Source organism: Colius striatus, chromosome Z (assembly GCF_028858725.1).
Source record: "Colius striatus isolate bColStr4 chromosome Z, bColStr4.1.hap1, whole genome shotgun sequence".
Classification (NCBI taxonomy): Eukaryota; Metazoa; Chordata; class Aves; order Coliiformes; family Coliidae; genus Colius; species Colius striatus.
In genome coordinates, this window is record NC_084790.1 from 61,712,963 (window position 1) to 61,785,051 (window position 72,089).

Sequence of the window (72,089 nt, forward strand, 5' to 3'; positions counted from 1 at the left end):
GGAGACAAGTCTGGGCATATCCTGCTACTTAATTAATAATACATCACAGTTATTTCAGAAAATGTCTCTGATTTCTTTAGGCAATAGCATTTCAGTTAGTTCTGTAAAGAACTAATATGCAGTACAGTCCTTAAAAAAAGAGTGGGTCATTCACATGTTCTGGAAAAGTACTTTTATTTTAATGTCGTGACATTTTACTCTGTATCTACTGATGTTGCAAGCAAGCAAAACCATGGCACAAACACTCTTCTCATTTTTCAATTTAAGATGGAGAAAAATCAGGCTGTGATTATAGATTTACAATGGAAATGTTCAGTCAGAATTCTTTTTCAGAGATGGGGAACAGTTATAATGTCTTATCAAATAGAATAGTATTTGACCATTTTAAGGAACTGATTATTACACCAACTGAATCAAGCTATGTCTATCACTATCAGCCATATGATGTCACAGGTATTTGCACAGTCCTAAAGATGATGTTTACAAAATAATGTGTCAAATCTTAGTTAGACATAACTTCTTTACTGATTCATTAATTAGTTACAACAAGGCTGAGCTTGGTCTAAAGTTTCTGTCTTTCCATATAGAAATGCATTGTATTTGTTGATTCTTCTTTACCTTTCACGATGCAAAACGTGGGGTTTTTTTGTTTATTTGAAGCTTTTCTGGTCTTTCTGGTATGAAGATGTGGGATACTCTTTTATTTAGACTGTAGTACACAGAGACCACCAAGAAGTTTGAAACTACTGTCACATGAAGCACATATTAGCTATTAAATCTACACAATGTAAAGGGAACTCAGACATGTCTTCATCAAGGCACTGACATTGGTAACTGTGGCAAAACAAAACTTTGGCTGCTGTAATGCTACAGCTCAACATGATTATTACTGTGCTGCTTCTACCACATTTTATATTCCATTCGTGAATGTGTTTGCTTCTGAGTTAAAACTAGCCAAGGTCTTTTTCCCCAATTACTTTTGCAGGAGGCTAAAACCATAGAAAGAAGGACCATTATTAATGAATTGCTTGGAAAGTGTCGCATGTAGTTCACATGACATGGTTTCCTACATTATCATAAATATGATATACTGGTACAGAAGTATTCAGGAGCCAAGTTGAGTCCATCTAGTGAAAGTCACTTGACTTGCCGGTAATGTAAAGGCTTATAAAACATTTTTAACTCTTACAGTAATTTGTGTATCTGACTATAATAGAATAAATCATTATGGACAGGCTAAATATATCTGAATATTGGTCACAGCCATGACGTTGTATGAGAAAGCAAAAAGCTTAGTTCCAAAAAGAGGAGTTTTTGCAAAATCAAGTTCCCTGCTCCACCTCAGAGAAATTTTTTTGAGACTAATTAAGACATTTCAAGTGACAAGCACATCATTGGCAGAATAACAGGAATGTTTTTTCTCAACGTCCTTTGTTTAATACTTGCTGTGCTTGCATTAAATGGTATAGAAGGTAGTACCAAAATGTTGTTGTATTAAAAGATTAAGTCAGTGTAAAAAAGCAAAGATTATGTCTATGTAAAATAATACAAACCTATGTGCTTACATTTAGATAATGCAGGCATATCTGTATGTATACTGTTACACATGTGCATTCTTTGACGTCCAATTGCAAGTGATATGAACCACTTCAGTGGGTGAGAGGAGTAAGGTGGTGGTCTTTGCCTTCTCAAGTGTGCAGTGTACCTCTTGTAAACATTCCTTACACCCATGGTACCTTCTAATATTTGCCCATTACCACCCAAATGAGCGTAACTGGCCACAGGTACCTGACTGGTAAAGTTCAGGCCAAGTAAAACTCCAGACCACAAATTCATAGCTGCCTAACATTAATATTACACTGACTTTAATAGAGCTACTAACTTACTACAGTTGAGAGCCTGGCCAAGCTTGTTTTTATGATTTTGTGTTTGAAAATGATGAGATTAAAAACATAATTTATCAACTTAAAAAAAAATGTGGAAAATAGTACCACAACGTTGTGTGACTTGTTAAACTAGTTACTTGTGAAATCTACTTTATATTCAGGTCAAAAAACCCAAATGCCCTTGCTTTTTCAAGATATGGACACTGAGGTTATAACTGTATGGTTAATCCATTCAACCAACACATGTATCTGAATACATAATCCTGCTGTACAAACACTTAGCTTGATAGTTACAGGCAAGATTATTAATACAGTACCATTTCCATAGTATATCAGATGCTCCACCCTTCCACCATTCACTGTAAAGCACCTTCTCAGAGTTCAGTAAATGATGGTGACAGCCTGCATGTATAAACAGGATATAATCATGTAGCATTTGGGGTGTTTTTCTGAATTTTTCAGTTATGAATATACAATGTTGAAGCTAATGAATTTCATCATTTAGATTCACAGCATGAATTCCAGAACATCAGAGGTTTAGAAATGGTTGCAATATATTTACATTTCTTGATGACAGAGTTATCTCTATTTTGTATTTTTTAAATCTCAGTATTTAAATGGCAGAAGGCTTCTAATTTACTTGATTTTTTGTTTTAATCATGAACAGAAGATTGAAAGTTACAGGTTATTTATTATGAAATCTGTTATGTTCTAATTGTTTTTTCTGAGAAAAAGTGATAGTTCTGTTTATAGACACATTCATGCTGTCAATTTACCATATCACTAGGTAAAACAGGAAATCATCACCACATTGACTTTCATTTCTGGAAATTAATGTAAATAAATGCAGCAGCCAAATATACAAATGAAGCAGTTTTAATCTGATTCCCTCATCTTTCCAAAAGTGCTGTCCAGTGCTGAATTGCATTTAATTTTTTATTCTACCATGTTTTACGTATTCATTATCGTAACTACAGGCTTAATTTTGATATGTGTTTCTAGATGATGAGATAGGAGGATGAAGACAGCTATTGACATACATGGAAAAGTGTTAGCATGTTTTGGTATGAAAATATTATGCTCTGTTCCAACTTACCATGTACAGTATAGCTACAGAAGTTTGGATTAGCCAAAATAAAGATCATTAGCTCAAATACTTCTAAAATCCTCGTATCAGCAGACAACTAATTATATGTTTTCTACAAGATTGGCCAAAAACTTTTACTTTCTGGCATGTTCAATCCTTGACTTTCAGATACAAAACATAGTCTTATTCTGCAAGAAATACTAATCACTTGCAGTTACCCAGCTTTCAGGATATTTTAAGACATACTCAGAATGTCAGAGGACCTGATTCAAATGGAGGAAAATTAAAAAGCCCCAACAACTAATTGAGTTCATCAAGTTTAAGTGGGAGGGAGAACTGCTGGCTGATAGTAATCAGGTAAACCTTAACTACAATATCAGATATCTAGAAAATAAATATGCATGCTGCTACAGTTTTAAGGGCTGTTGTATATGATGCCCTTTATTTTGTGTGTTCTGTAAATTGGAAAAATTCTTCCTGAATTGCAAAAAAAAAAAAATCCATGGATGGATCCGATAAAGAGTTCAAACCCTGTTACCAAATGAAACATTTTCTCTGAACCTCTTTTTTTTTTTTTTTCTCACCAGGAAGTACTGTCAATCTCTGCATTCCTGTAAGAATGACCTGGGCATTATATATAAAATCATGCTCAGGCTTCACTGTGCGTGACTTTAGCAATAACTTTCAAGTTCGTAGAATTGTTATGGCTGGAAAAGACCTTTAAGGTTATGAAGTCCAGCCACTCACTTCACACTGCCAAGCCTACACTGCCAAACTAAACCATGTCCCTCAGCCCCTCATCTATGTGTCTTTTCAATATCTCTAGGGATGGTGACTCCACCACCTCCCTGAGCAGCCTGTTCAAGGTCTTCAGATGTCCTGATCTAGTTAAAACCCAGGCCTTTAAATAATAAATATTGGCTAAGGTTTGGTTTCAGAAACAATTTTGAAAAAAATGATTTTACCCTCTGTACTCCTAGAAAAATCCACAGAAGAATTAAAACCCTTCAGTGATCTGCAGATACAGCTTTGAAATTACATTGTATTCTTGCTTGTCTTTTTCTGGGTTGCCATAAATTTATTTTTTCTCTTTGATTAAAAAAATAAGAAAGAGTTTAGCAGTTCAGCTAAGTATAAAAAGTGCAAGTGTAGTTCAAATCGTCTTTCTGTAACAGCACTCCTTTCAAGTATTATTCCTAACCTTCTAATGACTTCAATTCTGTGAATTGTACATGGTTCTCAACATTTCTGGAATTATACACTTTGATCCCAATTATATGATGACTATTTGATTACACAATCACCACTCAAGCAGTAGAAATTAAAAATCCACGGAAATGTTTAAAAATTTAAAATTCCAAAGGATTCTACCAAAGGTTTTATAGAACTAAAAACAATATCATGGGCAGAAGGTAATTTCAAAGACCTAAAGAACTCTTTTTAAAGAAAAAAAAAAGGTAAGGGAAAAACTCCCACATTTCCATTTAAAGGAGAACAAACATTTAGAATTTTTTCTAAATTTAAAAATTATTATTATATTTTATTTTTTTTCCGTGTTTATACTTCTTTCAGAAGCAAGTTATATTTTCCGGCATATTTTACATCAAAGGTACTTTTGCAAATATGCTAATCATATGTACCACCCACTTAACTTTGTTAAGATCACTGGGAAAATAGATGAATAGAACCGAAACCTTGGATTGCCTACATTAATGTACGTGTGCAAACACACCCAGAGGTACATATATAGGAATGTGGTTTTGTTTCCAGCCTTGATCCAGTAATATATACCGCAAAGTATTACCTGGCAAGAAATTTCAGTTTCTGTAGGAAAGACTGAAAATTAATATGCGAGTTTAGGTCAAGATGTTAATTATGTGGATATTATCTAGAGGTTTGCTTTAAAATGGCATAGCTACTAAGATCATACTGCCTTTTTTGTTGTTGTTCTGCTCCTCTTGGGCAACATTACCTTCAATATTGCAATGTAAACATATCACTACTTCGTAGTGCTTTCCATCAGAATTGGACACATTTCTAGTGTTTATTATACAGCCAGAAACAGTGGAAAATGAAGTTTTCAGAATGTTAAATAACTAGCTTGCAAATTATCATTTCCATGAAATTTAAACTCTTACATCAAGACGCATCTTTAAGTCTAAACTGAAAAATACGTAGGGTTAACATAAGTTAACATAAAATTAATATCTATCAGGCAACACAGACCACATTTTTATAAATTTTTGTGGAAAATTACAATTTCCTACAATCACCACAGTATGAGCATATTTCCTGTCTTTTGTATGAAGCCCACGTAAATAACAAGACCAGTAGGCAGGGGAGAGCTGAATGTTTTTACAACTTCAGGCTCCGTAGAGTACCTGGAATTTCAGTTCAGATGATTATACAAAGAAATGAACCCTAAAATGTGATAAGAATTTTAACATTTCCCAAATGCTGTATTCCAATGTATAATTTCTTTTATGCCTGTGCAAACTCTTCCCGACAATTTATAAAACAGTTCATACTTTAAGCTATTGACCAAAGAACGTGGATTTTAACCATCATATCATTTGCTTTTCTGTTTTCACTACCCCATACCAACTACAGGTTTGTCATGATTTTTTTTTCACTTATGTGTAATACAACAAACCTCCAAACCTCTGCCTGGTATATATATGTATGCTTACACAAAATATATTTCTCTCCCTCCCCTATCCCGCCCTACAATTGCACATCTTTGTATAATAATTAATAAATGACTGGGAGAATTTTTTTTAATTTCCTCTTCATTCACTGTTTTTCACCCATCCATTTGCATTTTCTGCTTACTGAAGCATCTAATGTGTTTGTCTTAGACTCTATACCTTCTTGAATATTGACCATCCCAAGGCTTATTTTTTTTTAACTTCGCAAAAGAAGGAAACCTTTATTTCATGCACATTACGTTCATATTCAGACTGAGTTAAAATGTGAGCTTTTCTGGATTGTGTATTTATCCTAGCTGCCTGCAGAACAATAGGTTGGCCTGTCATAGTGGCTTCAGCTAGGACAGAGTCAATTTTTACAAGAAGCTGGAAGACGGCACAGCCAGAATAGCTGACCCAAACTAGCCAGGAGGATATTCCATATCACAGAACACCATGCTTGGTAAATTACTGCAGAAGGAGAGATTATGAGCTGTGCATCACTTGCTTCATATAATTTTATTAGTATTACAGCTATTTTTATTTTTTCTCTCCATGTGTTGCTCTATTAAACTGCTCATCTCAATTCCTGAGTTTTTATCTTTGTCTTCCAATTCTTCTCCCCATCCTACAAGAACAGAGGCCATGTGGTGCTTACTTGCTTGCTGGGCTTAAACCACAACACCTGGGCACATTGTATGTTATGGATAAATAGCAAGATCCGCAGTTTTTTAGCTATGTGTGTTTACAACTTGCTGTGATACCTACTGTAAGGAAAGACAGATGTTTTACTGTCCAGTTAAGTCTTCTCACCCTGTAGAGACCTGGAAACCTGCCCTGTGCTTCCAGAGATTCTGGCACAATGTTTTCAAATTAATCTATATGAAGCTTCTTAATGGCTTAGAAATTCAGTGTAGAATGGGTTAATTCTGTGGTTTAAATCTACAAAAATGCTTTATTCAGGAATCTAGGTTGAAATGACACATAGGCAGAAGATAGCTGACACTTAGTAGCAATACAATACATGATTTTAGTGGAGTCTAGTTATATCTTGGCAATACAAATACAATAACTGACAGGACTTTAAGGCTTAAATATATTTTTTTAAGAAGTGTCTAAACTGTGTGTTCAGCATTGTTGGCTTGATATACGCTTTCTATGGAAACTTCTGGTAGGCTTACAGATACTAATTCCTTCTTTTTTCTGACATATACAAGCTGCCATGTCAAATCTACATTCAGAAGGAGCTAAACACAGCATTATTAGCTCTTGTTTGCAGTTACTTTTAAAAAAATAAGTCCAAGCCCTAGCTTGATTACATGGTAGTATAAAGTTAAATAGCAAAAACTTTCAGGAGTAGTAGTTGTTAAACAATCTACTGCGTATTTGCACAGAGGCTTCCAGAGTTAAAATTTCCAGTTATTTGCTGAGTTATTAAGCAATTTGTGCTCACGATTTTGCAGCCATTATGAAGTAAATAATTTTTTTTTATCTGCTTCTATTTCTTTCTGAGTTTCCTGGGCTTTTTTGTTTGTTTGTTGGGGTTTTTTTTTTGTTGTTGTTTGGATGTGGCGGGGATTGATGTTTTGAGGTTTTTTTGTGTGTTTTTGCCTTTGTTTCATTTTTTAAATAATGGAATTTACCTTCTTTTTTTTTTTTTTTTGCAGCCTCTCAGGACTAGTTAAGTCTCTCCTGAAACAGCTCATGAACACCAGTATTTTTAACAGCTGAATAAAACCTGGTAAAACACAAGGGACAAAGGTCTCTACTGCAGCATACATAAAAAGAAGACTTAGAATCTGCTGTATTGAGCAGCATTGTTGAACAGAATATAGCAAACTGCATCTTTGACAGGCTGAAAGAAACCACATGCCAGCTCTGATTTCATACTTGCATAAGAGGCAGACAATGTTACATCTTCAGCACATCAGGAAATCAAGCTGTCAAAGGGATAGAGAAAAGTGGAACTGGGAAAGAAAGTAAGGTTCAATCTGGTTATGTTGTTGTCCCACATAATACATAACATTCCCAGTTTCGGCTTTTCCCTATTTATATGCTCCCCAGGGCAATTATATGGCACTTATTCACTTTAACATAAGTGGCAATGAGAGGCTACAAACAAGACTTTGTGTAACACCATTTAATCCAAATGGTCTCAGGAAGAGGAAGAAAATGTCACCCAATCTGTGTTGCCCAAGTACTTTTGGAACATCAGAGCAGATAGGTTAGTGTTTCAACCACTTCCTATTTATTCTGGAACTATCTGCATTAATCCATTCTGTGACAAAAAGGGAACTTATCTTCCAGTTTCAATCAGATAAGGATTCTTTGAAAAGAATAATGGCTCTCCATTTACTTCTTAAAGATATTTAAATGTGATTTTAAAAGAAATCTCGGGTAGCAGCATGATGTGTCCTCACATTTACTATGGAGTATTGGGAAGGGAGAATTTTAAACTATGCCATATAGGTGAGGTTGTGTCTACAGTCCTGAATATTCAAGAAAAAGACCAATAGAAGAAAATATGAAATGTTCATATGCATCTAGGACAAGAGAAAACAAACAAAAAAACCCCCTCCTGTGTATGGTCTGACCCATATAGTCCTTCTCACAGTACAGGTATAAGCAGTGAAGATGATGATGAGAATGTATGATTATTTTCAAGAAAACACAATTTTCAGATGAAGTGCCACAAACTTTCACAAGTTTTGCATAGATCTAGCTCATATTAATGATTTCTAGAGTCCGTAATTGTACTGTCAAACTAATATGGTCAAAAGGTCACTTAGAGGTCTCAATTTACCTTCTAAAATCAAGACTTTTGAAAAGTTAAAGACAATTTTTGAGTGGTTTGGGATTGTGTTCACATTTAATCTATTTGTGACCACATTTCACATAAATTAGCATAAAATTTATCCTATACTGTTTAGGATAGCAGTTGATTTCCAATCTTCAAATAAAATGTTAATTTTTGTTTAAGAGTATTTATATTAAAGATGAAGCACATTCTAAGTCCCAGTTTCAAAAAGCCCTAAAATAAATACAGATTTTGATTAGAATATTGTGCAAGATCTCTGTTGTCTTCCTAATCTGGCTAGTACAATACATGACCTCTTGATGGACATCTGACACGGACTTTCCTCATTATAGGCATACTGATTAGTGTAGAGGGGAAATCTTTAGATATAGCCATTCACTTGCAAGTGACAAAGTACCTACACCTTTTCATAGTACCTTATTTCCTCTGCTCCCATTCAAGCCTCCTTCCCTAACAACATACTATGGTCAATTACAGAAAGGGCTTCATCTTTCAAAGCCACAATTCATTGGTTGAATTACATGGAACTGTCTAAAAAAAAAAGAAGGTATGCAGGCCACCGGTTAAGCTGCAATACACTTCAGAAAGCAGGATATGTCATATATGATCAGAAAAGAATGTCCAACATGCTTGATATCTTCCTTACATATAGGACAGTCCTAATTCTTTAGAGAAATATGAAAACCTTACGGATTTCATACATGTCTGTCTATGCTTAGTTACAGAGCTGGATAATCACAGAATCACAGAATAATGCAGGTTGAAAGGAGCTCTGGATTCATCTAGTTGAACCTCCTGCTTCAACAGCAAACTGAACAATGCCTTCCTGGCTTCAGCATCAATTAGTTTATATGTAATGCACACATGCAAGCTATAGATGATTCTTCTGGACACAAAATGGTTCACTATCAGGTATTGATATCTTAATACAGGTTTAAGCCGACCTCTCTATGAAATGCAGGCAGTGTACTCCAGCTCCTGGTATTATATAATGTATTTAATATATTTAAAGGTTTCTGCAGATCAGTTTATTGGTTGGACATGACTACCTGAATTTCATTATTTAATCTTGGAAAGCATTTCAGATTTATATGGTTTCCAAAGGTTTCAGTCCCCTGCATTTTCCTCCCAATTATTGTTATTTATCTGCAAGACAGAAAGCAGCTAAAGAGAGGTCCTATCCCACTAAAGGTTATCAAAACTTAATTTATCAAGTGTATGATTGCAGAAGAATAAAGACAGAACACTTGACTCTCTCTACGTTATGCCAGTAAAAATACATTTCCTTAATATGGGAGAAGATATTTGGGATACATGCTCAATTTCTAATGTTTTTTTTAGAGGCACACACATAAGTCAGTCTTTCAGTTGCACCTATTTCCAAACCTATTTCCACTTGCGGTTTCAGTGGAACTACTATGAAACTAAAAGCAGAATGTAGGTGCTTGCCTTTTTTTTTTTTTTTTGTGTGTGTGTCCATGTGATTTTAAAAAGTAGTCATGCTTTTGACAAAACACAAACAATACAGCATTTTGAAGCACACTAGCGACTTGATTTCTTTCTTTACTTAAGGATTTATATTACCAATTATTCATTGACTTACTCAAAAGAAAGGGAACTGAAGCTATTGTCCCAAGTGAAGTTTTCTGTTCTCTGAAAAAGCTTCGCGAGAAATGGATACTTTAGCAATGCAGAAAGGACAATAGATGTTGCACGTTGCATGGAAAAAAAGAGTCTTTCATAAACCAATCTATGTACTTTCTGCCTAGCACATATCCAATGACTGTTTGATTGTGTATCTGTGATGATAAAAGGTAGTGATTATCTTCTTTGTAGAATGTTCTCACAGATTTGCACAGTGACTTAAAGATCACAGGCAACGGGAAAACTGCCACTTTCCCCTAATTTTCACACTATTCAAGACTCAGATCTTGCTCAGGCATCTACCTGTGAAGCAGGTTTTTCAGATGGTTGAAGAGCACTTGCTCATGTTTTAGAACATTAGATACTGTCCAGAGCACTACTGTGGACTCTAGTATTTGCTATCATATCTTGCTTCCTTGGCACAGCTGTCCGTGGATACCATGCAGAACTGATACTCTTCCCTGCACACTGGCTGGGTGTCTTTGAGTTGCAAATGCAGCACATGCTAAACTATCCATCTGCCATGGAAATCCTGGAAGTGCTGGAGCAATTCTGTGTTTCTCACTCTTTATGCTGCCTTCAGTGGAACTGAGACACTGGGATACTGAGATATTGAGAACTGGGATAGATACTGAGATAATGAGAACTGGGATAGCATTTTCCTCCTTCCTAAAGGAAAGAACAGATGTAGAAGTTGCAAATGTAATCAAAAGAAGCAGCAAAATTTCCCATGAATCAAAAATCACACAGTGTGAAACATAAGAAATTCAAATAACTTAAAAAATCCTTCTGCAATTAAGGGTGAAGCAGCTAACTTTTCCCTTTCCACTGGTTAGAAAGGGGTTTTGGCCACCTGAACACCTAACGATAAGAATACTTTGAATACCTGTTTGACTTTTGAAAACAGAACTTCATTTGAGGAATAACTATCTCATGGATTACCTCCACCTTCTGAAAGAAAAGGGTATAATGTATTTTCCTTAATGCTGTGATATAATAGAACAGGATGTACTTTTGACTCTGCCTCATGATTTTTAATGTTGCTTGTTTTGTGCTTATTTTACCCTACAAAATGTGAGAAGAGTAAGGCGTGCACTAAGTAATACATGTACTTTTTAATACTAAACACATGTACATGTACTTAGTATTTCTGTACTAAGCTACACAACATAAATTCAAAACTGTTTTTCCAAGTCTTATTGTAGCACACTTCTAGGAAGGCAAAGTAAAGTTGACTATGGACAGGGACAGATACTGAGACTCAGGCTGTTAAGATTAAAACGGATCTTCTTCTATAATTTAAACATTACATAATACTATTTTGCTTCAAAAGTAGCTGCACTAGACTCTTCCAGTTTACATCATGATTTGGAACTAAATGTAGAATCTAACGTTACTTTTCTGTTTTTCTTGAAAATTTAATACTTTGTTCTCTTAGGCAGACATTATTCCTTCCACTTCAACAGAACAAAAAAGAATCCCTCTACTTTTAACAGTCATCTGAAGAGTATTTTGCCAGTTTGTAGAGAGCTACATTTCAATATAATTTCTCTTCTTTTTTTAGATACTACTAATTTTATGGAAGAGTCAAAAACAGTTAATATTTGTGGTCAAGAAAAGTAAGGAATGTCTGGAAAAGGGACTTGTCCTACGACTAAGAAAGCATCAGAAGCACTAGGTTGCTTCCTTCTCAGTATATCTCTGCAGAACAGAAATCAGGTAGAGAAAGAAAGTCATGTTAATATTTAAATATTGTATAGTAAATATCACTAGTGTCATGGTGCTGGAAAAAATATTTACTTTGATTTTTTATTTGTTTTTTGTTCTAGGATGGATTCTCATGATGCTTATTTAATTAAGTGCTTCTGGAAATTGGCTTCACTGTGAATTATATGACAGATGTCATGTTATCTTTGAATGGATAAAGCTATGTGATTGTTAGAGTCTCTCCATCTCTCACATGCTGCCCCATGCATTTTTTGTAATCACTAGTATACAGTGAACGTCCCTGAGTCTTCCATCAACAGAACAGGATGGATCATTCTGCAAATATTCACATACTTTGTAATACCTCTGGAGACTGGAATTTGCTTATTTACTTTCAACTGCTGCACTCACCATTGGCTGAACTGGATGTCCCTGAGGTTCTCTTAAGTACTACAAAAATAACTGACAAACACCTTGCCAGCTAAAGTAAAAAGATTTTTGAAGCGATGTCTTAAAACTGGAGGAAAGTTATGGAGGGAAGGCATCCCCCAAAGGGCTTGCATTCTTGAAACTGTAGTGTCGTGTTATTCCTTATGAGCTGCTTCGACAAATATCACTCCTAGAATAAGTGGCATTTGCAACACTTTGAATGTGGCCATTTCACTCTAGAATCTACAAAATTGCAAAAGCACATATTTCTCACAATAGAAAAAATCATCAGTAATAAATTCAGAGCTGATGTCCCACTCATATCAATTAAAAAAAAATTGTTTCTACTGAGGCTCCAAAGTTAGCTATAAACCAAAGCAGGCTGATCAACTGGATATCTCTATTTGTTATGATCATTAAAAAATGAAAGCTTTGAGGCTTTGCTTCTCCTGAAAGAAAAGAATCCATTGCAAATGTATGTTCTCCTCGCTACACTGGTAGTCCAGATCATCATTATAACCAATGACACTTCAAGCCTAGGAAACCAGGGATCCAGAACAATACACCCTGCATAATTAATATGTTGGATGGTTTCAAAGCTTCTATTATTCTGACACCTGAATTTTCTAATACCAAAGGACTGCCAGGCTTCCATGCTGGTCTCAGCGACCAAGGCCATACTTTGGGACATACTCTTTTATCAGTAATTCTTACTGTATGGACTGCTGGAGTAGATTGGTATTTTCTGAAATGCTGCATGCTGGCAACTTTGGAAAGCAGGGACTATCTCTTGAGAAGACAGGTCTTTTTTATGTCCAAATCAGAGTTTGTGATCTCTACCAACAATGAAACTGGTTTTCAGAAAGTGGATAAAATTCTAGGAAACAAGCTGAGCCCAGCTAATTATATGCAAACTGTAAGGGGAAAAAAAAAAAAAAAAAAAAAAGAAGTCATCAGATGAGTCCATCAAACAGCAGTTTCCACATTGTGGTCTATAGATTAGTGGGTGGTCTGTGAGTCCACACTTAGCAGCCTGCAGTTGCTCCAGAGAAGCTATTATTTTATTTTCATTTATATCACCTTAAAGACAGTTTTAAATTTTAAGTTTAATGCTAAGGCTGAATTGTGATCCATTAAAAAAAAAAATTGGATAAAGTAAGAACCATATTAAATGTAGTGGCATTAATAGCATCTACTTAATAGGTAATCCCAAGTTGCAATGCAATGGGTTGGTCTCCATTAGACACATCACGCAACAGAACACAAAACATCGAGTCTAACAGAAAAGTTACACTTCAAAGTTTTATAACCTTATTTTACTTTCTGCTTTCTAACCTGAAACTTAATTTTTTCAAAAATTAACATTTTTCAGAGGAAATTGTAAAATTTTTCTGCATAATTGATATTCCCATGTTAGTGAGAACATGCACATTTCGTTTGTGCCGCATAGTTTTTCTTAATAATAAAAGTGTTAAACTTCACTTAATTATTTCACTTATTTATTTAAACGAAAGTTTTCCATTATTCAGCTCCATTTCCCTATTTCTGTGATAACTGTAACAGCTTCATTCAACATGCAAATGTACAAAATGCACATGTTCCTCAGCAGCTCTTTGAAATATCCTAAGTGGTTTGGATACGTGTCTTTAAGTGGGACATATTTTCTGACATGTCCAAGTATTTTAGTAATTCAAAGGCTATAGAAAAGTGATGTAATATGCAAAGCTACTTAAAAATATTCTTTATCCATATTACTAGCTTCTAAAATGAAGCCATGTATTTCCAATTTTTAATTTTCACTCAGATCAAAGATAGCTGATGATATTTGTATCTATATTATTCTTCACATGACTATATTATTCTATATTATTCCTCTTGAAAGATTTGTTTTCTTAACTTCCTTACTTTGTATGTTTTTCTGTGTATTAGAAGATAGAGAGAAGAACGTTATGTTTTCTTGTGAAAGGATAATGGGGAGGTGAGGGTGGTAAAAAGTATTGGAATAGAAAACGCTGATGTTTTCACGTAAAAACCCGGCATGTTTTACCTTGTACTCTGGGGTTCCAAATTGCCAATCATATGATGTGCTGTCACAACTTATGCTTGACTGACTGGTTTCAGAACCTGCTGATCTATATGGAGAGGTGAGAATTTGTCACTGTGCATAAGCAGAGAGATCAGTCAGATATAGTGATAGATCTGTTCTTAGCCTAGATTCATCTGCTGCTATATTAGGGTGGCTCAGTGGCTGCCAAATGGAATTCTGAGACTAGTTTTGCAACTCAAAAAAACAGCAAAAAGATGTAGTGATGTCCTGATATAACCACTTTGGGATGCAATAAGTATTGAGGAAAAAAATGACTCTTGTAACCTCTGTGGTGCTTTGTTTCATCTTCCAGGGCAGCCACAGCGGTCTTGGAGTTAGCTCATAATTTTTCCCCAGTCATTGCAGTGTACTCTCAACACAGTACAGCCCAGCATAATGTGGTAATAGGTACCTATCTCTCCTGGGGCTGTCAGTAATGAAGACAATTTGTAGAGCTAAATATGTCACTACTACAAAACATAGCCCAGTATCATGGCACTATAAAGGAGAAGTTCTGTTTGCAAGGAAGAGAGCCTTCATGCAGTGTTTTATGTTGTGTACAATGGTCTACTTTTTTCAGGCTCGCTTAAAACTGGGGAGCCTTTGTGGAAAAAGGTAGGCTCTGAGTGGACTATTAGCATATTACTGTGGTGTTCTATCAGTAATAACTTTTTTAGATTATTTTTTTAGTGCAAGAATTGCCACAAACCAATGTAACTCAGTGGATTGAGATGGTTTCTGCTTACATCAATTCAGCGCTCAAGTTGAGGTGAGATGCAGTCAAACCAGAGTCTCTGCTCAAATCTCTGCCACTCCAAACAGGAGCTCATGGAGAAGGGTCAATTGTTGTCTCTGTCTGACCCTCTTCTTTCTTATACCTCCCTATTCTGAGATACTGTGACATCTCTACTGAAGATATGGGTGATATTTTACAGAATGCAAGATGTAGCATCCACTCTAAGTCAGAAATGAAAACACAAAGGAGTGGAAGATGGCATTAACATTATGAAGAGGAATGTACCAGGTGCCTGCACAGTTTATGCTCTATTCCTGCCTCTTCCCTCTTTTAAGTTTGGTCCTGGGACTCTCCATTGCAATCTCAACGTGTTTTGTCAAATCTTGAACATAGGCAGATTAGATCTAGAAGCTGAAAAGTATACTTAAAAAAAACCCCCACATAATAATTACAATTACCTAACAACCAGAGAGATTTCAATACAGTTGCCCAGTGGCATAAAATTGACAAGTGAGGTGTCAGGAACAAAGGATTTACAGAAGCCTTTTTGCAGCCCACCTCTGTGCTTTTCCTAGAAGCTACATACATATGAGACTGCTGCCCCAAATGTAGGTCAACATTTTAGACAATGCTGTCCACACCTTCATGTGCAATATGGCCTCTGGCCTATTTGTGGCGGTGATTTATATTCTCGGTTATTATTTTTTAAACTAAAGGAGTCATTAGGGAGATAATATCAACTGTATCAGGTATATTTAATTATGTTCCTTTAAAGCTGATGATCAGAAGATTCCAACCAGAATTTTGCATTCCTCAGCATTTGTTAAAGAAATACCAGTATAATGTATTTTACCTTCCCCCCCACCCTCCACTGATAGTGTAATAGCTGTATTAGCTTTCATTTGAATAGATTAAGGTAACTGTTGGTATGCAGCAGTTTGTAATGATGGGACAAAGAACCAGTGTTCCTCAACAAGATTTCCAGACTCCAGATTTGCAGCATGACCTTGGGCAAGGCCCTTATCATGTCATTCACAGAGAGAACCTTGTTAGGATTACAGGAGCTCATTCAGCACAGCTGGGGATGCTCCTCCTTTCCAGTCTTCAGAAGAGAGATCTTTTTGCAATTCACAGTATACAAAGTTGGCCATTAGTTTGCTAGGTGGTTTGTCTCTGGAATGGGAGACCATGACAAAGACCAGTCATTACAGTGTAGCTGAAAAGCAATGTAACTATCTTTTGGCACAGAGTGAAATAACCAGTTGCTTATTCAGCAGTACTTTCACATCTGAAGCACAATAGTGTCATGGACATTGTATCATTCACAAAAGTAATTATATTTAGGGTTCCATTGGAATTAAAAAAAGAGTATTCTTTTACACTAAAATGGAGCAAAAACCAAACCAGATATTAAACAGAGATCTTCACACACCCTAACAAATTCTTAAACAAAAAATACTGCACTTTTTCAATTTTCCTGAAAGCAGTAGCAACAAACAGTAATTTCATGGAACAGTTATTGTTATGTATTGTGCTGTTTCTTACAGAACTATTTATTTGTCCATTATGCTGGATTTTAAAGCTTGGTAACACTTTACAAATCCACTCTGGTTTTAGACAGCCTTGTTCTTTGTGACAGCTGAAATGACTGGATTCATCAAGCGCAAATCCCATATACAGCGCAGGCATAGGCTTTCTGTGTACTGCAGTATGATGAGGAATCAAGGTGGCAGGAAATGACTACACGAAAGAGGAAAGTGTTACCCTGTTGGTGACATTGCAGTATTTTTCTTACTTTTCTTTTACGTATAACTAAACACCATACTTGACATGTAAAATAGCTGTCATAAAACCTTATTTTTCCTACATGTTACAACTGACATGCAGCATCACATTTAACCAGAGCCTATTGAGTCAGTATGCAATGATAGGTTCAGCAGAAGAATTTATACACAAACTCTAAAGGAACGTGATGTAGCTTTCCGGAAACACTACACATGTATGATCATAAAAATGAAGAAATAATGCCAGGTTCAAACCTATGATATTTTGGATTAACTATAAACTTTTACTATTTTCAGTTTTAATATTCTGGAATGAATCAGTAATGTACAGTTCAGATCAAAAAAGATAGTGTAACATGGCCAAAAATCGACCTGACATGTGGCTACATATATATACACATATGTGCCTCTCTGTGTATATATATATATATATATATATACACACACACACACACATACATACATCAATGTATATTTTATGTAATAATATATATACATATACATGCATATGTACATAAATGTACACATGAAAAAAGCTGCAGAAGCTTTCAAATATGTTTTTGCAGTATGCGATGGTAGATTTTCTCTGAACCTATCATTTACAAGTTATAAGGTGTAACAGAGAAAATTCACAATCCATTTTTTGTCACTTGCACAAAATAATGTCAAAAAATAGTGGATGCACTATTAACTACCTTAGTAAATACATTTTTTTAAAGACCTGACTAAGGACTGGGACAGCTGCTTAAGGGAAAAGAGCCTTGACAGAATGTGCAGCTTGGAATCTGGCTTCAGCACAATAGATCAGTTTATTTCCAGCAAGAGAGACATGTCAGCTCAGCTAAAAAAGATCACAGGTATTTCTTCATGCAGTGCCAGCTTTACAGAAGTTTAAGGTTTGCCAAAAATCTCTGAACTCAGAAACCCAAACATCACTAGAGCTAACTTTCTCAAGCTGGAATATATTCAATAGATATACTCCCCACAAGTGGCTCTACCTATGTTTATGACTCACAAATTGAGCCTCAGGGACTCTGTAGTATGAGGGCAGCGGGACAGTCCCAGACAATTGAAAAAAACTGTTGCTTTTGAAGGTCAAATGGTGTCAGAGCTTTCAACGTGAAATCTATCACTTCTAACAGTTCATTTTTACACTAGCCACAGATAATCAGATCATTCCCACAAATGCAAAATTTGTTTTAAAAAAGCCTAGAAAATTCCTGTTTTTCAAAATAAGTCATAACTTCATGCTTACTTGAAGAGATTTAAAAATTCAAAATTACTGCCAGGACCAGAACCCAACTGTAGGCAAAGTACTAGTCTACTGAACTATTATATTGAAAAGTACTAGAATATTGAAAGTGTTTTTTTAACATACAGATGTTATATATATATATACCTGGATGCTTGGCTTGATGTCTGAACAACCTAGTATCTTCCACTGAAAATACTTGTTTGCATTAAATAAAAGAGTATGTGGAAGCTAGAAAATTTTGGGCTGACCTTACAGTTGCTTTGTTTTTTGTTCAAAACTAGTAAACCAATCTGTGTTCAAGAAGTATATTAGTATATTATATTCATCAGACACTGTTAAAAAAAAAATCCTAAAAATCATAGAGCATGTACTGAAAGCAAATAGTGTCAGCCACTAGGCAATCCGCCTAGAAGTTCAGTTTGATTAGTTGTCATCTGCTTGGTAAAATAATTAGTAAAAATGCCAGCGTGTTGCTTGTCAGTTTACAGCTTTAAAGAGGCGTTAGCTTATACTGATAGACAGCACTGCTCTTTCCCAGTATAGCAAAAGCAAGAGTACAGTATAGCAAAACGATAAATATTAATATGTATCATCAGGTTTACCACTTAAGAGTATCACTGTGTGATTAATGGGCTGAGAGTCTGTGAATTGTAAAGCAAAGCTCAGCTGAATGAGATGTGCTTGTAGGCCAAATATAATCCCTATTGTAGATTTCAACATATTGGCAATTTAATAAATAAAATAATTACTAATCAGAATATATAGAGTTACAAACTGTTTCATACTAGCATACGAAGAAAGATGCCTGTTCTGTTTCAGGCAGCTCCCTACACAAAATATTTAATGCATAAACTAAATTATTATTTGCTTTGTGCAGATACTAAAACATTTTTGACAGAAAGCACTATTTCCTAAATTTTACAATTGCTATTACAATTGCAGTTGGACGTGCACTTACCTATCAAATCTAGCAGTGGCCTTTTACATGTACAGGCAGACTTGAACATGGTGACACATATAAACTTTGGGGCATTTGCAGAACTTTCCGGAGTCCCGAATGTATGCCAGCGGGTGAAGAGCTACTTTATATAATATGCTTTATGTAAGACACTCTTTATGAGTCAGACTTCTCACAATACAGCCATTGTGTGTACCAGCACCCTGCAGAGGATTCAGCATCATGTCTGATCTAATTCATGTTAAGGTTTTGCTCTTTAAATGATCGAATCTTAGACCCTTCATGGACTATTATGAGAGTGCTTTAGTTCCACTGACTTCACTACTACAAAGTCCTCAATGCCATACAAAAGAAACATTTTGCTGCAATACTATAATATCCTTTTAATTTGGATTTATTTATCCATGAAAAAAAGCCGTATTCAATATAATTTTGCATATATTCCTTTTTAAAAAAATATGTATATTACTTGATTCCTAAGAGTCTTGTTTACTACCAAGTTTCCTATAAAACATGAGTCACAGTGTATTCCTGCAATCCTCTCACCTTAGTCTCTGAAAAAAAGTTTAAAAATTCTATAAAGAAGATAATGTGATCTACTGTGATCTACTACCTGCCTGTCACCTTGTAACACATATTTCAGTGTTAGCCAGTTAACAGCCATATCACACCCACAATAGCTGATGTGCTAGCTGAAACAATCCAATTATTTGCAACAATAATGTGAGCCGCATCTCTGCTAAAATTTCTTCTCTGATAAGGTCCTCAAACAATTAAGAACTGGAAAAATCCCTTAGCAGAGATGTGTAGAAGCAAGCTGACAAAACCAGTTCCCGTAGATTTTTCCCAGAGTGTCTCGGTCTCATCCGAGCACAAGAATGTAACAACACAAACACTTGTTTTAAAACAGGGCTGAGAATAATTACTACTAAAAGTTTCTGTGGTGCATTGCATTGCTCTGCCATGTGGAAGCCTAAAGTAGAAGCAAACATCAGTTGCTGTATTGTAGGCTGTACATGCATCTGTGTTTGTGCATAAGCAAGACAGAGGAGAGGACTAGATTTATACAAACAGACACCAAAGTTTCATGGCTTATCCTCTTCTGCTTAAAAGAGATGGAACTATCTACTACTCATGCCTTATTCTGTTAGCTGGGGACTTGAAACCCAGAGTCCACACAATAGCTTTGAAATATCTCAGTATTAGCAGTGGAAAAAGGAATAAGATACTCAGATTTAGGAATAAAAGTGTCCATGCAATCTGTTAAGCATGAAACTGTCCTTATTGGGTTTACCTTCAACAAAATCAATAGGGAGGTTTATGATTTCCCTTTTGATATTCAAAAAACTTTTTCCAACCTTGACTATTAGGCAAATCTAATTCATCCCCTTTCTTGCTTCTCAGTGTCACCTAATCCAGGTGCTATTGATGATCATTGGCGTGAATCAGCTGTCTTGCCTTTTTACCAAGTCATTCAGAGCTCCTCCATAACCAGGCCCTTTTGTCAGTGCTGGAAGCACTATCCTGATACAAAAGGACTGTATGGACATTTTTAAAAAGAATTCACTTCAATTGCAGCCTGAAAATTTGCAGGAACATTGGGTAGAAGTCTGTAAATGCAAGCGCAGAACTTGCAGAAAACTCCTAGGTTACCATGGCAAAATAGACTTTTGCTGGATCTCACAATTTCTTCTTAGTTCCATGAATTAGCATGAAATTAGTAAATAGTAATTTATCACAAAAACATTTTCATGTATCAATGAAATACTACCAGCAAAGATAAGAGTTTGGATTGTATTCAACAGAAGGTTAGAGAGCCATTCAAGCCTCTCATAATTTTGAATAGCAGGTTTTCAGAAGTATTTTTCTTTTTTCTCCTCCCTCTCTTGCACTTATTTTGTAATTTTGTTCTGCTTTCTTTTCTCCTTCTTTCAGCAACTTCCATCTTTTGAACTACTCTTATTGTATACAGTTTGCCATTACTTCTTCACTTGCTGTTTTCAGTTTTGCTCTTCCTGGAGCGTCTTGACATCAGAATACTGTCAAGCTGTCAAAATACTTATTTTAGACTTCTCTCTACTGCAGTATCATCCTGGACCCTTTACACTGAAAGTCTACTTGTATGGGAGCATCAAATTATGAGAATTGCACCACAGAATTAGGCATCTAAAGCCACATTTTCAGTGTAACTTCAGTGGTGGAACATTCATTAGAATGACAAAATCAGCATAGCCTCATAGATTAATAAGGTCAATAGTAATTATACAGGATAATTTTATTTATTCCATATTTTCCCTGTAGTAAGAATTGAGAAGCAATGCTTATATCAAATAATATTGAAATAGCTCAGTTAATTATCTAACAGACAATTGGCAAGACTTCAAACATGGACACTGTTAAAATATTGGCACACAGATAGTCTTACAATAATATGTTAAGTATTACAAATATTTAATATTGTAAGATTCACTTTGGAAAATGGCCCTGTGCTACATTTTAAAGTAGCTTTTTTTTTTTTAATATGGATATAATAACTTTTTATCCTAGTGTTACATATGTAAATCCCTGCACATTAGAGGGAGAATATAATCTTTATTGTGAATTTTTAATATGCAATACACACAGTCCATGCATATAGTAGAGTTTATATTCTACACTGCATTTTTGAGGTCATTCACAACACTTTTGAAGGATAAACTACAATGCTCAACTGGGGCTGGGAAAAACCAAATTGTTCCTCTCTATCCACCAAGACAAGTCCAGATACAGAATTAGAATCAGATTCTTTAGGATGAAGCCAACCTGAAGAACAGCACTTTTCTGAAAATAGCAATGGTGGAGAAACAACAGGCATACACCCAGTGTACAGGCTTTTATCCTCTCTCCTTAACAACAGGTCAAAATCCAAGGTCAACTTCAGTCTAAATAGGAAATTGAATCTAAACACACGTAGAACTGTCAGTAAGGACCCTGAAACAGTTTAGAGTTTTGCTGGGGTTTTTTTGTTTTGTTTTGTTTTTTTCCTTTAGCTTCTTTTTAAAATTCATCTGACACTCACTGCCTCAGCAACTCAACACAACTCAAAAAGTTTTCAGTTGGACGAGAAAAAAAACAATGCACACAGCTAGCTAATAAATACATTACCTTTCCCCCATACTCAGAAGATGAGATGAATGCTCTACATGGAACAAACATTTTACTTATTCATAGATTTGTTCCACCTACTGCATATGACTAGCAAGCTTCCTCTATGGTTTCTGATAGTCCAGTTTTGCACAATGTGGCTTTAATCAGTTCTTGTGTACTTGTTCCCCTTTACCATGTCTTTGGAGATTCACAAGATTGTCATGCCATGGGTTTGGACCCTGAAAGGAACACCTTACTCAAGAGGGGTCAGAAGGCAGAGGTGCTAAATAATGCATCCCACATCATTTCAAGCACTTGGTTCCAATTTGCAGAGCTGGATGCCTTGAAGGATAAAAGTCTTCTGTAACATAAATAAACTGCCTGAGGGAAACCTTTTTACACAAAATTAAATGTCTGTGTCTCATTTATAATACAGAATTTGGAGATTTGGGGCAACAAGGAGAAAAAAGATATGTCCAACCCTGCTCTAGGTGGAAGGTCTAAAGTCCAGGTTTTACACTCTGGGTCTAACCTACTGGCAGCAGGCATTTTTACATCTTAATTTGCCCCTGTACCCTATATATCGGTTAAAAAATGTGTTGTGTTTTTTGTGATGTTTTGTGGTTGTCATTTTACGTTTTTTTTTCTTTATAACTACTAGATTTCCTTTTATACGAATTACAATGCCTGGAGTAAAGTTTAGTAAATGTCTCAAAAGAGGTGTTATTTTACTGAAAGGAAAGTCAAACAATATTTGTTCAATTTTTAATGATAATCTCATTCAGATAATAAAGTTACCAGAGAAATGCTCTTGAGAACACACAAGTGTCAGAAATGAGTTACAAACTGTCAATAACAACATACTCTCATGTTTTTCAAAGGAGATTTTTAGTGTTTCTGGAGCTAATACTGCACTAATACGTGCTTTTAAAATTTGAAATCAAGGCCTTACTCTAATGGTAATGTATATCTGCTTCAAATTCATATATTAAATGTAGTTCAAAATACTTGTTCAGTGCCAATGAACGCAACTTCCAACTTCCAGCACTGCTGAAGCAATTTGTGTCTGAGGATATACCTCTGTACTGAGGAATTCCAGTTTACAATTAAGACTGGTAATGAAAACAGAACCTTGGCAATCATAACCCCAAGAATTTAAAAGTGTATTTTTATATGATGTTTTATGAGATTTTTGAGCTTTACTACTATCCTCAGCTGTGGCTTTGTTACCTGTGAGGCTCAAAGCTGTACACTCAAATTCACAAAATCACTGTGGTAATTTGACAACAGCCATTTTTCTCTCAAAAATTAGGCATCTGTATGGACTGGGAAATTTTCTGAGAATAGTATGCGTGTGTACAGTGGGTGTTTAAGTCCTTTGATAACTATGTGGCTATGCCATGCTGGAAATTGGGAGCGCAGTCTACCAATCACTTAGAATGAGACTATAAAGCAACACAAATCCTTCTGCAAAATTCACTCTAAATGTTTAATGGTTAAATATCTATTCGATTACTCAGTAATCTCTACAAGGGAAACAAGTTAAAAACAACCATGACCAGCTTTCTTTCATACTATTTTCTCCAAGTTCCTGAGAAAATCTATTTCAGCTGTGCTTACAACGAGCATGGCATGAAGTCTGTGTATCAAGACAATGAAAGAACAGTTTTAAGTAATTTACTCTGTTCTGCTATAAAACCAGAGACTCAGCCATCACTATTGGTGCCAGGTTGATACTTCCCCTTCAATTCTAATAAAAAAATTAAGCAGATAACTGTTCAATGAAACAAAAAGTGATTAGCTAAATTTATAGGGTCATAATACTAAAAGGTGCTGAGCTCCTCAGAGGCACTGAGCAGCCTCACGTACCACAGTAGCAGGTCTTAGAAACAACTCACATATCCTACGACCGCACTATGAAGACATCAGTCTTCATCAGTGAGATGTACAGGAGAGCCTACTGATGCAAATACATTTGCCACTAAGATACAAGATTGAGATATTTATTGTGGCTGTATTATTTGTTTGTGTGGAGCTCTGTGAGAAAGTTTTATAAAGATGTAATATGGACAAATGTCTAAAAATATGTTTAGAAAATATTTATGAGAAAAAAAAAAGTATTTAATCTCAATTCATTTGTGCACCCTTCACGCTTACCTACCACAAACATTTTAACAAATTTATAAACTTCATTAACCATTGCTTTTAAATAAACATGATGGAATGTTAATTAATTTTGAATTTATTAGTATTTACACTAGAAAGTCACTTGTTAAAATACTCCTAAAGGGTTAAGAAACTACCATATGTTATATTTTTCAAAGAAAATATCACATCTGGAATTTTAAAAATCAACTATTCCCAACAGATTGCTTACGGAAAATCTAGAGACTTAAGATTATTTATGGAGGATATTGAACAACTTCATGCGAGTAACTAGAGGAAACTGCAGTCTCATTTTGCATACTTCAGAATACAGGAGAAGAAATTTTTTAAGAAAGGATAGATTACCTGCATTACGTATATTTCATTGCACACATATACCAAACAGGGCAGAAAAACCAAACATTTCACGGACATGTTCTGACATCAGAAATAAAAAAAGTCTTCAAACACTATCTGTACACACCACACAAACCAGAGAATGAAGGTAGACAGCTGTTCCTTCTTCTGTTGCTTTCCACCAAAGGACTTCAGAGACATTACTACTTGCTCCCAAATTTTAGCAGTTGTAAGGGAACTCTTATCTATAATGAAAAATCAATATGCCATCCAGTGTGTGATTTCACTTAGTCTATAACAATCCACAATAATGCAGAAATTTATTTTGTTTATTTTCTTCACTATTTTATCTGTAATTTGGACACGCTAAGCTAATAATTTGCCTGATTTAAAGTTTATACACAAAAATTTTAAAAAGTTCCTGTGGCAAAAATCAATTTTTCCCAGAGTAATTTTTTCACAGTGTATTTCTGAGTTTTTACCTCAATTTACAAAAAAAAAACCAGTGAAACCCTTGCTTGTTTTAACATTCATAGTAACACAAACAAACCTTGAAAAAATCTAAACTCCCATCATATTATCGGTTCTATGTTGAACATTCATGAAACTTTGAGACAAGTAAATTTATGAGTTCTCTCTAGTATTGCTGCAATAGACAATCTTCCCCGTGGTATAAAGAACACTATCTCAGCTGAAAAGTTTACTTGAATAATTTTACATACAGGAAACCAATTTTAGGTAAGATTGAGAGGCAACTAACAGTGTAATCTTCCCATATTTCAACATCCCGGACAGAATAAACAATGAACACAATCTAATTTACATCATAGTGTAATTCTAAAGCCTTATTTTAGCATAACTAAGTCTCTGCAACAGGCAGAAAATACAGAGAGAACGCATATATGAATTTCCAGACTGAACTTATTCCTCTATAAAATACATTTTTTTTAAATACTAAGTGGTATAGTAAGAAATATAAAAAGTACCTGCTTAACTCTCCTGACAATGGTAACACTCATCACAATGTAGATTTTTCTGTAACAGAGTAAATACTCCAAAGCTACTACAGTCAAAAGGCACAGATTTAAATGAAAATTTCCTTCCTCAAAGACATTGAGAATATTTCAGGAAAGCTACAATAGACTGACGGTCTGTGCAATTATCTCTAAGTTATTAATATTAAGACTCCAATAACTACCATTATACTTATTTTGGTTAGAATAAAAGTAACAACAATTTTTTAAGAAAGCACCTCAATGCACCCTAGTGAAAATGCAAGTATTTTGATACCTTTCCTAAATGTTTATCTTTTAAAATACCGACAGCCTGCAAAAAGGTCACTCAGTGCTGTATTGAAAGCAAAAAGACCAAATGTGCCAAAAATGCAGGGAAAGACTCCAATACATAGCCCTTTTTGCTTCTTATGAGGCAAATGTTTTAGATGTGATTATGAGAAAAATCCAGACAGTTTACTTAGAGCAAGTCACTAACAGCAAGTAAAGGCCATAAGATATGAAATGACTTTATTTTGTGATTTGTTTCAGAAATATTACAACAGCTTTCTAATTTGTCAAATTCTTGTCGCCACTCTGTTTATTTTAGTAGGAGCTTTTTATTCTTCTTCCAACCTTCCCTCTTCTATCTGTAATCATTTTTAGTTTGTATCAGTGTGCAATACGGTGTAGGGAAAAAGTGGTGCCTGCGTCAAATTTCAGCCATTGATGTTTGAAAGCCCAAGGGAAAATCTGCAATCTAGTTAAAGAAACCTAAAAAACACTCTGCCATTGACATAAAAACATGCAGATCTTAGCAAGTATTGAGTTAACATCTGAATGTCCCAGGAGTGTAGCAATTGTTATCCCTAATTTACAAAGGAATAAAGCTGAAAAGTTCCAGAGGAAAAAGAATTAGAAAGCTGACTCCAGTGCCTCTTCTGAACATACTGCCCATGACCTCCAATTCTGCAAGAAAATTTGGGAGAAGAGATGGCAATTCAAATAATGTGGGAAACAAAATACATTGACGCATGATGAGATTGGCAAAATGACCACCATTTGACCCAGAAGATTAAATATCATTTTATAAAAAATACCACAGAGGTTCATGTATATTGAAAGATACTGGGAAATTTACTTTTCTTTGTTGAGAACTAGCAAAAAAAGTAGCCTTGTGATGTCTTATCTGGTGTAGTTTAGGCATGTAAGTGAATAAAGGATATTAAAGTAATGGCTAAGTATTCATTGAAAAATAAAACAGCAACAGAAAGTTTAGAAATATAAGCAAGGATAAAAAAACAGTAGATGGATGAATAAATTATCAAAGCCCTACAGAAAATTTATGTTTTCCATATTTGAAGTTTTTACAAAGGGAACTGAACAGAAACCTATCATTATCCAAACACTTCAAGTTACTAGAGACATCATGGTGTCATTACTTCATGTAGTGACACCAGAATTTGGGACACTTCATACATCTGTGACTCAGTTAGAAAGTCTATGTTTTGACATTCTTTATTTGACTGTGTTTTGATTGTTCAGCTCTATTTCCTCAAGAGGAAACCAGTGTTACATAGTATCTGTTGAAAAGTAACTGAGAGCATAGATATCTAGGCATGCAGTTTATGGTGTCTCTTGTGTTTCAGTGTTGCTAACATACAAAGACACATTGGTCTGTTAGATATTATATCATCATAGCTGGAGTGAGACAATTAGGATACAGTTTCCAACAGGTCCATCACAAAAGCACCTCTGGGATAAGAGAACTAAAAACAAGAGTTAAGGGTTGTTAATCTAGAGGAAAGATCAAAGGAAACAGAGTACAGGCCTAGCAGGACACATGCCATTAAAGGGTTACATGCAGCAAGGTACTTAATATGGGGTTAAGAACAAACTTATTTTCTGAAAGAAGTGTGTCGAGGAAAGAGAAATGAGACAATAGACTTATAGGCTTTGGGTGCATTGCCAAAATGCTTTGGCAGTTGGGGAATGCTTGGCAGAGAAGAAGAGATGCCATAGTGAAAGGGTGGTCTGCCTCAAGGGGTGGAGGGGCAACACAAAATATGGGCCCAGGTTTTCATATAATGCCAATGAGTTGTGATAAGTATCTCTAATCTGATCAAGAGTCTTTAAGTAATGAAAGGCTAACTTTTACTCAACCAGCACCTAAGTGACAGAGAAGTCACAACAGGCTGTGACACATATGCTGGAAATGCTTAATCAGAAAAGTGTTTCACCGTCAGAGGAAACATGTTTTGGATCAAGTTTCCTTCAAAAGTCTAGGAAGGACATAATCAGAAACAGCTGGAAGCATCCAGGTAACAGCAGAAAATACAAGAAGAATGCTGAAGGACTTGAAAGGACTTGAAATAGTGAGGCTCCCTGAGACGATACAGTAATGTGGCACAAGCAAAAGTCTTTGCAGACATATTCAGCATTAACTAACAGAAAATGTAAGGAATATGCAAGCATTAATTCTTTACTCTGTATCTCTCTCCTGCATATGGACATTGTTCCAAGTAGTAGAAGAAAGGGAAAAAGAGAAAATGAAAAATAAGTTGATCGCTAGAAGCCAGTATTTCTTACAGAAATGGGTTTCTTTCTTTAAAAAACCCACCATCAGTTACCCATGTTCAAGTCAGCTACACACAACTCAAATGTATCTTTGGAGACCCTCTGTCTTTGTCTTATAAAAAGGGATTGGAAAAAGATTGAGTGATTTTACTCTGTCAGCCAGGAGGATCAAGTTTATCTTGCATAAATGCATAAATTATTCAACTGGCTATCTAATAGCTTACCAGCAGTCAAAACAAAACTCCCTGAATTTCTGAGAAATATCTTTATTGTGCACAATTGTCCTTATATTTCATAATTCTTACTCCTCTGTCTCCAGCAAAATCAAAGGGACTGAAGAACAATCGGTTATGCAGGGTGGTCCATAAATTCATGTGCATTAACTTGATTGGATAATCATGTTTGACAGTACCTTGATGCTGTGGCAGAACAAATAGTGACTGAGATCCCAAGCCTTCTGCTCTTCTTCCGAACTGCCCTCCACAGCTAGGCCTGCTGCTAGTGGTAGAAAGACCATCTAACGGCAGCACTATCCAGTGCTATTAAGGCTACTGCTGATCCATGCCACTTATCACCTGCACTGTGCCTCACAGTTTATGAAATTACAATCAATGTGGACACATACTCAGCATCTGAGAAGTAAGATATTTTACCTTGTTAGGGAGCATGGAAAAACATGAAAAGAACAAACCACTCCAAATAAAGCAAACTATCCTTATATAGCTATATTTTTAGGACTTTAATAATTCTTCATCCTTGACTACTGTTTGGCATTTCAAATTGTTAATTTAGAAGACACCATCATAATTAAATTAAAAGTGAATGATGACTTGCCACTCTGACAGTGATGTGCTAACATCCTTCTAATTATAACCTTTAAAATCATTGATACAACTAATTCACATCAGTTATCAGCTGGAGAAAATTATCACAACTTCAGCACTTTCAGTAGAATAGCAATGATTGTTAAAATTGAAAATCAAGATAATTGTCTTCACTGCTGCATAGTATGGCAACTAAAGACTACACATATAATAGCACAAAGACATTGTAATATTCACCTCCAGGAACTCACACAGGTTTCAGAGACTTTATGAGAGGTGGTGAATACTCTTATTTTCTCCTCATGACATTCTTCAATTTTGGAGACTCTGTTCTTTAGAAAAAGTGGAAAGTAGGGTCATTATCTTCATGGTCTTTACAGAAAAACTACTACAAGACATGTCCCATTAGATACTGTATAATTTCTGAAAGAATATAGTCAACTTTTTAGCATAGCTCTTAGGTTGTATGAGATGAAAAAATGCTGGATACTCTCAAAAATCTTGTCTGTTCAGGGATAGAGACGATACAGAGAATATTTCATATAGAAATTAAGAAAGTGACTTTGCACGTTTCATGGTTTAAGCCCAGCTGCCAACAAAGCATCTGTCACTCTTAGTTCCTCTCAGGTACTCCTTGAGGCAGCTCATCAGAAAACACGAACAACAGGCTAGATAGATATAGAAAAGAATTCCAGAAGTAAGTGGATGAGGGGCTACAGCACCTATCTAACCACACTCTTGGCCTACTTCTGTATCTTCTCTTTTTCCATCTTTTCTGAATAATCAAGAGGCCAATCCACAAGTCTTGATGTGACTGACCATAATCACAGTCTGTCTTATCCTAGTACATGTTAAGATAATAATTTAATAATAAATATAATAATTTGGGCTACCATACTAGAAGAAATGAGATGTCCATCCTTCCTTCCTGCTGTATCTTTGGCCTTAGAAAAATCCATGATTTATGTTCCCTCTGATAAATCAAGGAAGGACCATTTAAATGATTTCCACGGTATTTGGCATCTTTTTATCCCAGGTGAGAATTTCCTTAGATGTGACCAACATAACCTTCAAAAACATTTCCCTAGTTTACCTAGTCTGGAGAAGAGCTAGACACTAATACAAGCAGGCTTGGAGCACTGCAATAAGCCTCAAGTTATAACAAGAATATGCATGTAAGGCTTTTTGCGGGGGCCTGTCTTGTGCTTTTTTCATCCAGGCTTAGTGTCTAGAAAGGAAACTCATTTTCAAACTGGAGAATGAATTGTTTGTCTTTGATGATAGTCAAGAGGTTTCTTAAGATGGACTGATGTGGACAGAGTGGTACAGTTAATTGAAGAGTCTTCATGTAGAAGGATAATGTGGAAGACGGTTCTTATACTACTACCCATTTTTCACGAAAACTTTACCTCATGATCTTAGCTGTTTGGCCTCATGTCTCAACACGTGATGAATTTCATAGCAATATATGTGTCAACAAGACATTTGTTATCCAATACTTTGAGCAATTTTGGGAAAAAATGCCCAAAGAATCTTGTTGTGAAGCTTCTCTTTGGAGAGAGAAGCAGAGTTATGCTTGTTCTCTATCTAGTGCTTGAATGAGGAGAGACAAACTATCTGGTCCTTTTAAATAAAAAGCTTTGTTGGCCCTTGTTGAGTGTTAAGTGCACATATTACCCTAGAATCCTCTCTTTCAATTAAATACCCTCTGTAAAAGCCTCCACTCCAAATTTTTGTCCTCTCTCATATGTATATACTTAGATATTTTGACTTCTTTCCCTCATCCCTCCATGCCAAGTCCCTTTAGCAGATGCTGATGTGAAACCCACACAGGGTGGCCAAGAAGATGATGGAGGAACTCCCTGTGGAGGGATTAGATGAGAAGACACTATATGAAGTAGATCATGAGGTTTTGTAAGAAACACCAGTTTTTTTGTATGTGTGAAGAGTTTTTAGGATCTTGCTAGGAATGCTGAGAACTCATAAGTTAAGTGTCCGACCCAATGATGCCATAGAGACTATCTCCAGCAGCTGGAAATGGAAAAGTGAAACAAAACTCAGGAATTATTTAGAAAACCTTGACCAATCTAGACATGACCCAAGAATGAAATGATTACCAACAACCAGAAATAGGGTATCTCTTTCTTTCCATAGCACAGGAGAATGTTTTGCATTTGGACAGAACTTGGTGAGAAAGAAAGCTTCTGGACTCATTTATAACTAAAGAAAATACTTTGAAAAAAAATCTCTACAGTAACACTTTGGCAAACAAAGGGAAATTACAGATCTGCATGCCTACAACAGAGATAAGAATATAAACTTGTAGGAAATCTAGATGCAGGACTCAATACAGTGTGAGGAAGAAGTGGACTGGTATGTAAACATAGCATGCACATGTAACTGATTGGAGGAGTCTCTGCCTGAAAAGGAGATGCAAGTAGCAAACAGTTGCTGCAAGTAGCAAACAAGTTACCAGCACAGCTGCCCTGAAGGCCGCTGAACAAAATCAAATCTCCTTAGAAAGAACTAAAAGGGGTAGAAGTAGAGGGGACGCTTGTACAATATACAATTCCAATTCTCCTTCTGCTTGGACCATAACCAGGGGCTGTCTTCACATGCTGCATTAGCTTTGTTACACTGGAAAACCTTATGAAATGTACTGCTCTCTCTCTATGCTCTTACTGCTTCTATCTTCAGCAATATTTCCCCACAGAAAGTATAAATAATAGGTTAGTCCTATTTATTAGCAGAATTTGGATGAAATTACAAATGCAGCAACAGCAGCAAATCTGAGATCAGTGTAATTCTGAGATGCAGGTTCTGCATTATTTTTGCTGTAAAGATGTATGTTAAGTGTGTTGAAGAATACAATGAAAAAAAAATAAACTCTAATTATGTGGTTAAATTTTATCTTTCTTTCCCACAAACATGATGGGGGAAAGTGAAGTATTTACATTTCAGTGAAGCAAGATAGATATATGTGTACAAAAATGCTTCTTTAATCTCTGCTTTAAATCAACTTAGGAGAATTAATTTTAACAAATAACACCATCCAAAAATCCGCTTTTGTTTTTACAGTCACAACTCAACACTCCAAGACTGAGTCCCCAAAAAGTTTCCTTTTTTAAATAATGGCAAGGTAATGTGTTCATCCCAAAGCTTCTGGCTTAATTTTAGATCTTGCTGCTTAAGATGTCACGTTTCCATTCCTTTTCAGGCAGAAGAGAACATCACATAGGATCTTTTTGAAGGATGCCTAATCACACCATAGATCAAAATGAGACTTTCTTTTGGTTCTTGTTATTTTTCTCCTTAACACACCACAGAGGGGATAAAATCTATTTAGATAATGAAGGAAACAAACACCACTGCAAGCACTAGCTTCTCATCCAAATTGACTTATACAAGAGAAGACAGAAACAGCTCAATTATTTGTTTAAATATTTTCCTAAGACACACAGTCTGAATTTATTACAGCAAATATGAAGAAATCAAGCCTTTGTGCAGCACAGGTCTTAAAGTCTTTGCTTTCACTACTAGAGCTGACTAGTTGAAGAAACCAGTTATATATCCAGATCTTTAACTGAAATCTGATGCTGAGGAAAATTATACTGCGCTATTGGCTGATGCATTTCAGGCTGCCTAGCAACAGCTGCAACAAGTTTCAGCAGTGATGTGACATAAACTAGTGACTGCCTCTGTGAGCATACCCTTGTAGAAGTAGGATATTTACTAGCAAGCGCTCCGCAGAGAAGGAACAGGAAACCAGTCAAAATTCAATAATTAAGTATAACTACTACTTCCTTAACAGTATGCACTTGGAAATCACATACTTTTGAGTTGAATCAAATCAACATTCCACATGTGGTTGACAAGCCTGCTTTTTATTTATCAAATACTCTTTGAAGGAAACATTCATCTAAAATATGAACCTGCAGAACAATTGGATCAACCATAAAAGTACCAATAAAACCTAGAGTTAACTAATGTGTGGTTCATTGTCTCATTTTAACCACATTTTTATTTCTGCAACTGCCCATAACTCTACATATCACAGCAGCATTTGTATGTTGATAGCAGAATGGAGCTATATACTCCAAAGCAAGATCCCCCTGCATGTGAATTTGTTTTTTGTTGTGCTTTTCGAACAGCAATACTTACAATGCACATCGGTAGCATGGCAAAACAGAACTCTGATGTTAAGACTCTATGGAAATGTTAATGATGTTAAGACTCTATGGTCCTTCTGAGTAAGATTCATGGGGTTACATGAACACACACAATAGGACTCCATTCACAATGAAAATATAGACTTGTAAATTACAGGCAAAAATTATCTAGAAACATCATGGTGGCCCAAAATTCCTGAGGACAAAAGCAATCTTTGCAAAAGTATGTGGTAGAAGAAAGCAAAACCATTCTGAACTTTCAAAGAAAGAGAAGTCACTGTAACAAAGGAATAAGAAGTTTCATACATTAAGTTTTGAGACAAAAACATGAGAATGTTTTTGTAATGTTCACAGGACTAGATCCAATATATGCTTCTAATAGTATGACTTTTAAAAAAAAAGGCATTTTCAGAAGCAAATTAATTTTTGATGCATTTCTGCTTGACTTTCACAATTATCTACTTATTATTTAAAAGTAACAAAGCCACTGCTGCCTACAACACATTTAGACCATCTCATTATCACAGATGAAGAATGAAACAATGTGCACCTCTGAAGTTCATCCCTCTTTTAGTAGAAAGTACAAGTCAGCATTTCTAGGAGATCTTCTTTTAAAGTATTTACAGAAACAACCCACAAGTATCAATATTCGCAGTGCAAACTCACATCTTTGTTCTGGTCTCTCATGCTCACTCTGTCTCTTTTTGAATTTGCTATAAAAGCTAAATTAGGTCTCAGGGGCACTGCACCACTAAACAAAGATCTCTTCTAGCCCATTGTGATGGAAGTAAATGTACTCAGGGGAGAGAGGTACTTAAAGGAGAGGCTAAAGTGTCTCCCTCCCCCAATTCTCTCATCTTTAACACAGATTTCTTTACCAAGCTTCAAAAAAATCACTCACACTCACTCATACGCTCACCCGTCCTCTTTATAGCTTTCTCTTTCTTAGAAATGCAGCCAGCTGAGTTCACTGAACTGGACTAAAAATCTTTTTTGTTATAACTTGTTGTTTCAACTTTTACATGATTCCTTCTACAGCCTCTTCATAGGTATACAAATTCAAAATAAATAAGAATACTTACTATTTTCAGCATTGAGGCAGCTATTTTAAGAGAACATATCCATAGTCCAATCTACAGCCTTATTATGACTTGATAATAAACCAGTTCTGCTCTCTCTGTGCCCATCTACTGTCACTAACAACAAAGCTCTAATATTTCCTCAACTTCAGCTTCATCACCATAGGACTTAAAGCAGTAGTCACACTTATATGCTTCAAAATGAAGGATCACAGCTTTCACTGGGAGGGAAAACAAAAAAAAAAAAAAAAACCAACAAAACAAAACCTGAACTGTACAGCATACTTCCTGCTCAGTTTTGAAAACTGTCATGGTTTGACATGACAGCCATTTCTGGTAAGGGGGAAGAGACTGTAAAGATGGCTCCTGTAAGAAGTTGCTTGAAACTCTCCCCAGCTCTGAGCCAGATCCACTTCTGGGGCTGAGACAATTAGATGCCTCCATGATCACTTTTTAAGGAAAAGTTAGAGGAGAAGGGTTCTTCCAGTTTCTTCTTTCTTCTGTCCCTTCTTCTTCTCTGTCTGGTCGTGGTGCAAGAAGTGGGGAGAGAGAGAGAAGCAACCATGTGGACTCTAAGGTCAGTGACAGAAGACAGGAGGAGGTGTGCTGGAGCAAAGACTCCCCTGCATCCTGCAAAGAGGACTGGCGAAGCAGTGATTTGTTTGCATTTTGCTAAAGAATCCAAATTAGGGGCAGTGACTCATTTTGCTAAAGACCCTGCATCAGGGGCAGTGACTCAATTCATTAAAGACCCTGTGCCACAGGCAGTGACTATGCCCAGACAAAGCCGTGTCCCATGTGAGATACACGCCATGCCAGAGATATTAAGGACTGTGTCTTGTGGGAGGGACCTCATATTGGAGCAGGGGAAGAACGCCAGGAGTCGTCCTTCTCTGAGAAGAGAGAAGCAGCAGAGCCCATCTGTGAGAGACTGATCACATCCTCCATTTCCTACCCCACCCCTCCCCAACCTGTAGAGGAAGGGGAGGAGGTAGAGATACTGGCAGCCGTGGGCTGGGCCCAGGGAAGAAAGGAGGGATAAAGGAGAAAGATGTAAAAGTGCTGGTTGTAATTTTCTCATCATCCCACTCCCTTTTTGCTCTGTTCTATTTCTTGAAGGTAGTAGAATAAACTTTCCTACTTTCCTCTCTAAGTCAAGTACTGGAGTCTGTTTTGCCCAGAACTGTAATTGGCAACGAGCCCTCCCTGCCCTTGTCTCAATCCACAATATCCTTTGTTATCTTTTTTTCTCCCATCTTGCTGGGGCATACACCATCCTAACTAGGGTGAGTGTGGATGGGGGGTACTGAGCCAGAGACTGTTGTGGTGCTTCATTGCTGGCTGGGCCGAACCATGACAAAAACAAAAGAATTAAATATTTCACAAGTTCAAAATATTAAAAACACTGAAAAAATGTAAAATCATGAATGTTGCCTGCAGTTGACAAGTCTAGTATACACCCACATATAAATGAATGTTACTTGCAATCTGGCATTATAGATTTAAATGGAAATCAAGATTTCTGTAAAATAACTTTTCTGCTGAGAGATAGAAAAATAGAAAATAATGTTTGAGAAAACTGATTTAATCCTGGACTCCCTGCAATGCTTAAGAACAACTCTATTTTCCAGCTCAATTTTCTGTCTGTGAGACCTTACAAGTCTGGAATACGTCTGAATATGCTTGAATATTTTTGAGAAAAAGGTCTTCATAACTAGGAATGTCCTAAGATCACTTATGAGACACCTGTAACAGAACAGAGACTCTCAGAATCATAGAATGGTAGGGGTTGGAAGGGACCTTTAGAGATTATCTAGTCCAACCCCGCTGCAGAAGCAGGTTCACCTAGATCAGGTCATGCTTGTATATTACACTGCAAAGCTTATTGTAACACACAGAACTCTATTAGATATAAAATTCTAATGCTCCTGTCCTTTCTGCTGTGCCCTTTTTATATGTGTAGTCAGTTCTTTAGGATTTTGATAAAATTTGTGAACTTTCTAAATTCAGCATCTAACCACAAGCAACACTTCAGGTTACAGATCAAGGTTCCACACCAGGTCAGTAGTGACTGAGCAGAATAAAAATGCAATGGCACTTGGTGGCCAGGATGAAGCAAGCCAGTGGTCCCAATACAGGCTTCAATGGACTTTGTCCATAAAAAAATAAAAAAACCCAAAACCCGTGAGTAGCACTAATTGGCACCCCTGTTGGCACTGTCAGGCTGAGGGTATAAAGGTCACAGGAAAAGGGTCTTTCAAGGTCAATGTTGAGGCACAACAAGGAAGAGGCATGGGAGAGCAGACAGCCCCAGTGCTGTAGGCAGCTTGGACCTCTGCTATGTCTGTGCTTAACATCAGTGTGACAAGGACTTTTGCACATCGGTCATCTCACCCATGAAACTATTCTTATGCCTGAAAAAACCCTCGAGGAACAGATCTTAAAACTCTGCAGGGCACAGAAGAGCCATCAATCTGGCACCTTTTTCAAGTAGAGAATACATCACATGTGAAGGTACCAAAGAGCAAACCCCCTAGGAAAGCTCTAATTTAACTTATTTGAAAAAATCCCATTGTACAAAAGCTTTCTGCTTTTTTTCCCTTACTGTATAAAAATGCTGACTGTATCTGCAATAGAAGGGGAATGTCTCACATTGGTAGGAACAGTCATGAATGAGAAGAAAATAAATAAATGTCATAACTTAAACATACTTTTTTTTCTTTCTTGTCTATGATTTGTTGATAAATGTCACTACAGAAAGCATTCATCATTATGCATAGAATGGTCTGGTATGGACAACAACAAATTTCTCCAACTTGCCCTTCTAATGAGTCTAATGAACAGTGTGGAAGGATCATATTCCAAGTTCATGCTTAACGCCTATTCAATATCCTTCTTCTATTGAGTCTGCCAATAAAAGTATTCTTGTGACAGAAGTTCACAAAATGAAGAAGCACAAAGACTACAAGTATATGAAATGTACCAAGGAACAGAAAGTTACTGAAAAGTAGTAGAGATGGAGATTTAAACTAATACAGTACAGAAACAAAAAACACCCCAAGACAAAAAAACCCCTAAAAGGTAAATAAAAATAAAAGCAAACCCAATAAATACAGATAAGAATGATTGGTTAGTTGTAAGAGCAAAATCTGATATCCAAATAGGATTGGAAAGTGGTATATTATTTTACTTTTCCCCCTCTTCATTTTAAACTACAAAAATAGATAGATCTGTAAGTTAAGTTTGTATACTTGGATGTAAATACATTCCCTATTGGAAGAGGATTTTTTTAAAACTCACAACACGGGAAAATATTCTTTAATTTCTAAGTAATTGTTCAACCATTCTATGCATAAATCAATCAAAATATCACCTATTTTCTCATGAAATATGAAACATACATTTATACATTTAAAATACATATATAAAAAATGCTGGTTTGGAGATGATGAAAAATCACAATATGTATTTAATAGCATTTTCCTGCCTGAAATGATTTTGTCCTGCTGTTCATTTCTGCCCAAGAGATAATGAAGGTTAACACTAGGTCAATATCTGATGCATTCCTAATATTTCAGGAATAGAATAAAGACTTTTCTCTGAGAAATATACTCTCCTCTAGCTCAATTGATCATGAGAAAGGATGAAATAGATGTTAAAGGATGCCAGCTTGGGTCTCTACCTGTTTTACGCTTAGAACTTATAAAAATCTAGAGGGGGGAGGTGGGAAATCAGAGAATTCCTCTAAATGAACCTTGTTACCAGAGTAGGATTCTAAAAACTCAGATTTCCATTTTCTTTTGGGTTACAGAGAGTTCTGTGATTGTTTGGTTCTGGTGAAAGTATTGTGAGGTTTCTACAGACAGAAAAGTTAGTCAAGGACATATACTTAAAAATCACTCTGGTCTCAGAGAAATAGAGAGTATCAGAAGAACATTCTTTGTTCATCTTCTGAGAATGGAGAAAAGATCTAAAGACATTACTTCTATTTTACAAAAATATGCTTTACTGCAATGGCAGAGGACATTATCTCTTCACTGCTACACATTTCCACTGTCTCAAAAAGCCCATTATATGAATTAGGTTAAATCAATATAATAGGTCATTTAAAGAAAGAAAAATCCAAAGATACTGGTAAATTCTTTTGCCATCCAAGAGAAAGAGCAGGTGCTGGCAATCAAGCAGCACTAGGAAAGCAGAGATTCATCTCTCAAGCACCTCTTCTATCTCCAAGGCTACAGGCATACAAATGTAATAGAGTTACACGATGGAGATGTAGCCAGGCCAAGATTTAACAAACTGTCCATTTCTTCCCTGCAGCATATCCGAAACAAAGATAAACCAAAAGGAACAAAATGGTGAAAGAACACAACATCTTTCTGTAAAACATGGTCATATACGATCCACGGTCTAATGAAACAATAAAATATTTTTTAATAAGTCAACGAAGTTCAGTGTCAAGGACTTTTCTGGGTGTACTGCTTTTTAACAAACATGATTGATAAAAATATGGAGAAAGATTGAGAGACAGAAAAATAATAGAAAGATGGGAAAAGACCTTGAGATAATTCAATTCAGAGTCTAAAAAGATCAGGTTTGGATATATTTTGCAAATGACATTTCAATTTTGCAAATGACTAACTTGGCTAAGTGCAATGAATGCCAAGCTTGTACAGACAGCTTACATAACTGTATACATGATGTTTCAACTTGCAGCACTCCTGAGTAGCTGATCTTTGGATATACATAGCAAAACGAATGGGCGCGGATGTCAGCGTTTAGCTGAATACCAAATACTGTGAACTTCTATTACAACAAATCTACATGCAACACCAAGTAATAGAAAGTAGTGCAATGAATACATTCATATTGTACATTCATTCGTTTCCTTCTTTCACTCCTTTTTTCTATTACTTCCACTTATCTTTTTCTTTGTCCTTTCTAACAACATGCCCACTGTAGTTAACTCTCTGTGCAATCAGAGGAAATTGAAAAACAGCACTTTGTAGTACAAGATTGCTGATGTCAAAAAAAAACCTTTCATATCCCCACTCTTCCTTTTTATATTTTCCTTTACATTTCCACTTCCTTCTTCCACACCACTCTTTCAAAACAGCACCCTTTCTATTTAGTTTGTTATTTATCCAAATTCACCATCTTTTTCTTCCTGTTTTTTCTTGCACCTGCTTAAATTCCCTGTTGAAAAGCATTTATTTCTCTCCTTCAGTTTTATGATGCAGCTGGCACAATCTTTTTCACCTAAATTTTGTTGAAGCCTGAAAACGGCTTGTTGCAAAAGGCCGTATTTAGTGTCCTGTTCTTCATGGCACTCACATCAAGGTTCAGCAACTGCTGATTCAGAACACACCTTGATAAATGGTCTTGTACAAAACCAAATATTGCAATTTTGGCAAGCTCAAACTGATGATAAACAAAGCTACTTCCCCATAGGTACCTGAATTGAGACAATGCAGTTCTTCCCCCATTCATCTACTGAACTAAAAGTGATAATATTATTTAGCTTTCCGATCTTCTGAAAATCAGTAGACTGTAAACAATCAATAAGCCATATTGTACCATTAGTTTTACAGTAAAACACTCCAGTCACGTCTATAGAGACTTCTGTTTCAAAACTAAAGACACAGCTTTGATCACTCACAGCTCTGCTGACAGATTTCACTCAGTTAATGCAATATACTGTAATGTATATTTGCTTGAAATATTGACACAATGAACAATTTCTCCAGAAATCTTTTTTGTGGTAATTGTTGCTTCTCAAAATGTCAGAGCAGATACTGAATGCAAAGTTTTCTGTATATTTTTAATAATACATTAATTATTAATCCAATTATACCTAAATGTTGGTAATTACTAGATACTTTCAAAGCTTCATATAATACTGTGATAGGTGCCACAACACCGGTAATGACTCTATTCTTGACCAGTTTAGAATAAGGAATTTACTTCCATAAACATGTAGAAGTACTTTGCACATTGTAGTGGAACATGATTTTGATATTATTCAAGCTATGGAAAAATTTGTAGACTTTTTCTCAGTGAGTGTTGATCAACTTGGACTCTATTAGCACTGTTGTTTTAATCTTTCTTCTTACTCTTACTTGATTATTTGAGAGATACTAATATAATTGCAGTTTGCCAAAACTGGCTATGGTTAAGAGGAAACTAGTATATGCTAACGATTGTGATTCCTCAGTTGAATTATTCAAATAAATTAAAACAGTTTTATCTATATTTGGCTGTAGTTCCTACTCATTAATACTTGTGATTTCAAATATAAGTTTTATATTATTGAAAATATGTAGATTTTTGAATGAGAAAAATCTAGTAAAAGTGCAGCTATTTTCTACTTTTTGCAATATAAAACAATGCTAATTTTAAATGAAAATCTCCCAGTATCATACTTGGCACATCTAATAAAAATACTGGTACAGTACTGCTTATGTGTTGTCCCTAATATGATAGGTTTCCACATAAGAAGAAAAGTTAAGCTGATATTTCTTGCAACACATCCATTTCAATATGTATTGGTATACACAGAGTGGCTTGTATTATTAAAAGGAGAAGTCTAACTTGCTGACAGGTATTGGTAATAATCAGTATTTTTATAATTTTTAGCAGCATACTGAAAGAAAACAACAATGGTTTTAATATAAGCTCCTATAAAAACTAAAATAAACTCTACTTGGCCATCAGTGGAACTTTCTCCAAAAGAAAAGTTAATTTTCTTCACAGAGATGAAATCACCAAATGGTACTGTGCCTTATTAATACATTTCCTCTCCTGTGCCATTACTTCTCTGTGCCACTAGACTGTGCTGCGTTTGTTCATATTTGTGCTCCCACTGCATTTGAAAATCTGGCCTCAGTTCCTCTGCATGGTCTCTCCTTTCTTTCAGTTCACTCCAATTAAATATTAAATACAGTTCATCGTATAAATATCATACAAAATCTCACAAAAAATGCACACTGAAGTAGTGCTTTTCATAGTCAGTTTGCCACTGTATTCTTCTTCCAGACAGACAAGCATGAAAAGAAACAATAGAACACCTGTCTCAATACTTATGACCTGAAGTAGGCATTTTCATTTTTCCATCTTGCTTTGAGAAGTAAAATCACTGCTGCACTGTTAAAAAATACAAGTGATCCAGGGAAACTGTGCTAGCAGTGTAGTCTTAAGAGTTCCCCAAAAGCACTCCTGGGGTAGGCTCTTAAATCAAAGGTAACTGGCAGCAGTTTATCACCACGTAGTAAAAAACAGGCATAATTTTCAAGAAGGAAAGAGAAGACAACACACATGAATGTCTCTAAGAACACTTTTCATGAAAATGGCCTTAATTTTGTTAAACTCTGATTTACACAGTTCACAAATAGTAAATTCACTAAGCTGTCTTCCTCCAAAACAGATTCCCATTTCCAACAAATCTTTTGGGAAATGGTTTGGTCCACAGAAGAAATAGAAACATGCCATTGAGCCCAGGACTGGGTCTGTAATTTCCAGACACCTTTCAAAACAAGTGTAAGCACTCAGTGTGCAACGCACAGTAAATAATCTGACCTCCTTGAATGATTGAATTGCATAAAGCCTATCATAATTTACCTCCTGTTGTAGTAAGAATGGTAATTTAAAAATTCCTTATTTACAAACAGCCTTGTCTTCACTTTATACACTTGCAGTTTATTTTAGAAGAACCATAGTTTCTCATGGGGGTCAACAATAATCTGCTCCAAAACACAGCATGCTGTTCAGCAGACTGAATTGCAATTTAATAACTTTCCCCCTTGACATCTTTTGGTCTATCTTTTTTTCCTCTCATGAACACCTTCACTCCAAAAAACTCATAACACATATTACTTACAACAGTAAAGACATCTTTAGTCTAAAAGGTTTGCATCAGAGGGTGAAGAAATTAAATGCAATAGGTACACACATCTTGTTTGTAAATGTTTCTCTGAAGGATAAAGTCACTGATGGTTACTGTGCACTAATGAACCACAAATAAGAACCTTAAAAAGAATAGTATTGGCACAATAGGTGTTTGTTGTGCTCAGGAAACCTTATAAATGACCAGTAAATGAACAGTTAACTGTGAGACTACCTCAAGAGCTGCACACCGTGAGCAGATAGAACAATTTAAAGACTATAATACTTGTTAAAATTGCTCTTAATACTACTTTTTAGCCATGCTAAAATGCTTATTACTCTGCATAGCATATTCATGACTAAATACATTACAAATATATGCATTTTCTTTATCTTTACTGAAGGACTGACTTGGCCACTATTTAACAGCAACAACACAGCAATCAGCAGATACATAACAATTAAACAAAGTAATTTATTGATAATTGGCAGGAGAAACATGTTTTTGAGTAGTTTTTGTATTTTAGCATCAGCTAAGAAAACAAGTAGCATATTTATCAACATTTCTTGCCAGTAAATACGAATTTCCAGCCAAGCCAACAGCTATATTTGAGCACGAAAGAGCAGTAGGCAGTTAAGAGTGGAAGGTGATTTTATTTAAATTTCAGAGCAAGAAGGTTTGCTAACACAGCATGTTTCTTACAACGTTGATTCCCTGTGAGCCTTTAAAATCACTCAGGTTTTTATAATCCCAAATGACTGGGTTTCGGGACAGCTTCAAATTTATTTTTACTTTATGTAAGTAGTCCCATTAAAACTAAGTGAATTACTTGCATAAACAAGGCCCGTGATAACAAAAAAACACTTTCAGAATTAGTTTGTCTGTCAAGCAAGCATAATTACTTAAATATCCATGAATCAGATACAGATAAACATACAATTTTTAAAATGTATTGTATTTTTGTGCAGCAATAAAAGCATTGATTCTCCTTAAAAATTGTGTAGATGCATTGTTATTGAGAATTAATCAAAATAATTCATCATTAACAGCATAATAACAACATTTATGTCAAACTAAATTAGTCTATATTCATGTAGCAGAGGCAGAAACAGCTGTCATTCTGTTCGCATAAATTTCCAGCAGAATGTTCCTGGCAAAGTTAAGCATGAGCATTTCTGTTTTGTAAAAAATAATTCCAAGGGAGCAAAACCACAGAGGGTCAAATGTCTTATCAATAGCGCCACTTAAATCCACAAGTGTTCTGCCAAATAACAACCAGGCCCTCACAGCTGTATTCTAGTCTCAATTCTGTGCCTAAATGAGAGTTTCTAATATGCTCATGAACACAGTATTAGAAACAACAGGATAACAGCACAATCCAAAAGGCATCTTCTGTCTGTCACCCTCAGTGACACTGTGTGATGTCTTATTCTCAAAGCTGCACTGCAGACTTTTCCCAGACTGCATACAGAATTGGAAGGAACAACAACATTGAACTTTATAAACACAAAGCACAAAGAACAACATTTTGACATCTATAGTTTGTCTATGAAAGTCATTATGGAAAGCCCCAACTGTGCTAAATGCACAAAGCTGTTAAATTTGCTCTTTAAAGAAACTGATTTTAAATTAAAATGTATCAGATTTCTTAAAATTTATGCTTTGGTTGAAGTTGATTTAACAAGTTTATTACTAAGCTCAACACCAAGTGATCTAGGACAGCATCTCAGAAGCATCAAATAATGCATGAGCACTAACGCACTACTGTTATCTTACAATTGTGGAGTAATGCTCAATGTTTCATTTCTTTCTTTTTCTTGTTAATAATTTCCCTTTTGCCCTAAATATAAATAACCAGTTATAGTTACAACTACTATATTTAGCCTGATTTACCATAAATGCCATTATAACACCTGTGATTTCCCTCATTAAGGCTCAATAGATAGGGTTGTGGGTTGAAAGGGCAACATACGGACTATGAAAGGGCCGGTTAACATAAAGCATTATACTGCTGCACTGGTAAAGCTCACTTCTATTCATTTGATGACTAGTTAAAACAATATTTACTCCCGTGTGCAACTTTTGTCTTCAGCTACAAAGCAAACATTCTTTAATTTCATAGCAGAGACTTGATTTCCATAAAATTCATTGTATTGCTTAAGAAGGAAAATTTCTTGGATAGCTTGGGAATGAATCTCTTGCTCCTTTTGTCTTCCTGTATCGTGTAACCAGTGTCCACGCTATGGACAGACCCTAGTTCCTGGAACTCTTTGTAACACACAGTAGTGTTGAAGGTATACCTCATTCATTCATTTCTTAATAGGCACATGTTAATATCTCATACAGCCTCACCCATGATAACACTCTAACCTCATTCATTACAGCACTCTAAAGACTTTCCACTAGTTAGCACAAGCACATTTTAAACTGGAATTCTGACTTTCCATTTATTTAGAACATTTTTTTTTTTTTTCCACTGTCCTGGTATATTTTCCCTCAAAGCATTTATATAGTTTTTAACGATGAAACACAAACAGTCTCTACTTGCAATTAACACTGTATTGTCAAATGGGTAAATCACACCAAGTTATTGCTTCTCCTTTGCAGAAGGACAATAGTGGGTGTCAGACATTTTCCATATCACAAAACAGAAATTGTTTACAGTTAATGCCTGTGGTATTTTCATAATTTTAAAATTAATTATCATATTACAGGTCAGACTTGTACCCATGAAGAAACAATCTTCTCATTTAAACAAACAAGCAAAAAAATCTAATGACACTAAATCAGCTAGTTTTATATTGACAAACTTTAGTTATGTATTTGTTTCCCGAGCCATTCCCAGTGCTGCAGCACAATACAATTAAAGTTAAATGAAAGACATCCTTTGGAGTGTAAATATGGTATAATTCAAACTAAAAGTATTGTAAAGGTACAAATAGGCTCTCATGCTTCAATTTTGATTTTTGCTTATTCTAAAGATGTCCCACTCTATTAGCTATCCATATTTGTATTTTTATTATGAAATACAGTAATAGTTTATTATTGACTCTAAGCATTTACCGACATTTGTTAAAATCTGACCTGCAAAGGCCTAATGTCAGAAACATTTGTTGCATCTCATATCAAGGAGTCCCCAAAAAGTCATTTAGGTAAGTAGTAGCTGGATGCCCCACACTGATGGTGGATGGGTTTTGCTGTAGTGGGATTGGGTCTCAAGTCTGTCAAAATCAGTATTGCTTCGCTCTTACCAAGTTTGTTTTAAATAGCTAATGTACTGATTGACATATTTTGGATATTAATGATTCCCATTCAAAATTTAATCCTACTTATTTTTCTTGACATGTGAAATAAGTTTCTTTTGCTTTAAATGAGCTTACAAAGATTCTCTGAACTCATCTCAATTTATTTAAAGAGAATTTTTTCTGCTAGCCAGACTATTTGTATATTTAACTTAAGCTCTCTCAGCAATACTGTAGAGAAGATTTGAGTCACACTTTCCTAATTGTTTACAAATGTTTGAGTAATGCTAAGAAAACAGACTTAGTATGTAACATCATGTAACATGCATCATTCCTCAATCCTGACACCAAGGAGAGAAAACTTGCTCAAATACATTGGCTTCAGAGTTTTGTGGAGCTCCTTTTCTTTAAGGTTTTTTAGTAAGATTCCCAACTGAAAGATTAAATATTACTTTTTCAGTAAAGGGAGTACTCTATATGACTACTTTAATGTCACTTCCACAACCCAAATAACTGTGATCACAAACTTGCATTTCCAGTAGCATGTACCCAGATCACCAAAATTTGACGTCAGTTTTTTTGCCACTCAGTACTTTTTTTTTTTTTAGGTTTGCATATCAGCTGCATTATATACAGAAATCGCTGATTTGTAACAGCTTTAAACCTCACAAATCAGTTTAACAAAAAACAAATTAGAAGATAAAATCTGCAAGCCCTACTTGCTTTTTAGTTAAGCAGCATAAAAATCTTTTAGTGCATTTTTAGTCCTTTTTTTCCAAAAAAATATACTCAAGTACACCTTCTGTGTTCTTAACCCTCATAGGATGCTGGCAGGAGCAAGACAAGTGGAAGGAAAGCAGGCTGTGATGAATGCTCATGGCAAGAGTCATTCTTTTATACTTCTGCTTTGCCTCTATAAAATACAGATATAAAAGTCAGAGCCTTTCAAAATTTCCATTCTTCATTCAAAGGGAAACACGTACACCTACCATGACAATGACAGCACGAAAAGCACTGGTATTGAGTCTCTTGCACCAGAACACTGTCTCACTGTAAGTCAGCATGACTGTGTATTATCAGAGGGTTTAAAACCAATATCTGAAGTACAGTAAATTATTATTTTGGACAGGACATTATCAATGACTGTTATGTAGTGACACAGTAGCTGAGGTGTGTCCCAAAATTAACTGTACTTCCATGTGATGCGATGACAGATGGTCTCTGTGACTGCCCAGTGGTTTTAGATGTAGCAGACAGTAACATAGGCTGGGTATTTTCAGAAGCTCTTTGACATCCATCTCCAAAGTGGAGCCAGTGAGCAACCAGAACAACCCTGCACATCTCAGGCATGTTAGGATCAGTGCATCAGATGCAGCTTGGAAGGATCACAGCTCTGCTGGGAAAGGCTGAGGGGAAAGAGCTCACATGTATGAGAGCATCTCCCTTCAAATCCAACAGAGAATATAACGTAGTTGAAAACAACTATATCCTCAACAGAAGGCTTACAGCTGTCTAAAAGTATTAATTCATGGAAGCTCACAATCTGTTAATTGTGATATACCTTTATTTCCTTTATTAGGAAATGAAAAATTGTAATGGACAGATGCTTTGTCGGTATACAATGCTCTTGTTCATTTGAGGTGAACCCAAGTGGTGTTCTCATCACAACATACACCTGATGCACAGCATCACTTTGGTTATCTCTCGCACAAGATTTTTTGCACCAAGAGGAAAGTTGCCCGTTTGTGTTTTTCCTCCTCCTTCCATCCCAGTCGTTCCTGCTCCCCCCCCCCCCCCGCCCCTCATCCATAAATTCCCTTTTGAGCAAGACTAAACATAATGCAAATATAAACTTGCATTCTAGGAGTAGAACAGCACTTTTTTCAGGACAGTAACTGACAGCACAGCTTACAGGTGTAAGAGGCAGCGGTGGTGAGGGCAGACCCCGCAAGCGATGCCGCCAGGTGAGCGAGGGTACTGACTTTCCCTGCCTCGGGCCTGGTTTTAAGAGAGAGTCAGAGAAGGGGGAGGACGTCTCCCTTCGCGCTTGCCAGGGGAGCTCCTGCGCCCGGCGGCAGCAAATGCCTCCCAGAAGAGGCGGGGAGGAGAAGTGTGGGCGGCTGCGGCTCGGGTGGACAAACAGTCCGAAAAAAAAGAGAGCCGGGTATCCTGGCCAGAGGACACTGACGGACACCCTTCGAAAACAACCCCCGAGACACTGATCAGCGCTTCTCGCAAGAAGTGCACTCCGAGGGGGAAAACAAACAAACAAAGAAACAAAAAACCACCCCCTGCCCAAAATACCAACCAACCAATCACCCCCCCCAAAAAAAAACCACCAACCAACCAAAAAAAAAAAAAAACCAAAAAACACCAAAAAACCCAAACCAAGAAAAAAGAGAATAAAAGCAGCAGAGCTGCAACAAGGACTGCCCTACAAAATTGAGAGTTTTGCCTCTGTTTTGTGTTCCTCTTATGAAAGACAAATACTGTTTATCAAGATGTCCCAAAGTGAACACTATCTTCTAAGAAAACAGTGAGAAAGAGAGCTTTTTCGTTTATCTGAGCAAATGTCGGTTACAAACCCTTTAAAAAAACTGTACACACGCGTGACTTCTTAGTGCTTATTCATGCACGCAGCTACTGAAGTTGATATCCCATAAAAGCAAAACCTAGCTAAAGTTGTTTATAATGTGTGTATCCCCATCAATGAAGCAAATAGACACCAGAAATCTGCATGCGATGTCAGTGTCAACCCCGAATGTGTTCGCACCTCGTAAGCCCTTCTGCGCCGTCCTTATACTCCGTGAAAGACTACTTTAGCCTGTCGTGCGTTGAGGCAAGCAACTGGGCTGAAGAACTGGACGATAAAGGGGAGTGAAGAAGAATGGGGAGCGGAAGAAGTGCGCAGACACCGCGAATGTCCAGAAATGGTGCGGTTTGTCCACAGCCGGTGCTCTTACTTGCCTGACCTGGGAAGGGGCCCTGGGGACTCCAGCCTTAGGACACGCAGAAAAACCCGCACTCTCACGTCCCCCGCACCCCATCGCGCCCATTTAGGTCTTCGGCGTGGCAGCCATAACATGTAGACCTTCTCCAGACCCAGTAGCACGCTCAGGACAAGCACTCCGGCAGCCAGCCATGCCTGAGCGCGTCCCGTCCGTCAGGATGCTCTGGGCTCTCCTGCGGGACTCTCACCGTACAGGGCTGCCAGCCCTAGGGGGAAGCTCTGGCTGCTTTTCGGTCTAAATCTGAGACTGGCTCCGGGAGCCGCTGAAAAGAACGGTGGGCATGGGAAGGTGGGATTCCGGACAGAGCAATTCTTCCCCCTCCATTAGCGATCCCCGGTGGAAGGCCCCCACCTCGCTCCCCCTTAAGATGACATGTCGTCTGGGGAACAGGGCGACACCAGTGAGAAAGTCCTGAGAACAACTTTTGGGGAGGGAAGGGGGAAGCCCCTCTCTGTGCTGGCAGCGACCCAGAACCAAGAGGCAAGCGAGTCCTGCGGTGCGGGCCACCTGCCGACGGCAAGCGAGCCCCGTGGACAGCTGCGATGGGGACTTCACGACACAGACGCCGCCAGTTACTCACCCCTTCCCTCCCACCCTGCCCGCTGAGGCCCAGGGCGACGCTGGGCTTTGTCGCACAGGTACGTCGCGGGGTATCTGCCCGCCTTCTCGTCGCGGAGGGCTTTTCGCGCTTCCCCCCGACCCCCGCGGGTGCGAGGGACGCTCCGTGGGCAGCCAGGTCTGCCGACCCATCAACTTTCTCCCTCGAACCCTCTCCCCTGACACGAAGCCTCCTCCTCGGTAGTCTTCCCAGGAAAGAGCTGTTCCTCGGGCCCGCTTACCTCGCATGGTGTTGGCTCCCCGTTCCGCGCAGTCATGAAGCTGAGCGCCCGGGAACCGCACCACAAAAATCCCGTCTCAGCACCCGCGGAGGCGGTAGCCGCCGCAGCTCTGCTCTGCTGGGAAAACCATACCTCCGAGGCGGCTTCGCGGGGCGCGGCTCCGCGGGCTGCCCACCGCCGGGCCCGCTCCTCCCTGGCGCCCGCCCGCCCGCCGCGGAGCCCGAGCCCCCGCGGGGGTCGCCTGGGCTGCGGAGCGGCGGCGGGTGGCTAGCGGCGAAGCACGGGAAGGGAGAAGGATCGGAGTCGCGTTAGGAAAAACACACGGAGGAATAAGAGAGGGGGGGACTGCGTAGATGGCAGAGCATGTGCGCTTTCACATGACACCGGCGCCCCTCAGCAGCTCCGCGGTGCAGATTTCCACTGCGCAGCCACACAGACACGCGGAGCGGGAAAGAGACCCGCGGCAAAGCGGCTTATAGCTGGGGGCGGGCGGGGCCGCCGGCACGGCCCCGCCCGCTGTCAGCGCCACCGCCAATCGCCGCCCGCCCGGCACCACGGCCGCGGGCGGTACCGGGCCGACGGCACCGGGCCCGGCCCGGCCGTGCAGGGGGCGCGCGGCTCCGCGGGGTTCCGCGCTGCCCCTTCTCGGCAACTTTGGCTCCTGTGGGGAGCGCCGGGCCGTGCTGGCGGGTCCTGCCCGGCAGCTGAGGCTGGGCGTGGCGGCACAGCTATTCTCTGCAGGGCTCTGGAGCTTCTGGAGAGAGGTAACGGGGCGCAGAAACTCTCGTGTGCCTTGTTTTTGTTTTTAATATTTTTTTTTTAAAACTATTTTTTTGGAGGGGTGAGGAGACTGTCTTTGTGGAGGACGATTAAAGCATTCACCCTGCTGTGATTGTCACCCGGGAACTGCATTTTCCGATAAGAATGGGAAAGTTTGGTGGTGAGTCATTTTCTCATTAAGGAGCGAATCTGGACGTCGAAAGCAGTTTGTTTTCCCTATGTAAAACTAGCAGACGGTTCTGCAAAAACGTGCTTGTTCCGCGGGCAGCAGGATTTTTCCTGACTTGTAACTCCCTTACTAAATTAACTGATGTTTTGCCCATAAGAAAAAAAAAAAAAAGCCACGAGATCTTGATTTTTTTTTTTCTTTCTTTTCTTTTCTTCACGGTAAATCGTGGAACACAACGACGAGGCAGCTCAATGGGTCATCTTAGAAACAAGTCCCTAGTACCAAGAATTACAGTTTATGACTCCAAGCCTAAAATTAAAAAGGATTTAACTGAAGTATATCCATATCAAATCATTCATATCCACCTCATAAATCAAAATGGAACATACTTCAAAGAGAGATACTCCAGAGTTAAATATGAATATGGCAAAGTAGATTTATTCTTTCCTACGTTAATTATTTGATGATGTTCTGATAGGTCTGTTACACAAGAGATCATAGATGTCATCTCATTTGCTCTGAAAAAAGTTAAGGATCAATATAGGAAAGGGACCTAGTGAAGTTTCCATTCTTGGTGCACACTGGCAAAGCTTTACTCCTGTGGAACAAGGTGACAAGTTTACAGGAAGCAGTTCTTGTGCTAAGTCTATTTCAAAACACTTGTTTGAACCGAAACAGAGAAAGACATGAAAAATCAGCTCTGATGATACTGAAATTGCTTAGATTTATTTGATTGAGGTGCATTTTAACTGTATTCACTGTGATGAGACAGTGTCAATAAAAGACAAAGTCAGTAAAAAATAGTAAAAAAAATCATACTGATTTCCTAAGATATTAGTTGTTTCTTATGTTCTTGACTGTTGTATTTATGCAAATTATGTACTATATGCAAAGCTGTTAATACTTGTTTAGAGCCTTTTCTTAGGATCCCTTTGAGAAATACTTAGCAAATGAAGGAAAAAAGGAAACTCTTATTCTTTGCCTATATCAGCTTATCTTTCAATATCAGTTATATGCTATCCATCTTTTCATTTAGCAAGACCAGATGTTTACAGTGGCATCTTTTCTTTATAACTGAGATTTCAGCAGGTGCATTTGTTGACAGACAGGTTTGCCCCTAGGACTCTCTTTTGTGGGTTTTCCTGTTGGCCATATCTTCAACCTATTTGTCATGCTCAAAAGTTTCTAAGGTAACTGAAATAAAAAAAACCCTTTCACACATGATCTTGCAAAGCAAGTTAGAAAGCATGGGATCTTCGTCTCATCTTTATAACGGGTATCATTTACCCAATATCTAATCTGGAATTTGGGTGAAGGATTAATTAGCTCCTGGCTCGTGCTTGTGGCTTTAGAAAATCAGCTGGGAGAAAGAGCAGATAGTTTATCAATTTCATACTTGGTGTATTGCAACTAAGACACCTTTTTCTTTTTTTTTCCCCTCCTCCTGAATGTCCCTCCATCAGCAGGAACAAGAGATAGATGAATCTGAAGAGGAGGCAATGACTCTTTTTTAAATTTATTCTGAGTCTTGTGGTTCTTGTTTATGCCAATATGATTTTTAGACTTAATTGTTGTAAAGTTGTATCTTAACAGCAGTCAAAACTTTGATAGGTAAATAACAAGCAGTCTACTTGCTAAGCAGTGCATTCAGAATACCTTGCACTATTGCTATAGCCAATGTACCTTTATTTGCAATTTATACAATGCTTTTGACAACAAAGAAGAAATGGAAATGCCACTTTTCCCTCTTAATTTGATTTTGATTTGGCTTACAATCTTTTTGTTTTGCTTTTGTTTTAGTCTATAAAATGCAAATAATTTGGGCCATGAATTTCATTTACTTTTCATTCTACCATATGGAGTGGCATTTTTTATCTGTTTTCAGAAGTCCTTGTAGACAATAGTTTATTTTTCTGTCTTGGTTCAATATAGTCTGTAGAGTGATGTCTGAGCTAACTACTTCACTAGTTGGAGTAACTTATTAAATTTGCAATTTATTCAGATACTTAAGTTGAGATATTGTCTGATAAACACTAGTAGTAGTAGGAATAAAAGGATGTGTATAATAAACCTGTGTGGATTTCAGTGAGCACCAGGTAAATTATAAATACTTCATGTCAAAATGTATGGCTACTTGAAACCATTACATGACAAAGTAGGTAAAAAAAACACAGCAAAACAACATGGTCTGAGGTCATACAGGAATTTATAATATCTTTATAACCAGAACACATATCTTCAGTATTTAAATAAACTGAACGGTACAATTCAGCCTACCATTCTTGTGAGGTGGTAGTAATTATCCTGGGTTTCAAAAAGCATTTAATGGATTTTCTTGTTTCAGATGAGTGCTTCAGAGGAAAAGTTTTGAAGAAGCCTTGCAAAAAAGGTTAAAGACTCAATAAATAAATTATTTTACTTCAAAATGTAAACAAGATTTTTTTCTAGAAAAAAAATATCCTTACTAATGTATTTTCACTACAAACCAAATAATGAGAAATTGCCTTTCAAAATACTCAACACCTTTCCCAAGGGTCTTTGGATGACAAGACAATATTTAAGGGCACATAGTTTCATCATTTTAATAATTTACAATATATTAATTAGAGTTGTAGCAAGTTATGCCTAATTTAGTTGCTTCATTAAAAATTACTGAATAGAAAACAGTCAAAACAGTGTCTGCAGGCCTCATTTCATTACCCTGGATATCAGCGGCTAATTTCTGCTGGCATGAAAGGAAGCCAGATAGGAAGCATCCCATAGCCAAAATTTATTTCTTCGATTCAGCAGGAGCAAGATTGGTCACAGTTTTTTTCATCTTGTCTGTCTCCAGCAGATATGGTCTCATTGCTAGAAGTTCCTAACTTTATGTAAGCCATGGGAAAGACTTTCTAAGTTTTCATTGTGTGATTTCTGCATGGAGTTATTGATAGACTCAGGAATCTTAACTTCTCCTGTAGATTCTTCACTTCAAATTCACTTTCAAAAACCTTTCCCATTTCTTTATACCTGCAATCTGAAATCTTGCACATACACCATGTGTATCTCTTCTAAAGCTTTATAACTGTCATGATATTTCCACAGAATATTATTTAATTCAACAAGTGTGAATTTTTTTCCAAACCAGTAAAATTGTTTTAAAAACAGCCCTAGAAAATCCTAGCACAATCAGAAACAATATTCAGTAACTGAAAATCTTAAATTATGCCAATTTAGTTTCAGAAGCTAAGAATGTAATGCATTACGCATGACAGGACAACCAGAAACTTGAAAAAAATCAAAAAGAAAACCATACTTGCTTATTTCCTCTGTCTTATGAGATGAAAAGCAATTGCTAGCCACAAAGAAGTAATATCAACTTCTGTAAATGCTTCATGACATTTAAACCTGATATTTTCTATAGTACTGCAAATTTATTATAGAATTTGCATAGTTAATACGTTTAAAGACTCTTTTTCTTAAAACACTTTTTCTTTTTTTTTTTTTTCCTGAAGGTGTTACTGAAGTGACAGAAGTTGTATAGTGACTTACCCTTGCTTCAGGTACAGTGAAAATCACTGCATTTTTGTATAAAATGTCTCACTCAAATGTAAGTTTGAACAAGAAGGGATACTAGGTGAGAATCACCCCTTCCCCCAGTGTTTACCTAAAATGATCAGTAGCTGAAAAGACTGGCAGTAAGGATATAAGTGCTGGTCAGAGCATTAACCCTAGAACACCCCGGACTTTAAAATGATAGTTTGAATCATAAAACTCAGGGAAATTTGATAGTAGTATCTGACCCCAAATAACCTGATGTTTGCTCTATAGAAACTGTAGCATATTCAAATGTTGATGAAGTGAGGAGGCAGCAATGAAAGACTCTTTTCCTACAGAAAAAGCTGCAGAGAGGCAATGATCTTCTGACATTTGCATCCACATTCTCCTTTCTTGGCAGGGCCAGGCGTTCCTAAGTTGTTTCGAGGCAACCCAAGCAAGAATGGGCTTCAGTGAAGGACAGAGAAAGATGAGTGTTGGAGGGAATACATGGGTAAAATAAAATGCTCTAGGAAAGAAGCATGAGGCAGAAGACCCACCTACAGATTAGTGCTTCATATCCTCCTAGTAGCAGCCTCTGAGGCACTAGGTACTATACGACATGAACATGATGATTCTTCAAATGTGTATTGCTCTCATGCAATAGTTTAAAATGCAGGGATCTATTATAACTAAAGATTTTCCACTTTAATTGGATGCTGACCTTCCAGATAACCATTCATTTTGTTTCATGGAAGCTGTCTGATTTTTTAAATTTTTAATGTTGTTTCACTGGGAAAAAAACAAAACTCGGAATACAGATATTTTATTTATCAGGAAGTGAATTAATTTTCTGGTGTGACCGCAGGTTTTCTATTCATGTTTGTGCACTTCAATTTTACATTTTAACGTCAAAGGAGGTCAAAAAGTGTATTTTAAAATATTATTTTTTTCATTGTATGTGAAATGGACAACTATTATTTCCAAGCTAATGTCTATTTAGAAAATTATAGTTTTTAGTTCAGTCCATTTTGATAAACTAGCTGTTTACATAGTTTAAAAAATCAATCCTTCACTATGAGAAGGATCAAAAAGGACATATTTATATTGCTAATTCTCTTTTGAAAAAGGTAAAACTAAGGGAAACAGTAACATTTTGCATTAATTTTCAACAAAGATTATAACAGAAACTGGAATCTCAGATACAAAGAATGACGAGAATATGAAACAGAAAAAAAATCAAAAATTTAGAAGGTTTAACATTCTGGACTTTACAAAAAGGATGAAACACACTTATAGAGAGTAGTATGTAACCTCCATTCAGTAATTTATTGTTATGTTACAGTAAATTAGTACCTGCAAAGCAACTATGGGCTGGAAAGAAAGTTGGTTTGAATTTAGGATTTTAAAATTGACATATTCCATTACTTTGAAATGAAAAAATCATAGAGTTATAGAATGGTAGGGTTGGAAGGGACCTTTAGAGATCATCTAGTCCAACACCCCTGCAGAAGCAGGACAACCTAGATCAGGTCGCATAGGAACATGTCCAGGCAGGTTTTGAAGACCTCCAAGGAAGGAGACTCCACAACCCCTCTGGGCCACCTGTTCCACTACTCTGTCACCCTCACAGTGAAATAGTCTTTTCTTATATTTAAATGGAACTTTTTGTGTTCCAGCTTCATCCCATTACCCCTTGTCCTGTTCCTAGCTTCTTTCAAACTTTCACTGAACCAAGAAGTGTTTAGGTTTCAGTATTTTGCCCTTCTTGTGGCTTTTGAGAGATTCATATCTGGTGTTCTGTTTTAGACTAATCTCTTGTGCACATTGAGTCTATCTCTATGCTCCACAGCTTTAGCTGTAGCTCATAGCAACAGCTATAGTTAACGATGGTTAAGGGCTTCTATACTAAAGCAGCTTTTTAGTTTCTTCTAACTTTTTTTTACATTTGTTCTTTTTTTTCCTTTTTTTTTTTTTTTTTTTTAAGGGCTGAAGCTATTTATAGAATGACCTGATACAGAAAGAGCCTTTTCCTTCATGGAATAAGCACATACTACATCACAATATTCCAGAACTATATGCAAAATTATTCCTTCCCCACTCCCTCTTTCCCCCTCCCCAGTTTTGTAAAGTATTTTAAAAAAAAAGAAAATCAGTTTAAAAAAATCCATAGTGAACAGGTACAACCTATTCTCATTGCATATACTTTGAGAAGTGTATACAGTTGGTTACTTCATTCAAATTGCTTTTAGCATAGTTACCTTTAAAATTGATATCTTGAAGTATTCTTATTTTCAGATAGTTGAAAAAATATACTTAAGCACTATTCAAACAATAAGGCCAGGGATATTCAAAGTACCATTGTTGGCCTAGTTTTTCAAGTGGATGAGAATAAAATCAGGCTTTTGAAAATACACATACTAAAAAGCAGATTTTTTTTTTAAGGTTAAAGTAGATATTTAAAGAGACTAGAGGAGCCTACAGATTGCTTACCTCTATTTTTGGCATGATCCATTTACAGGCCAAGGCAAAGCAAACGAGATAGTTACGTCAGATAACAAAAAAAGTCTCCAAAAGTAGAAGTGACTATCCATGCTCCCCTTTCATTGAAAAAAATCTCTTTCTCATATAAAGCTATTAGCGCCACTTTAATTCATGCAGTTAATTTTTCTTTCCAGTTCATGGGCCAGTCCCAAGAGAGGAAAAATGTCCTCAGCTCAACTCCTTACATGAAGCAGGCAGATTTAGCAAGTCTTGATCTGAGAAAGTACTAATGCAAATGCTTAAGATTAAACATGTATTTGTGTGCTTTTCAGAATTAGAATCTGTGTCAGGATGCTTATTTAGCTACAATTCTGATATTAATAAATCTTTCTGTGTTGGCTGACCTAATAAAATTTTGAATGTCCCTTTTGATTTCAGCATTTTGGGTAAGTTAGGTAGGATATTTAAATATTTACTTGAGGCATAAATTAGCTAATAAACATTGCCTCCTTTAATTCCATAATTGTTTTTGTTGCACTCTTTGTAATAAGATACAACAATGACTGAGTCCATGAGACATCTTCTAGACACAGTGACATAAAAATGCTGAACTCATGTTTGTGGGTAGATGTGCAAAGAAAAAAAAAATCTCATAAGATGTATTTGAAACTAAGAAATTCTGATGTAAAATTGTGTTCTTGGCACATGTACTACCCCAGGACAATGTTACTGTGTGTTACTCTGGCATAAAAGTAGGTGACACGTAAGTATTTTTTTAAGCATTAAATATCTGAGTACCTCCAGCATAGCTTAAACACAAATAAGCAAGGCCAGGGAGCTAATATTGCTTTAAATCTCAGGTTTCTAGCATGACCAGTTGCACCTGACAAACTGCAAATGTTCTCTGCTGGTATCTGCAGCTTAAATCCTAAGAATAGGAAAATATAAAAGCCCACTAGGACACATTGTAGCATAAAGATGCCAGAGCTAGCTTTAAATGAATTATTTTGGGTACTGGCAACAGTCAAGCTGTGATAGCAGAGAGCTAACTCTGTGTAAGTTTATTCTGCTGCATGGGCAAGTTTAGCAGCCTGTCCTGCACTCTGTGCTATTATTGTGAGCTGGCTGCAACACAGTATTTTGCATAATACCTCTGATGCAAAATATATCCAGCGGAGCAAAGGCATGTGGCAAAAAGCAGCTAGCTAGGCTAGAGCTGTGCCACACTAACATATATGAATGATTCTAATGATTTTTGCCTGTTTATGATACTACTTCACACTTACTCACTCACTTACTTTGCCTGTGTGAAATATGACTGGTCATAACATGCATTCTCTTTCTCCAGAAAGAAAGCATTCACATGACATGAAAGAAACGAGGTATTTCTAAATGAAGGCCACTTCAATATTTATAATGGGACATGTGTCCGAAAGAAAAGTCAGTCTCTAAACACCTACAATTATTGCAGGACTCTCAAATGAACAACTTCAAGCCCAATAGTATACACAAAAAAAATCTGTGAGTGTCTCTCTATTTTTAATACCAGCCACAAAGAACAAGATCTCAGTTCCCTCGGCCCATGATAAGTGGTAACTGTGTCGCAGGATGATAGCTCTTGTGTTAAAATACATTAATTCTCTTGGCAGGTGGGCAAGGGATGACTGTCCAAAGAGGCATTAAGTCCAGCGATTAAAAGGGTATGAAAGCACAGTGGTAATTTCAATTAACAGACAAAATGTAGAAACAGAAACATTGAGAAAATGTTCATGAAAGAACAGCAGGGGGACAGGCCAACAGCATTCAATTTTGAGTACAGTAAACCTGAGAAATAAGAGATAGGTTAAAAGCCCTGTATTCACAAATTAGTGATTATTACTCAATATTAGAGAGCTGTGTGGAAACAGAAAAATGCAAAAACACCTGTTATGTTACCACAATTAAAGAAAATTATGACAGTGTTTATACTCCTGTTATCTTTCCAAAAGTTTACTGGTTTATAAACATTGCCATTTTAGCCACACAAAATTAGAGCATTAGCTTAATAATAATTAAATGTTCATGTTAAAGTTACTTATTTACAGGATAGGGAGTTGGAAAATTTGTACTGATGAGCACAGGAACATAAAAGAGAGAATAAAATCAAGAAAGAACCTTATGAGCACTGTATAATCCCTTGAAGCCCTACTTGCTACTGTATTACATCATGTTTTGTATAACATGTTTTTTTGTAACTCTGCCCAGCACACTGCAACTACTGTGGTGAGAGCAGAGAGAGGGAATACTGAAGGGGCACAAGTTTTGGAGAAGATCTTAAAACTTTTTTCAGCTCTTGAAGAAGTCCGTAAGCTGATGAGATTTTTATTTATTTTCATATAAGGAGTACAGTGCTTACCACTGTTGAGGAATAAATATTTCCTTAGACCATTATGTGATGCAGTATGGGAATTTCTGTACTCCTAAAGGCTTGCTAGAAGATGCAAGTGCTATGCTTGCATGACCTTATATGTGTCAAAATAATGTAAAAAACTTTGTCTTCAGGAGAACAAAAAAAAGTATTATGTAAAAAAAAGTTGGTAGGCTATTATTAAGATGTGTAGTTATAATACCCTGTAGATATTTTTGGACTGCCATACTCTCTGTTTCTTTTTGATTGGGAAGATAATAATGAAAAAAGAGTCCATTATCAAGTAAAAAAAGAAAATAATATCAAGCACTGCCAAATCACTTCAAAATTACATTCTAAAAAAAGTCATTTTAAGGAGTCAAAGGGACAGTGAAAACATTCAACTGACAATTGTATCACGTTGGTCCTTGCAAGTTGTAGAAGCCATAATAGATTTACTTTCTGGGCTTTTAAAAATTTTATTCCAATAATAAAAAATAAAAGAACGAAAACTTATTAAAAAGAGCTTCTACTTGATTCCTTTGTTTTCTGAACTACATCATTGAAAGAGAGATTCCATTTAAAGTAGACCTTTTCCTTTGTCAAACATACAGTAATCGAAACAACACTAAACAAAATAAACCAACCAACTAACCAACCATTGCTTTGTGAACATTCCCCTGGCCAACCACATTGCATGTGATACATTTGGAACAGCTTCTATGCTGAATCAAAAGTTTTATTCACAAATGTGCCAAAGGCTGGGTGTCAGTTTAAATCTTAAGTCTTGGTTTCAGAGCAAGATCTGAAGTCAAGATTGATAACTATTTTGTCCAGGGACATTGCACTCTTGATTCACCAACTCTTCTCATTCTGCTAGGTCTTTCTGTAGCTTTTTACAGCTATTGATCCTAGCTTACACCGTGTGAGGATTTATTCATAATTTCTGTAAAATAGCAAAAGAAGACTGAAGTGCTGGCAGCAGATAAGTGATGCTCAGCTCTACAGTGTCCTACACAGCATTATAGCTACTAGTCTGGCTAGGAAGCAATGAGCTAGTCAAAAGCAGCCAAAGCTCAGTCCTAACTAGAGATAGTCAAAGAAAATTATTACCTATGGATAGTCCTGCCACAGTGTTCTTCAAGTGAACATTGTTTTTTGTGCAGCTTTTTGGTACTCTTCGATTGCTGATGCTAAACTCGAAACAGGTAATATCAGTTAAAAAAGCTTTCAATCATGTTCTTTTGTCTCAGAAGCTCCATCCATTTTTGCTAGAAAAATGACTTGGTCTGACTGGACTACAGCCCTGAAACAAGCTGGATGTGAAGCCACTGTGTTTATAGCTGTGTTATATTACTACACCATGTCCCGCACACTGCTCCCCAGTTCTGTACAGTCAAAGTATATTGTTTTGGTTATGTATTTCCACCAGCTAGCTCATTATATATGATCTGAAAAATACAATTTTCTAAATACATAACAAATACTGTGATATAATGTGTTTAAGAAGGGGCACTTTTATATATACATGCTGTAGAAATATAATTTTTAGTTAGTATGCAGTGTTTTCAGAGTTGGATTGTGCCATCACTGAGAAATGTCTGTGAGTAACACTTGCTATTTGATAAGATGGAATTAAAGGGAACCTACTGGTGTGATATGGTTAAGCTATATAGGCACTAGTAAAGCAGTCAGTTAAATGTCTAGTAAACCTATACTGGCACTTGGCAGAGAAAAAACCATAAATTATCAGTAGGAGAGAAAAGTATATTTTTTGTTATCTTATTGAGGTCTGAGGTTTTACGCAATTATCATCTCAGATTGTCCCCTGATGACAAAGACATTTGTTGGTGAAACTAAAATAATCAATAAAATGTTGGAGCTTAGGAAGAAAGGTGTACAAGACCTAAGCTGATCAGTGAAAAAAAATGCAGTGCTTAGCAGAAAAATTGTGTAAAATCTAGAAATAAGACCCATGTCTTTGTATTTGTGACTTGCGAAGTTGTTGTTTTGGAAATTTTTCTATAGTTCTTCTGCAAAACCCATACATTATATTAACTTGTGTGATGAAAGAAAAAATAGTCAAAATAAAAAGTTGAGGAGTTCGTGTACTTGATAAGGCTTCTTTTACATATCAAACCTGAATTTAAACAAGACCATGTAATGGTTATATTGAACTGCATATCCTACATTCAAAGAGAAGTATAATGAATACTGAAAATAAAACCTGGTTTATCATACTGAGTAGTTTTGAGTTTGCTATTTTTAATTTTAGACTCAAAAGAAAAAAAAAGAAATAGAAAAGATGATCCTAAAGGTCAACTTTTGAATACAAACTAGATCCTAAATCCACGTGATATTACCTTAAACATTAACAAAAGCTGTTAATCAAGAACACTAGTGAAAAATATTTTACTGGATCAACCCTATTTGACTAATTGACAGCAAAAATAAAGTATAAGAAATCCAAATTTTTCGGCTCATATATTAGAAACAAAAGAATGGAAGCAACATTCAGTAGGTGTGATGAAAAAATCTGCAAAACAAAGTATGTATAAAGTATGAACCAAGAAAGGATTGTTACACTTAGTTTACAATGAAATCCATGGTGTTTCCAGGGGACTTGTCTAAATTAAGACATAATTTTTAGGCAAAACATGCAACACTAATTTGAAATATGCCAGCAGTGAGTAGTTTGCTGTGTCTCTTTCTAAAGCTGACCTGAGAAGTTTTACTCACCATGTTAAAAATCTAAGTTCCTATCTCCAAACTAAACTCACACTGTGTCAACTTACTGGAGCTTTAAAACTTACCCCTCTCAGTGGTGGCTTGCTTGCTTAGCATGATTTGCAGAGTATCCTGTTTTGCAGCACAGGATATAGACTGAACAGCACGAAAATCAGTCCTGATGGTCCTGCCTTGGAGAGATATAGGTTTTGTGCAAGTAGTTTTGTCCCTGAGACTGTGGAGCAAAGGAGGTGCAACAGCTCCAGCACTTGCTCAGTTGGCACATACTGGTTGCAGCAGCTTTTTCAATTCATAGACTAGTCTTAGCAACTACAGCTCCAGCCAAGCACATGGAGCCAAGTTCTGTTCTTAGTTACACTGATGTAATTCTGAATAGACGCTGTCCTATTTTATTCATTTGTAGCTCATAATAGTGTTAATGTATTTGGATATGAAAATAATGTTTATTCAAACAACTTCCCACTCATGTAATATTACCGTTCTTGCTGAAATTAATGAAAGGTTTGGTTAAGTGAAGACTTCAGAATTTTGTAAATATTCAGGTACTGTATAATTCACTGCCAAACCCAAACTTGTTTGCCACTGAGGAAAGGCAACTCTGCTGATTTTTTTAAAAATTGTATCTCATTTCAAATTGTCTCATAGTTTCATTTAAATCGCAAGAATCTGCATGCCTGAAAGAGGAATTTGGTATAAGTGTTTCAACCAGGCTGTGTAGAAAGTGTTGGTCCGTATTTACTTTCAGCCTAGCATAAACTTGGGAGAGTCAGTTTTTACTCTCGTATGTATTTGATACAAGACAGCAAAGAAACATGCTGAGTTTTTTTTTCCTGGTTTTGCTTTCTGCATCTGAATAAGAAATTGTTAGCAGTGCTTCTCTACTCTCAATAAATACTCCACCTTAACTGTATTCTGAATTTTATACATGTGCTTATGAAGTGCCAGTTCAATATTTAAACAATAATTTAAACAAAAAAAAAATCTTTATGAAAAAGTTGTGGTTTTTGACTTAATGGCCTAAGCTGAAGCTAAGGACAGATAACATGCTAGCAAACTGGCTATTAGCTTCATTAATAACTGATTTCCTTGGAATTATTGCTATTATAAACTAAATGCAATTGCTCCCTCCCATTCTTATATCAGCTGTGACATGATTTGTGGCACATTTAAGAGAACAATAAGTTTTAATTTGGCCTTTCTATCCTTATCTTTATCCTGACTACCTTGGACACATGTATTTTTAGTAAAAATTCAAACCTAGTAAATTTGTAGTGTATAATTCAGCTAAAAATCTAAACTTTTAAATTAGGCAGAGAGGGCACAAAGAAAGGAAATGGGTATACTCTAGCTTCATGTATGGATAAAACTGATGCCAATTAAAATTCGTCTCAAACCTACCCAAGTGTATTCTGCCTGCATCTGTTAGGAACTTTTCTCTCAATGTGTTTCTTTCACCACTGTTACAAAAGAGAAATGTAGTCAAATGGAAGCTAGTGTAATCTTCATGCAAATTATTCATACTGCATCTATATTGCTGTATTTTACTGATGCAATGCAAAGAATCTTAATACTAGCACAATGCTTAAAAAACAGCAGTAGATTTTTGAAGAAAAACTCTGTATTCTGCTGGCAGCTGAGGAATTCAAACAGAAAACATGCCAGCAGTATAGACCAATGCATTATCACCCCCTCCTTCTTGCTGCATAACTGTGCTTCATAATATGCCATAACATTGGCAAGCACAGCTCAGAGCTTTTTAAGAAGACAAGGAAGCTCATGAATAATGGTTGAATCAGGAAAGTGATAATTAAATGAGACAACTGAATGCCAGTGGAGTCCCCAGTGGAAAACACTCTTCAGTTAAGATCATCTCCACTGTTAATTTCCCTTGTTTTAGCAGTAAATTGCTAAAGATATTTTTCAAATCTGCATTTTAAAGAAAATTTTAAAGTTCCTGAAACCATGTGTGATATTTTCATATGTAAACTTCATTTTAAAGCATTAAATAAAGTATTTGTTGTGCTTTTAAGATAAAACCCCCTCAAACTTTAATTGCTGACTTAGATAAATTATTTTTCTCTTTTTCATAACTAGTTGACACTATAGAATTTATACTTAAAAATGCAACAGGCAGTAATGACTAAATTGTAAGCATCCTGGCTTAAATGTTTCTGCTTATATAGACATATATTTACTTTAATTCATCTCCAATTCCACCTACTTTGTGGCCTCAGAGCAAACATGGTTTGCTGGAGTGTCTAGCTTCAGCCATGAGTCTCAATGAAGACAGCTCAAAACATTTTACACAAAAAGTGTCTGTATCACCCTCCCTCCTGTCACAGCACCATGTTCCTTCTGAACTTGTGATATAAAGATAGGTTGCCATGTTCTTTGCACGTTATTCAAATGGCAGTGAGACTTTGAGCCAGAAGCTGCAAGCTGTGGACGCAATTCCTTTTTCTAGTTGTTTATACTTGCCAAATAAATGCTTCTCCCACAGTGCTGTAGTTAACCTCTCAAAAAGGAAATGAGAAATAGGTCTCATTATGGAACAACAACAAAAAAGCTTTCTGTTAAAGGACTAAAAGTTTAAGTTACTCCAATGGCTTGAGATTCAGGTGGACATGACAGTGAAATAAGACTGTGATTGTAACACAATGGTTTTTGTAAGTTGCAGTGCACGTAACATTCATTCATTCGTTCGTTCATTCATTCATTCATTCATTCATTGATTCACTCATTCATTCACTTTTATTTGAAATAAAGTCTTGTTGCTTTTTTATCACCTGACTCATTCTTTAAAGAAACATCTAAAACTGACTCACAATAGATCTCAATGCTGCTTTTCAAACAAACTGAACATTTTTGTAATCTGTGGTTCTTATATATATCTAGCTTGACAGCTTTGCATTTCAGGTTGGCAGGATATTTTTAGCATTTGAAATGTGTGAATTAAAAGATCTAGGGGAAAAATGGTTTGAGGTAGTTTGTTTATGTAAAACATCACACAGACTATTAGCATTTAACATTTTTATGTGATTTTTTAGAAAAAATGTCTTAATTACACTGGAAAATAGAAAGGAAGGTGTGGGAATCCTTATACTAAGAAGTACAAAAGGTCAAAAGCTTTATCACATCTACATCATCAGGCTGCAAAACCAGATTTACCTCATTTTCGAGGGAGGACATAAAAGCCTATCAACATGATTTATTCACGCACCACTCTAGTATTCATAGAGCCTTAATCCACTGTAACCAAGGTCCTATATTGGGCATGTATAAAGGCATAAACTTATAATATGAAATTTAACATTATTTTCCAATAAAGTATTTTCATACCTATAGTTGCAACCTCTTTTGCTTCTCTGGATGACTGAAATAACTTAGCCAATGAAGATTTAGTATCTAGTGGGTGAATATAGCTATTCAGGGACTTGTAGTTGTTCCTGTTTTTTTTATGCTGTGCAATTAGTCTCTTTCTATCAGAGGAAATTGACTTATACTCTACAACACACTTCTGAAAGTTAGAAGACTCTGAAGGACCTCTGTTCTCAAACAGGCAGCATGATGTGAAGTACTGTTTTAAATAGTTCTTTTCTATCCAAACTAGTTCCCTGATCCAGGTCACTGTGCAGGCACACAAGCAGGGTAGTGAAACAGCAAGTAAGGGATCTTGCTTAGGATTACTTAACTTCCAAAATGTGGGCTCCAAGTTAATATATCAGCTTGTGTTTCTTCTCCTTAACTAAAGGGGAAGAACATCCGACAGAGCAGCTCTGCAGAGAGAGACCTGGGAGTCCTGGTTGATAATAAACTAACAGTGAGCCAGCAATGTGCCCTCGTGGCCAAGAAGGCCAATGGCATCCTGGGATGCATCAAGAAGAGTGTGGCCAGCAGGTCAAGGGAGGTTCTTCTCTCCCTTCTACTCTGCCCTGGCGAGGCCTCATCTGGTGTCCTGTGTCCAGTTCTGGGCTCCTCAGCTCAAGAGGGACAGAGAACTTCTAGACAGAGTCCAGTGCGGGGCCACCAAGATGATCCTGAGACTGGAACATCTTTCATATGAGGAAAGGCTGTGGGAACTGGGGCTGTTTAGTCTGGAGAAGAGGAGACTGAGAGGGGATCTTATTAATATTTACGAATATCTAAAGGATGGTTGTGAGGAGGTTGGGACATCACTTTTTTTTTCTATGGTATCTTGCAACAGAACAAGAGGTAATTGGATGAAGTTGGAACACAAAGAGTTCCGTTTAAACATAAGAAAAAACTCTCACTTTGAAGGTGAGGGAGTCCTGGCACAGGCTGCCCAGGAAGATTGTGGAGTCTCCTTCCTTAGAGGTCTTCAAGACCCACCTGGATGTGTTCCAGTGGGACCTGATCTAGGTGAACCTGCTTCTGCAAGGGGAGTTGGACTAGATGGTCTCTAAAGGTCTCTTCCAACCTCTGCCATTCTGTGATTCTATGATTCTGTGAACTAGAAATGTAATACTTTATTTAAAAATTAACTATTTTTAAAATTTTGCTTTGAAGACTTTTCAAAAGTAGTTTTTGGGAGAAAGGGGTAAGAATTATTGGGAAAGAAGGAATAGAAACTGATTTTTCCCACATATTTTAGCTGTTAAACCAAAGAAGCAGGAGAAAATAAGGTCTACGCTATGAGGACACACCCAAATCTTACTTCATATTTTTGCAGATAGTGTGTATGACACTGGTGCTATGGAAAAAGACAAAGAAGTCAGATTTTTCAGAGTGATGTTGGCAATTACACACTAGAGATGAATTAGATTATTTCTATGTGACTTCAGAAGAGTAATAAATAATCTCAGAAAGCTTCTTATAGCTTTCCACGTGCCAATCTGTATATAAAAATATTTTTAAAATATCTTGAAATGCTACATGACAAAAGAATTTAAGTTTTCAGTGTTTTCAAGTAACAGATGTCAATAACCAAATACTATATTTTGGTTTCTGAGATAAGATTCTTTTGATGGCATGGGTTATGAGAGTTGGTATCTGCCCTGGTGTTTGTCTTTTTAATCTGCAGGGAGATTTTTTTTTTTTAGTGAATAAGACTATCATTATCCTCTCTAAGAGGATAATTGCCCACACTTGGTCACAGATTTGGGTAAGGAATATTTATTTTAGTGTGAAATCTCAGTGAGGAGAAGAAAAAATCTGGATTGCAAGTAAATGTTCATTCTACCCCTTTCCCTCCCTTGCATGACATGTTGCAGCTGCACACTGAGATGGATCAAGTAACCTCTCTGGCTAGCAATCAGCCTTGTGAAAACAGTGCCATTGCAAAAATGGTGAGGACAAAAGTGACGGCCCTTTTTGGGAACAGAACTTACTTTGGAGAGAGTAGGCTCTGAAACCACTCCTGAGTATATCCAGGGGCATTCCTTCAGGTGAACCTCTCTGTGGGAGAAGGCTAGGGAAACAATATTGTGAGAACAGTAAAATATCTTCTTACTTTTCCTGCTCACTCTTAGTGACTCAGTTACTCAGTATTTCCTGGAATGACAGTGGACACAAATGAAAAAAGTGTTTCTAACATTGTACGTTTTTGTCTTTGACTTTTTACTCTTCTTTTTTGCTTTTCCTTTCTTCAGTTTATTCTTTTACACAGGGGAATCTGGGAAGATCTAGGAAGGAGAATACTCATCTGAAAGGGAAAAACAAAAATAGAGTTAAAGAATTTGGTGAAAAAGTAATGATTTTGGTTATTTGTGAAATTACATATTGACATATTGTCTCCCTTTCTCTTTATTTTAAAAAATATTTATTCCATATATGGACATATATGCTTTTCCTTGTATAATTTGCCCATAAGCGTGATGTGGAAATGTGTCTCACCCAAGGCCAATAAAACTACAGCTAATTAATCTAGGCATTGCTATTTAATTGTCTCTATTTACAAGGAGTAAATTTTTAAGTAATGTGCTCCTTCCTTTGTTATTGTCAGTTTTACAAACTGACAAAAAGATGAAGTAGAGTCCCAAATTTATTATCTTGTCTCTGATTAGCCAAATGTTTAGTTGCAGTTTGTTATTTATATTCTTGAGTTGTATTACAATGAATTTAATATGGCGGGGAAATTTTTCCCTCTTTCAGCAAAGAAGAAACCTCAGAGATAGGAAAAGTCAGAATTGTATAGAATTTTCAACATGTTTTTGCTCCAAAACTACTGAAAATAAGTAAGTAAATTCCTGTATTCCTTCAGGAGACATGTTAAAGAGAAATTACAGCTATAATCACATAAGAACATTTTTTTCTACATAAGTGAGAAGATTACTGTGGAAATTTTAGCCACTACCATAAAGGTTGTCCTGGTTTAGGCTAGGATAAGGTTAACTTCGAAGGGGGAAGGGGTACAGCATGAGCAGCTGACCCAGGCCAGCCAACAGGATACCATCCTGAGTCCCTAGCAGGACAAAACCATGACATTAAGTGATGCTCAATGTGGGGCTCATAGGATTGAAATAAAGTGGGCTGAAACAAATTTCTTGTGTACATTTCTGATATTAGTTAAAAAGTTGCTGGTCACAATGTTGATTTATATACTTGCATGGTAGGGGTCAATTATTTCTCATATAAACTATATATTCTCTGTGATATTGTTTATTGCCTTTGGAAATGGGATGAAAGCACTCATTCTGTTATACTAGTTGATATTGGCTTATTATATGGTTGTATCACTGGGTATGGAGCTAGGCCAGTACTTGTACATGGCTTGGTTGTCATTTCTGCACCTTGGGCACTTCCTCTCAGTGGCAGCAATGACACTCAGTTCATGGGAAAAATTGAGGGACATAATTTTTCCATTTTTTCCATCCTCCCTCACTCATTCAAGTTAACTGCAATAGCTTTTGACAATTCAGAATGCACTTGGGATGTCCCAGCCATTGTGGTTTTATTGCTCTGTCCTCTAGGTAGGGTGTTTTTCTCAGGTAGAGTTGCAAAATTTGTTTTTCAGACTGTTATGAGGTTGGGCAGCTATGGAGGGAATGACATACAGGAGAATACGAACAGGTATTGGAAGCGTTTTTTACTTGTACAGACTTAGGAATGCCACCCTAGCAACAACTGTGGCTATTCAAAGTGAGGCAACTGACACTGTTGCTGCCCCAACTCCAGCAGCAGTCACTGATCCTGAATCAGAGGATGAACCTGTACCAGTGTCAGTTGCCCCTGTCCAGAAGAAGAAACACACAAAAAAGCCCAGTTTGCCTTGTGAGGGATGAAGAAGAACCAGTGTCATCACGGGAGTGGGAGGAAGAGTCTGAGACAGAGATAACTACCCAGCCCTTGTCCCTAAGTGAACAGCGAGAAGTGCAAAAGGATTACAGCCGTCACCCAGACAAGCACCTTGTCACCTGGCTGCTCCGATGCTGGGAGAATGGGGCCCACAGCTTGGACATGGAGGGCAGGGAAGCCAGGCAGCTGGGCTCTCTGTCCCAGGATGGTGGCATTGAGAAGGTAATTGGAAGAAAGACACAAGTTCTCAGCCTCTGGAGAGGACTTTTGTCTGGTGTGAAGGAAAGATACTCCTTCAAAGAAGAAATCATATGCCACCCAGGCAAGCGTACCACAATGAACAAAGGTATCCAGTATCCGAGGGAGTTAGCTGTGCTGGAAATTATTTACAATAAGCAGTCACCAACAGACCCAGATAAATTCCAGTGCACATGATCTATGTGGCAAAGATTTCTACAAAGTGCACAACCGTCTTATGCCAATTCATTGGCAGTCATCTCCTGGACAGAAGGTGAGGGAAAAATCATGAGTGAAATGGGTGTTCAACTTCGGCAATATGAAGGAAGTCTGTCTTCCTCCCTGCAGGCTGCCATTTCATCTGTAGATAAAATGTCACAAGAGTTCCACCAATTCAGAGAAGTTATGTCCCACCTTCCACCTGCCCAAGTCCATACTTCAGCTATTAGGAGTAGATGTCCTTTTCTTCAAGAGAGGGAATATAGAGGGTACACACCATGAGATGCTTCATGGTTTTACCTGCAGGACCCCGGAGAGAACATGAACAGGTGGCATGGGCAACCTACTTTGGCCTTAAGGGCATGGGCACAGGAGTTACAGGGAACACCAAGTAAACAATGACTGCCATGGCTAGTGTTAGGGAGTCGCGGCCTGCAGCCAAGTAGAGGAGAGGGACAACTGAGTCTATTAGACAGTGTGGATCCAATGGCCTGGCACATCAAACCCACAAGAGTACAAGGCTCTAGTGGACACCCGAGCACAATGCATTCTGATGCCATCAAGCTTAAAGGGATAGAACCCATTTGTATTTCTGGAGTGACAGGAGGATCTCAACAGCTAACCTTGTTAGAAGCTGAAGTGAGTTTAACTGGGGATGAGTGGCACAAACACTCCATTGTGACAGGTTCAGAAGCTCAGTGCATCATTGGCATTGACTACCTCAAGAGAGGGTATTTCAAGTGCCGCCAATTTTTCGGCTCTTGGCCTAAAAACCAGACTCGAAGTCTGAAAACCAGACTCGAAGCCTGAAACCAGGCTCAAAGCCTGAAAAATAAACCAGACTCAAAGTCTGAAAAACCCAGGCTCGAAGCCCGAAAAAACAGCTCTAAGCCTACTTCATGCGGCGATCAACCCAGGGGTCGATTCTCAGCTGGGTGGGAAGAAATCAGTCCTACTCAATGTGAGTGATAGCAGAAATCTTTATTGAAAGCAGGCTCTAACTTATATACACAGCAGCTTCAAAGCTAGCTCAGCAACAGTAGCTAATAGATTACATTCTCATGTTCATCCTACTTGCGGTTTCTGTGATAAGCAAGCTCCCTCACATTTTCCCATCTTGTTTTTCCCCGAAGTTGTTTTCCACCTTTAACTGTTAGCTGTTAGCTGAAAACAGCCCGACCTTGAGCTGTTAGCTTGTTAGCTGAAAACAGCCCGACCTTGAGGGAGCAGAAAGCGGCCTGCTGTCTGCGCTGACTACGTGACAGCAACTGCTTTAACCATGGCTCTGACTCTGGTCTTGATTGTGCATTAAATCCATATAACTAGAGCTCAGGCTGCCTTGCCCCATCAGGCCTAACATTATACCCCGGGATCCATGTCCATTCTCCCTTAACCATTCTTCCACATTCAAGGACCCGAAAGGATACCAGTGGGTCTTTGGTGTGGCTGCAGAGAAAATTGAACAACTGTCCAGCATGCCCAATCTCTCAGAGAACCCTTCTGCTGTGGGGTTGCTGATGGTCGAAGAACAACAGCTGCCAATTGTGACCACAACAGTGCACTGGCAGCAATATCTCACCAGCAGAGATTCAGTGATTCCCATTCAGAAGTTGATTCGCCAATTGGAGAGCCAAGGGGTGATTAGCAAAACACACTCACCCTTTAACAGTCCCATATGGCCAGTACAAGAGTCTGCTGGAGAGTGGAGACTGACAGTGGACTATTGTGGCCTGAATGAAGTCACGCCACCGCTGAGCGCGGCTGTGCTGGACATGCTGGAACTCCATAATGTACTGGAGCCCAAGGCAGCCAGCATTGACATCGCCAATGCATTCTTCTCAATTCCTTTGGCAGCAGAGTGCAGGTCCCAGTTTGCTTTAATTTGGAGAGGGGTTCAGTACACCTGGAATTGACTGTCCCTGGGGTAGAAACACAGCCCCATCATCTGCCATGGACTGATCCAGGCCACATTGGAGAAGGGCAAGGCCCCAGAACACCTGCAATACATTGATGACATTGTTGTGTGGGGCAACTCAGCAGAGGAAGTTCCTGAGAAATGGAAGAAGATAATTCAAATTCTTCTGAAGGTTGGTTTTGCCATTAAACAAAGTAAGATCAGAGGGCCTACACAGGAATAGAATGGCAGGATGGATGTCATCATATCCCAGTAGATGTGATCAACAAAATTACAGTAATGTCTCACAGCCTTTGGCTTCAATTTTGAGAGCCAAATGTAAAAGAATCATTTAAGAAAATAAAAGAGAAAAGGTAGTATGAATGTTCTTAAACACCTTAGAAACCTCTAAAACTAGCTGGATAATAACAATAACAATAACAACAACAACAACAATAATAATAATAATTATTATTATTAAAAGACTTATAGCTGAGGAATCTAAACCAGAAGCTTGAATTAAGCAGCTTACCTACCTATAACTGAGTCAGGAGCGTATATGGGCTTCTCAATGCTGATTCAAGTGGCATATCCAAGATCATCTTATCACCTGTCAGTTTTCATGAATTTCAGTGCCAAAATTTAATTGGTGCATCAAATTTTATATTTAATTTTTTGTTACTTAAGACACAGCTGGAGTTGAACTTTTATCAGTCATGGGAACATACATACCTCAGCTGTAATGAACAGAGGCTAAGAAAAAGAGCTAGCTATGGTCTCAAGTGATCATTCTTCTGATACCATCTAGTCTTTTTAAATGATGAAAAGCTCATGGAATTAGGTCATCTAATACTCCTATTATTATGAATTTCAGAAATGCTCTCTTTTTGTGATATTCCTCATACCTTGGGCTATTTTCAGCCTCAGAGTATCCAAGTGCAACTCTGCTTCAACTCAAAAAATAACAATTATGGTCTTTACCCTGTGACTCAGTAAGAAACATTTTTGCCCAAATGGTAGGTTTTTCACAGTTGTTAGTCCAGCATTGAAACTGTTCTACAGCCTTGAATAGAGAACCTAAG